The following is a 72,089-nucleotide window of genomic DNA, read 5'->3' as shown; positions in this document are numbered from 1 at the left end:
GAAATCATCATTTTGCTTTTTACTTTTATCCCTTTTCTTTTCCAAATTTGTTTTACTGAAGTATGTATCCATTTTGTAATACTAAATGAACAGAGTATGTACTTACGAGTGTATGTACACTTTCCCCGTGTGTGTGTGTGTGTGTGTGTGTGTGTGTGTGTGTGTGTGTGTATTTACCTAATTGAGACATACAGGAAATGAGCTACTCTCGTGGGGTCCCATCTCTGTCTCTCTGTAAGTCAAATCTAGCTTTAAACTCGTTTAAGTTTTTGGACTGGACGATCTATTTGTCCAGGCTATTCCACTGGTCTATACATCTATAAGGGAAACTCTATTTCTTGATATCCTTCAAGCAGCTTGGCTTCTTCAATTTCGTTCCGTGTCCTCTTGTTACCCTCTTATCCCATACAAACAGATCTTCTCTGTCAATTTTATCTTCTCCCATCATGGTCCTGAACACTGCAATCATGCCGCACCTCTTTTTCGTTTCCTCTGAGGAAGGCAAATCCAGCTTTTCCAGCCTCTCTCTGTGCGACAGATCTGTCAGACTGGGGACCAACTTGGTTGCTGTTCTCTGTATTCTCTCAATCTTGTTTATATCTTTCTTTTTGTGTGGAGACCACACAACTGCTGCATATTCTAACCTGGGGCGGATCATGGCCACTATCAATTTTTTCATCATCTCATCCATATAATGAAATGCTACTCTTATGTTAGTTAAGAGTTTATACGTCTCACTATCTTGTTAATATGTTATTCAGGTGACAAACTACCCTGGACCAGCACTCCCATATCTTTCTCTTCTCTCGCTTTTGTGATTGGTTCATTACCCATCAAAAAATTCAGTGATGGCCTCTTGGTACTTTTACCCATTTCCAATATTTTACATTTCTTTGCGTTGAATTTCATTTCCCACATCCAGCTCCAATCATGTATCCTATCCATATCCTCCCGCAACATTTTACAATCCTCATCAACCTCTACCTTCCTCAAGATCTTTGCATCATCGGCAAACAGACTTGCATAACTGTTCACCCCATCTACCACATCATTTACATAAATTAGGAACATTATTGGCGCCAACACCGAGCCTTGTGGGACTCCACTTATTACTTCCATCCATCCAGACATCCTTTATTACTGTCTTCATTTGTCTGTCTCTCAAAAAGTCTCTCATCCATTCCAGGAGGTTCCCCTTCAGTCCTCCTATATATTCTAGTTTCCATTTGTCTCTTATGGGGTACCTTGTCAAAGGCCTTCTCCAAATCTAAAAACACACAATCCACCCAACCGTCTCTCCCCTGTAGCACGTCAATCGCTCTTGAGTAAGAGCTCAACAAGTTGGAAACACATGACCTTCCACTTCTGAATCCAAACTGACTTTCAGCCAAAATATTCATCTCTTCCAGATATTTTATCCCTCTATCTTTCAGGATTCTCTCACACAGTTTTGCGACCATGCTGGTTAGGGACACTACTATAATTCAGGGGTTCTTCCCTGTTTCCTCCCTTATAAATTGATGCCACATTTGCCCTCTTCCATTCTCGAGGCACTTTCCCCTCTTCCAGAGAATACACAATTAATCTGTGAATCATACCCGCCAATTGTTCTCTGCATTCCTTCAGTACCCAATTAGAGATTCCATCTGGTCCTGGGGCTTTCCTTACACCTTGAGTTCCCAGCAATTTATACACTTCCTGTACTTCCACTTTTATAACTACATTTCTAGTCACTCCCTCCCCTTCCACAAACTCCTTTTCATCAGTGAAAACCGAATGGAAACATTTGTTCATTATTTCAGCTTGCATTGCCGCAACTTTATAAACCTCTTCTTGTACTTTCAGTTTGGTGATTCCTTCCTCTTGTTTCAGTTTGCCATTGACAAATCTATAAAACAGTTTGGGTTTATCCTTACATTTGTCTATTATATCTTTTTCAAAATTCCTTTCTTCCTCTGCACGTGTTCTTGTGTATTCATTTCTAGTTCTTTTACATTCTTCCTTTGTTCTCTTGTTAGCTCTCTTTCTCCAGTTGTTCCATGCCGTGTCTCTCTTTTTTTGCTACCATACACCTTCTATTAAACCACTCCTTTTTCCTGTTTTCTTTCCCCCTTACTCTTGGTACAAATTTTTCCACTCCCAAATTGTAGAGGTCTAGAAAGATATCCCACTTCCTCTGTACCTCTCTTGTTTCTCTGAATTTTCTCCAATCCGCATTTTCGAAAATTTTTCTCAATCCTGCAAAATTTGCTTTCCCAAAGTCGTATCTTCCCTGCCTATAAAGCTCGTCTCTTGGCTCCACATTCCCTATTATCATCTGGAACTCAGTGACCAAATGATCACTTTTTCCTATAGAACACAAATATTTCAAAGATTCTGTTACATCGGGTTCTTTGCTAAACAGTAAGTCTAATCCTGCTGGTGTGTCCTCACCTCGGAACCGTGTCTCTTCTTTGACCCATTGCGTCATCACGTTGTTCAATGTTATATTTAATAATATAGTGCCCCACAAATCTTCGCTGCCTCCTGAGTCCCATTCCTCCCAGTTCACGTCTTTACAGTTATAATCACCCAAAATTATATTGCTGCTTTTCCCAATTATTTTCTGTAAATAACTAGCCATGTCTGACAACATCTGGTATTCATTCTATGCTCTTGTCTTAGGCGGAACATATATACACTACCGCCATATCTCTCTTGCTATTCTCTCCAGTTTCTAATTTCATATTTATCTCTTCTCCCATCTCCACGGTATCTACATTTTTGTTGTTCTTCACTGCTATCATCACTTCTCGCGTTTTTTCTTTTCTGTCTCTTCTCCACAGTTTGTATTTACCATCTCCCATATGAACATCAATATCTTATCTTAACTTGGTCTCTACAAAGCATTATACATCAGGTTCATGTACCCTCAAGAAATCATTAATTTCTAGCCTTGCCGATATTGAACCATCAACATTAGTATATACCACCTTCAAGTTATTTTTGATGTTTTTATACCCTCTTCTCACCCTCTCTCCATCAGTACCACTTCCTCAATTTCTGATCCATAACTCTTCAATAAAACACTGTCTTCTCTTCCTTCATTCTCTTCGTTTTTTTGCCTCTGCTTCCTTTACTAACATCTTTATTTTAGTTCTTTCTTCCTCATTTGCATCTCTCCTTATCCAAACATTTTTGAACCCTTCCTTGCTGATAATCTCCATGTTTTATTGATAATTCTGTTTACTGGTGCCTGGGACTTAAACTTTACCTTCAATGGCCTCGCCCCTCCTTCCTCATTACTTTCCTAACCTAAACACTTTTCCAATCTCTTCTTGAGCTTCGTTGTTTCCCTCCATTACTACTGATATTATTTCTTTAACCTTAATCAGTTCTTCTCTTTCTCTTCCTGATTTTACTGTCTTACGTTTTTCTTTTACTCCTGAAATTATTACACATTTTTTTTCTTATCTGCTACATCCCAGACTAAAGATTCTCTACTTCTCAGTACCCTAACTACTTCCTTTTCCTTGCTTTGTTCTATAAACTCTTTCAAATTTATATTTCTTTCTTCCTTAATTTTCCACCCCTTATGTTGCTCCTTAATTTCTCTAATGTGCTCATCTTGCATCCTTGATTTGGATTCATACTCATCTAGTTTGCTTTTCATCCTGTCCCTTTCTTCTTCCAACCTCGTATTCTCCCTCTTACGCTGTTTTATTTCATTAGAGGCAGATTCATTACTCACTTTTAATTCTGTGACTTTTTCTTGTTCATCACAGCATGTACAAACTTTTTTCCAGTTTATTCCATAGAATTTTGATCTCGTTTTCCTGCTCAATGGTCCGTTCCTGTAACTCTCTAATTACTGCCTATACCTTTTTTTTTTTTTTAACTCCTGGACATTCCTTTCCGCTGTTTTCTCTACTCCTGCTACTCTTGTTTGGTTCAGTTTAGTACTTCCATTTCCCACATCATCTTTGGAGAAGCCCACAAAATCCCTCTCGCCAGATGTAAACAAAGCACCGTCCCCCTCTGCCATGATGCAACCATCTGGAGACTTTCTATTTCCACTATATCTTGTACTTTTTATGACCGAAACCGCATTTTTTTTTAACTACTGTCCGACGGGACCACCACTCACGCACTCATTCACATAATCACAAATAGGCTGGTCTCCTTTTCGTCACTGATTCAGCGATTATTCCCCACGATCCAGGAAGAACTCCGTCTCTGTCGGCGACCTGTGCGTGTGTGTGTGTGTGTGTTTTCCACCAATGCTCATAAACACGTCTTTATTATCACCATGAAGTGTGCATTACAGTATTGTCCACTGCGCCATATAATAGTGATATATATAGTTTAACGATATGGCAAATAAGCATTTAATGATCAGTACACAGTGAGACCTTATTTTCTAAATTTTATTCAGTCAGATATGCAGTACAAAAGCGGATTATAATACATTAGTTTGAACGTAGCCTTTAACTCTGCGGGGTAACTCAGGCTGAAACACCAGATCTCTAATAAAACATTCACTGGTGTCACTATACCACATGTTATTATAGGGCAACTGGAACAGGACGATAGCAAAGGTGGTGGGTGGTCCTACTCGGTGTTGACAGGGTTACCTTATCACTCCCCCAGTTACCCACAACATTCCATTATCATATAAATCCAATGCCTGACCCCATTGTTTCATATCGTTTTAGAATGTGTTCTTAAATATATCGGTAGTCAGTTAGTCTTCCTTATTAAATATTTGCGTAACCAAAACTGTTTGTCCATTTTAACATCCTTCCCTCTCTGAGGCAATAGTCGTTTCGGCTGACCATAGTTAATGGGAAAAACCATGACCACACAGAGATAGAGGAAAGTGGTAACAGGCATGGGATACAAGTTGAAGAGGAAATAAGCATAAGGTTAACCTGACCGCTACGTTTATTACGTTGCTATAAGTAACATTGACCAGTGTGAACTGCAACTTGTCAAACTTTTGTTGAAAACGCTCTGGCTGAAAATGAATAACTGAATTTTCTGTTGTATGGCACGATAATGTTGTTTAGCGTAAATTGCAATCGAGACAAGTTTGTTTGTTTACGATGCAGATCATCAATTCGGCCAATTTACTTATTGGTTACCTTTTTCGAAATACGTCGTTATAAACGTGTGAATCGCAAATTATACCCTATTGCAGTTATAACTATATAAGGCAAGGTTATATTCCTGATATTGTTATCAAGTGGTGGCAGGTCTCTTGCTGGAGTAAGTGGCGATAAGTGGCTGAAGCAAGGGGTGGAGGGGGTTGGTTGTATATAGCGCTGGATTAACCCTGCTGTGGCCTGGTAGGCAATGCAGACTGTTGGCCTGCAACATATACTGTAGATCTCTTTTTTTCCGTTATTTCCAATGAAATATTGGCATGAACTATAATGGCCTTTTTTGATGGCCTGATGGGTGATGGTCCTTATTTGGACGCCCAAAGTGTATATTTATTCTGCTCTGGAAGTCTGCATGGCCTGTGACAGGCCGTGGCCTGGAAGGCAGTTGCCCATTTTGCCTATACCTGGTAATCCAGCCCTGGTTGTATGGTGTGCGCAGGGTCAGCACACCACGTGGCTCACTCCTCTGTTGGCTGTCCTGTGTATGAAATTGACCTTGATACCTACAATAGTGTTAGCAGCAATGAATGGTACCTAACTATTGACTGACCTTTGGTAATGCCAGTAACCACATCATGGTCTCAGCTTGACCAGCTTAGGCGGTTTAAAGTCCCTGTTGCCCAAAGTTATCCAATATCATGTATTAAGACATCAATGACGAAGATAATACTGATCATGTGTTTTACTTATCAGCAACACTTTGCTATCATCACACATGGGGTATTAGTAGTAACTAATGGTAATGCCTTATAATAGAGTTTGTAAAGTAACAGTGATTACGTCGAGTAAGGGAAGGAGCACACCACCGACCACTACAAACATTTACTTATAGCTCCCGACTGTTTAATGTTACACACTGACTAGATACAACCTTCAAAATGATAAACTGTATGATTACAGACCTCACTGTCACATAAATATATTGCTGTATCACCCTGCATCCAGATCGAGGTGTATAAATAACTATACAATGGAGTAAAACACTGTGTAATGTGTTTTTATTCATTATCATAACAAAACCATTATTTTCCAAGACAAATTGATGATGGAAGAGTGGTTGAGACAATGGGAGTAGGCTTTACTCTCATGCCCTTGGATGTGGGGAGGGTGGAGGGTAGACGAATTATTGGGAGCAAGGGAGGAGTTGAAACTGGGGGTGCAACGGTGCCACATACACCAATCTGCTCGTCAAGCCGGTCGCTCGACTTTTGCTGGAGGCTGTACCAGACCAAACCATATTATTATAAATCAGTCATATATTAATGTAATTAGTTTCAGTGTAAACATAAATATAACTACTATTCCATTATAAAAACTAAACATATTGTTGAGAAGCAGAATTTGCCAGTTAGGTGGTGCTGGTGTATTACAGACGATTATCAAATTTTTCCGTTAAAGGCCAGAGTTGCAAGTTAGTCTGCTCTCGTGAACAGAGTTATTTTGTACGTTGTTTATTAATTTTTGTGCTCTTTTTCTCTATAATGTTTTATTTATATGATTGTTAGTGTTATGCAGTGTGGGAAGGCTCTGGCATGTTTTGGATGTCTCTGATTTGGTAACTGTGGGTGATAGAGTAAACTAGAAGCTTCAAGTGTAAGGCAAGGCTATATAAGGAGGTGGAAGAGTCTAGGTGAATCAGTTTTGTTTCAGTTCACTGTTAGTTCAATGTCTACTCAGTTAGTGAAGATCGTAATGCTCAAGTATTCATGAAAACAGTGAAATGAAGTTGGCATGCATTAAATTTAGTTATCTGGAAAATAAAGACAGTGAACTTAAGAAACCAGTGTTTATTTACAACGCCTGAGCTGATCTCGTTGCTGTACACCTAAAGGCTGGCTATAGGAAGAACAACTCACTGGGCAACATCCTTCTAATACTGAACTATCGCTGTTGAAGCCTGTGGCAGTGTGGGACAGGGACATAACAGTGGTGTCAGGAGTGTGATCAAAAAGTGCTGCAGTGAGTCAAACCTTCGACATAGAGGAAGAAGATGTACAGTACAGACAAGAAGCCAGGCTAGGCAGGATGAGGTGTCATTGCCTGCAATTATGAAGTTTCTACAAGCACAAAGTGAACAACTACAAGCACAAACTGAAGGGCAATAAGAACTCATTGAACAACTACAAGCACAAAGTAAACAGAAAAGGTTCAAAAACGAACTCAGTGAACAATTAGAAGCACAAAGTGAAGAAGAGAAAGAGTTCAGGAAATAACTTAGAGAACCAGTAGAAGCATAGAGTGAACAGAAGGTGCAGTATGAACAGCTTCAGGACACATGACAGGAGCAACAGAAGTTACAACTGAGGATGCAGGGACAGTTAGATGCTTTCATGGGAGAAATGAAGGACGAACAACAAGAGTTGAAAGAGGAAGTATACACTGAGCTACAGTAGGAGAAGTGTGAGGTAAACAATAACATGATGGTGTGCAGACAGCATCTAGGTGACCATTTAACCCATGGATTGCACAATTACCTATTTTTATCTCACCCTGTGGTGTTCAAAAAATGAAGGAAAAAAAAGTTTTTAGGTTTTGTTTATTATAAACTTGTAGATAAAACGTCCAGGGCATCATCTGGTGAAAAAAAAAAAAATCTCTCTCCATTTTTGTGTTGGTCCAGGGGTAAGTTTATGTGGAGATGTAGTGAAAAAACGAAAAAAAAAAATTGCTTTTGTTTATTATAAACTTGAAGATAAACATCCAGGTCATCATCTGACGAAAGGAAAAAAAATCTCTCTCACTCCGTCTTTGCGTACTGCCCATGTGTAAGTTTGCAAACGGGTGGAGTAGTTAGCGGTGATGCACAGCCAGCACAGCCTGAGCTGTGGCTCGCAATGCGATGTTACCCAGCCTGAGCAGTGGCTCACAATCCTCGGGTTAAAGATAATAAGAGAGAGAATAAGGGCTGTAGAGAAATACTGCACTGCTGAGCCTCAGGTTAGTGTACAGTGAGCATATGGAAAAAATAGACGGAGTATGATGAATCTTGATGGATCCCAAGCATCTGAAGGTAACATTACAGGGTTGAATAATCAGAATGTAGTTTTAAGTCCTGGACTTAAATATGATGCCCCAGTTTTTAGGCCCCAAACCAGTGAAATGCATGGCTATAATGGCGGTCCAATTAATAAGAAACATCAGGAATTCGAAGCTAGAGTATCTTAGGAAGTTTACAGTGCACGGTTTGAGTTACTTGAAGATTAGAATAGTTGGGATATTAGGCAGAAGGCAGTGCAGCTTGCTACTAGCTTCAAGGGTGCCACAATGGAAATTCTGGGTAAGATGTCAGAAGAGGAGAAGAACAGTTATCAGTAGTTGGTAGAAGTACCGGAGTGCAGATACAGGATCATGTACCAGACTAAGGATTACATAGCAAGATTCTGGAGCGAATCCCTACAGCAGCATGCTCATGACCTGGAGAACATGGTGCACAAAGTGTACCTTGGAACAGCACCTAACCTGTTGGCTATTCTTCTGAGGGACAGTTCTTTAATGCTGTTGATAGTGCAGAGTTGCAAGTGCAAGTGAAGCAAGCACAACCAGGAAGCATGCAAGAATCACTAGGTAGGGCTCTGGAATTTGAGTCGTACATCAGTTCCAGTATGTCCACTTTTCAGGCAGGTCGTAGTGCAGGATTCAAGGCAAGGATGGGGCAGTTACATGAAACGGGAAAATTTGAAGGAAGTTGCTGATACTGTGAAAAGTCAGGACATACAGTAGGAAAGGGGACTGCTACAAGTGGAAGAAGGAACAGAAGACTGGAGAAGGCTGCTGGTTCTGTGGGAAGCCAGGACACAAGAAGGATTGTTACAAATGGAAGAAGGAGATCCGAGCAGTGCAAGGAAATCTACGATTGTAATAAACAGATGTTGGGCATGTAGTGAGGTGGAACACTTCAGCTATGATTGTCCAAATAAAAAGGATGGCAAAAAGAGGGCTGCAGAAGATGATACAGATGAAGGTAAATTAGTAGAGGCTGGTGACAAGAGGCAACAACCAGCCAGTTTTTCCCAAGAAGTCCCACCACTGAGGAGATGCAAGAGAACTTAACTGATAGTGTGTAAGAGTACAGAAGAACAGACAGCAAGCAGTGTAGTAAAAAAGATGATTGTAGCAAGAAATGCAGCCATACTGAGGTGACAGGGGCAGTATTAGCCGAAGAAGACTTGAAGTGGATGCAGAGGGAGGCTGCAGATTTACAACCAGTGCTGGAGTGGCTGCAGTGGAGTACAGTGCGACCATCTTGGGAAGAGGTTTCTAGGTTCAGCCCTGTGACTAAGAGCTACTGGAGTCAATGGGCCCTTCTAGGTTTGGACAATGCTCAGTGTGAAACACCCAATGGCCTCAGCAAGTATTGGCAACTGGTGGTTCTGAAGAAAATGAAGTCCGAGATCTTGGATAAGTCTCATAACCAGATCATTAGTGGGCACCTGGAAGTGAAGAAAACTAAGCCGGCTGCGACAGAGGTTCTACTGGACTGGCATGCAGCAGGATGTTGAACAGTGGTGTCGGGCCTGTGATGTATGCTGTGTCAAGAAGGGACCCAAGAGATGTGGTTGCACCCCTCTTCAGCTGTGTCAAGTGGGTGCACTGATGGAAAGAGTCATGATGAACAATGCTAGACCTCTGCCGTTCACTGAAAGAAGAAACTAATACATATGTGTTGCCATGGACTGCTTTACAAAGTTGCCAGAAGCATATGACATCCCCAATCAAGAGGCTGCGACTGTTGCTCAGGTGTTGGTTGACCAGTTCTCCTGTCGTTCTGGGATGCCACAAGAGCTACATTCATACCAGAGTAGTAACTTCGAGTCTTGTGTGTTCCGTGAGTGCTACAAGTTGCTGGGGATCAAAAAGACCACGACGACCCCACTAAGGCCACTGTCAGATGGGATGGTGGAGAAACCCAATAGGACCCTGAGACAAGAACTTGCCAAGTACTGTGTGGAGGGGCAGAGGGAATGGGACCAGAAATTACCTGCTTTGCTGATGGCATATCGGTCTGCATCCCATGAGTCTACAGGCTACACCCATGCAAAAGTGATGTTGGGCCACGGATTAAGATTGCCGGTTAATTTGTTAATGGGAAGACCACCTGGTAAAGAGCTACCTACAGACACCTCCAGCTATGCTAAACATCTTCAAGAAAGACTGGATGAAGTATATCACCAAGTTTGAGGAACTTTGAGGTTTTCAGGAGAAGTGATGAAGTGCAAGGATGATGTGAAGGCAAGTGAGGTGAGCTTCACGGATGGTGACAGAGTTTGGTTTTACAATCCTCAGTGGATGAAGGAATCACTGAAGCCACAGAGCCTGTGGGATGGGCCCTACGCTGTGATGGACTGCCTGCCAAATGTAACGTACTGGATTTGGGGAAGCAGGCAGTCTCGCCCAGAGATGGTACATGTGAATCGTCTATAGCAGTGCCATGGGTCAGGACAGCACAGTTGGGATGTCTAGGAGGATTCGTGCTCACCCCCCAGCCGAGGATATTGAGGAGGATCAAGGAGCTGACGTACGAGAGGATGGCGACAGTTTCCCAAAGGGAAGAAGTCGATTCAGGAAGAGGACCAAGACCTTCAAGGAGGACTGGATTGTGTGGAGGAGCAGGGACATCATTGGAAGCGGCATAGAAGACCTGATAAGTTGAAGGATTATTTTGTTTAATTAGATGTTTCATTAGGATTAATTATGTTTTTAAGCAGCCTACTGTGTAGTTTTATTGGGACGGCAAAAGAACTAGGGAGGGGGTAGTGTTGATAGGCAGGATTTGCCAGTCAGGTTGTGCTGGAGTATTCCAGACGATGCTCGAATTTTTCCACTACGTGTTAGAGTTGCCAGTTAGCCTGCCATTGCGAGTGGAGTTATTTTGTAAGTTGTACGTTAATTTTTGTGCTCTTTTTTTCTATAATGTTTTATTTATGTGGTATATTAAATTATGTAATCTTGTCTCAGATAGTATGCTAAATAATTTTGAGTGTTATGCAGTGTGGAAGGCTCTGGCATGTTTTGGATATCTCTGATTTGGTAACTGTGGGTGCTAGAGTAAACTAGAAGCTTCGAGTGTAATACAAGGCTTTACAAGGAGATGGAAGAGCCTAGAAGAGCCAGTTTTATTTCAGTTCAGTGTCAGTTCAGTGTCCGTGCAGTTAGTGAAGATTGTATAGCTTAGCTACGCATGGAGGCAGTGTGAAGTTGGCAAGCATTAACCCACTGACTGTGGCATTTGGTTCAAATGGACCATTTGCCCATGCAGCTTTCTTGGCAAAACTCAGCACTCGCAAAACAGCATGAAATCTATATCAGTGTACTCTCCATACATATATGTATTCCCTAGTGAGCATTTTATATGCTAAAACGCTGTGGTAATGGCAAAGGTGTGAACAGAAGTTTGAGAAGTTGGTGACATAGAACATCTTACAGTTACCGAGTATGACAGAAAATGGAGCACCAGAGCAGGAAACTAATATATACTTAATAAGCCAATAGAAACGTAATCATCATCAAGCAGTGGATGTGCTGAAAGAGTACGTGGCTGATGTGGACCCTGGAGTATAAAGAAAAAAATGTGGATTTGGATATGGCATGGATATGAATGGTAGGGCTGTGCTCAAGTCACACAGACACACCATGTGATAATGGTTAGATAAAACGCCTTGATATGTTAACATGTTAGCTAGTTAGTGACAGTATCTGTCTCGTGTGTGTATGTGTGTGTGTGTGTGTCCTGAAAGGCCACTAAACTGGATAAGCTGGTGCAAACATAAACCATGGGGGAAAGAAGGGAATTACTGAGGAAGAAGCTGATGTGTACTGCAAAAAGTAAGAAAAAAAAATAAAACACTGGCTACACCATGCCCCTCATGCAAGACGTCTGTGCTTTGGCGCGCGCGCACACACACACACACACACACACACACACACACAAAAGAATAATCCAAAACAATCCAAAGTTAGTCAGAGATTCAGTAGAAATAAATAAATCAATAGTAATCACTGGTATAGAAGAGGAAGAAATTAAAAACAAAATCACTAGAGACAAAAAGGAGATGGCAAATGTAATGAGCTTACTGAAAGAAGTATCAGAGGAAATCTGTAGTAAAGACATAGAGGAACACAAAAGGTTAGGGAAATACGAGAAAAGCAAGACAAGACCTCTAAAGGTGACTTTCCAGAGTGTAAACACTGTGGAAGAGATACTAAAAAATGCAAAGAATGTTATGGAAAAAGAGGAGTTCAAAAATGTATGGATAAAAAGATGCTTAACACAAGAGGAACTGGAATTACTGAAAGAGAAAAGGGAGGAAGCAAAAACAAAAAATGAGGGAAGATCAGAAGAGGAGAAGAAGAAATTTTTTTTACAAAGTAATAGGATTGCAGGTACGAAAGTGGTACACAAACAGGATGGAAGAAAAAGGAGGAAGTTAGTAGAACCATGTCATGACAAGTATATAAACAAGTTGATAAAGTTGATGTACTCAGACGTGGATGGAATGGTATCTAAATTACTAGAGATGAATGATTATGTCAGAGAAAATGAACCACAAATAATATGACTAACTGAGACAAAATTAACACCAAGGATATCCAATGACATACTAAACTTAGAGGAATACAATATATGGAGAAGAGACAGAAACTTAAAAAAAGGAGGAGGAATTATAATATTAACTAAGAAAAATCTAAAAGTCAAGGAAATAAACCTAGATATACCATCACAAGTAGAACTGATTGCAGTAGAGATCGACACATCTGAAGGTAAAGTAATTGTAGCCAATTTGTATATGCCACCCAGATCAAACACATGGGAAAGAGACGAATATGAGGACCTGGCAGAGAGTACAATTCAGAGTATAAGATCCTTCCTACATAAAATGGAAGAGAAATCGGAAAGAATTATACTAACTGGGGATTTCAATACAAATATAAATTGGAATACTCTAGATATAAATAGCCAAGAAAGCTGTTGGGACCAAAGGCTCCTGGATCTCGTACAAGAGTTTTTCTTAACGCAACATGTGAGGGAAACCACTAGAAAAAGAGGACTTGATGTACCTTCAGTGCTAGATCTAATATTTACTAGGCAAGAAAATGACATTGACAGTTTAATATATCACCCTCCACTCGGCAAAAGCGATCATGCAGTACTAAATTATAACTTCAGGATAGCATATGACATAGTAAACAGCAATGACAGTTACAAAAAGAGACTAAACTATAAAAAGGGAAATTATCAAGACCTAAAGAAGTATTTCTTAGAAGTTGATTGGGAAAATGAGCTTAGAGGACAAGATTTAAATGCTGTATATAAAATTTTTTGTGAATTTTATGAAATAGGAGTCCAGAAGTACATCCCACAGCACAAAGAAGCAGATAAGAAAATACAGAAATGGTTCCAATACAGAATGTAAAAAATCAAAAGAAAGAAGAGATTTGTTGTGGAATAGATACAGAAGACACAATAGTGAAAGGGCGTATAATAATTACAAACAGGCAAGAAACGACTATACAAGAATAAGGAGGGAAGCCCAAAAACAGTTGGAGGAGGATATAATAAATAAAAGTAGTGATCAACCAAAGCTGTTTTACAGCTATATCAGAAGCAAAACCAAAGTAAAAGATATAATACAATCCATCACGGACGAGGGAATCACTTATACACAAGAGAAAGATATTTGTGAAGCACTAAATAAGAATTTCCAATTAGTTTTTACAAAAGAAAAAAATTTTGAGAGGGAATATGTGGAACACGCATGTCCACACATACTACCAGATATACAAATAGCAGAAAAAGTAATACAGGAGGAGTTAAGTAGATTAGACAGAGGAAAAGCAAGTGGTCCTGATGAAATTTCATGTTGGGTGTTACGAGAATGTGCAAAGGAGTTAAGTAAACCATTATTTTTAATTTTCAAGTAATCCTTGAGTCAAGGGAAACTACCTGATATTTGGAAAAAAGCAAATATAGTCCCCTTATTCAAGAAAGGAAATAGACAAAATCCTCTCAACTACCGACCAGTATCACTGACCAGTGTTGTAAGCAAGGTATTAGAAAAACTTATAAGAAAAGCTTGGGTAAATCATCTAGAAGAACACAGTATGATAACAGAAAGACAGTTTGGCTTCAGAAAAGGAAAATCATGTGTTACTAATCTGTTGAGCTACTACGACAGAGTAACAAACACAATACAGGAAAGGGAAGGATGGGTGGACAGTATCTATTTAGATTTCAAGAAAGCTTTTGACACAGTACCACACCAAAGACTTTTATGGAAGCTACCATCAAGGAGGAATTCGAGGCAAACTGTTTTGTTGGATGCAAGACTTTCTCATAAAAAGAGAAATGAGGACAGTACTAAGAGGAAACTACTCATCATGGAAAGAAGTGACTAGTGGAGTACCACAGGGTTCAGTGCTGGCACCAATCATGTTTCTAGTGTACATAAATGATATAAACAGTAACACTGGAAATGAGAGCTATCTGAATATGTTTGCAGTTGATGCAAAAATACAAAGGAGAATTACTAGCACAGACTCTTGTAGGGAGCTACAAGAAGAATTAAATAAACTTCATGAATGGAGTAGTACATGGCAAATGGAATTCAATGTGGACAAGTGTCATGTAATCAAGTTTGGTAAAAGTGGAAAAAGACCTGATTGGGATTATAAGTTAGGAAATAAAACCCTATACACATCAGAAAGAGAGAAAGACCTAGGTGTGATTATCAATAACAGACTATCTCCGGCTGACCACATCAGCGAGAAGGTACGGAACATGTATACACTGCTTGCAAATATGAGAATAGCATTCACATACATAAATGAAGACATGCTAAGAAGGATAATAACATCATTCATTAGACCAACCCTGGAATATGCATCAATAGTCTGGAGTCCTCATCTCAAAAAGCATATAGACAAGATTGAAAAAGTTCAAAGGGCCGCTACAAGATGGATACCAAGCTTAAGGGAAATAAGCTACGAAGAAAGACTAAATAAACTGAATCTACCAACACTACAGGAGTGAAGGAAAAGAGGTGACATGATAATGCTATATAAGTGCATATCAGGAAAGGAGAAAATAGACATAAATGATTACTTAACATATGGAGAAGCATCAACAAGAGGACACTGCAAAAAACTGCATAAGAAGAGAGGTGATAAAGACGTAAGGAAATTCAGTTTCCCAAACAGAGCAATTGATCAATGGAATGCACTACCGAATGAAATAGTGTGTGCCAAAACAATTCACAAATTTAAGGATATGTACGATAAATATGGTCTAAGACACGGGACAATACGAGCTTGACTCATTCCTGTAAAGATACAATTAGGTAAGAACAATTAGGTAAGAACACACACACTCTGAGGCAACATATATGTTTCCTAGCTTCGTGCTGGCAACCACTGGCCACAGCTGGCCACACCTAAATAGCATCTTTATATTATTCAAGCTCGGTACGAGGTTAAACTGAATGGTGTTCTAATATAGTAGAGAAAGTATAAGCAAAAGTGTTCTCCAAACAACAGAATACATCCAATTAGTGCAAGAACCCGCTGATCAACGCATCATCAGCTGGGGGTCATCTGTCACCAGGCGGATAGCAGGGAGATACATACTTGTAAGCAGAAATTGTTACGTCTCAGCCCCACACTGCCACAGGCTCCAACAGCAGTAGTACAGTACAGGAAGGACGTTGCCCAGTGAGTTGTTCTTCCTATGATCAGCCTTTAGGTGTACAGTACACAACATCAGCTGAGGCGAAAATAAAACACTGGCTTCTGGAAGTTCACTGTCTTTATTTTCCAAATAATTCCACTTAATGCTTTCCAACTTCACTCCACTGTTCCCACAAGCACTGGAGCTATACAAACTTTACTAACTGCTATTACACTTAATGTTTGACAACACTTTACTGTTAGTACATTTAATGTATGCCAACAATTCACTTATTACACAAGTACCGAAAATAATCTTCACTGACAGTAATTACACTTAATGCTTGTCAGCAACACTTCACAAACTTCACCAACAGCACTGAACTGAAAACCAACTGCACTTCACTCAAACTGACCTGAAACCCAACTAAAACTACCCTAGTCTCTCCCCATCTTTATATAAGCTTGCATTACTAGAATGATCTACTTTTCCAACATTCTAGGGCATGCATATCAGCCCCTAGCAACAACAGTTACCTACTAGGAGATATCAATTTTATTTTTTATTTTTTTCATAATAATCATGGCGGCGCAACTGCCAGGGTCATATGCCGCCGTATAACAAAGAAGTAAAAAGCAAAAACAAAAAACAGAGGATAAGCCACACAATCAAAAAGGAGAAATTCTAAATATCCTTAAGAAGTCCTGCCTCCTTCACAAAGGAGAGGATTGCCCCTCCGAAGACACAGGCATCCTCCCCAAGCACGGAGGAAAGATGATACACACCACTATCCGTTTGGTGGTCAGAGAGGAACCAACGCCGCAAATCCTCCAGACTAGGACACTCCACCAACAGGTGCCGAACAGTCAAGGGAACCAGACAGTCATCACAGAATGGAGGAGGAGCCCTCTCCATTAAAAAACCGTGAGAGAAACGGGTGTGGCCAATGCGAAGACAGCACAAAGCAGTCTCCCATTGACGAGGGAAGCCCCGGTAACTGAATGAGCCCACCTTCTGGCAAATCAAGCGCAACTTATTGGCACCCACAGCATCCCAATGCTCCTGCCAACAGCACCAAACCCTGAAGGCAATAAAGTAGCGCATATCTGTAGCAGGCAGACGATACAGAGGGGACTGTGCAAGAGGGGGACGAGCCGCTGCTGCCTTGGCCAGCTGATCAGCTCGTTCATTCCCTGCCACTCCTACATGAGCTGGAACCCAATAGAAATCTACACAACGTCCACGACGCCCTAAAAGGAAAAGCCACTCTAAAATGGATAAAACCAAAGGATGAGAGGGATTAAAAGATTCCATTGCAGAAAGAGCACTTCGTGAGTCACTAAAAACAGTAAAAGCAGTGTGGGGGAGAGTGAAGAGAATCTGAAGGGCAAATAAAATAGCAGTCAGCTCAGCCGTAAAAACAGAAGCAGTCACAGGGAGGCTCCCACCTCGACAGAAGGTGGGAAACACCACACCAAAGCCCACACCCGCATCAGACTTAGATCCATCAGTATAAACTGGTATGGAGTCCCCATGAGAAGAGGCATGCTCTAATAACAGAGAAAATAAAACCTGAGAAGGAAAGGAGGCCTTACTGAATGAGAAGGAACAACAAAATGTCACCCTGGGGAGGAGCCAGGAGCCCACCCTCGGGACACGGTGGGGAGTGATAGGCACAGAAGGAACTGAGAAGCTAGACATAACTGACTGCACCCTGAAACCAAAGGGCTTTGGAAAGGATGGCCGAGTGGCAAAAATATGTGACCGAGAATCTTGAGAGACCTTGACAAAGGGCACAGAGTCTGGGAGACGAGATAAGCGATACCAACATCGCATCAAAAGGGAAGAGCGGAGCAAGTCTAGAGGAAGGACACCAGCATCAGCCAACAAACTCGAAATCGGGGAAGATCGGAATGCCCCATTGGCGAGACGAACACCAGCATGATGTATGGAATCTAAAATACGAAGCCGGGCTTCTGAGGCAGAGGAATATACTTCACATCCATAATGAAGTTTGGATAAATCAGAGACTGATGCAAGAGGAGGAGGGTCTTGCGATCAGCTCCCCAGTATGTGTGCGCTAAAACTTTCAAGAGGCCCAATGCTCTGAGACACTCAGCTTTTACGAACCTCAAGTGAGGGACCCAAGTCAATCGGCTGTCAAAAATCAGCCCTAAAAACCGGGTTTCCTTTAAACACGAAATACGACGCCTGTCTAAAAAAAGGTTTGAGTCAGGGTGGACTCCACGAACACGGCAAAAATGCATGGCAACGGTCTTCTTGAAGGAAAATCGAAAACCTCGTTCTTCAGCCCATCTAGAGACACGGTTGAGAGCCATCTGCATCCTCCTTTCTGCCATTGACATCCGTGAGGCAGTGACAGAGATTGATAAATCGTCAACATAGAGAGAGCCACGAACACCATCAAGGAGCACAGAAATAATGCTGTTAATTGCCACTGCGAAAAGGGTAACACTTAGTATGCTCCCTTGTGGCACACCATCCTCAAGGGGACGTGCAGTAGACAGCTCACTCCCGACTCGGACCCGAATAAAACGATTAGATAAAAACTCCCGGATAAAAGTGGGGAGTCGCCCACGGAGACCAAACTCATAAAGAGATTGCAATATACCATGACGCCAGGAAGTGTCGTACGCCTTCTCCAAGTCAAAGAACACTGTGATATGATGCTGGTTAGTTGCAAAAGCCTGGCAGATGGAAGATTCTAAAGAAAGGAGAGCATCTGTGGTCGACCGCATCTTCCGAAAACCACACTGGACTGGAGACAAGTAACCACCCTTCTCTAAGTACCACACGAGCCGACTATTCACCATCTTTTCGAGGACCTTACAAAGGCAAGATGTCAGCGAGATAGGGCGATAATTAGTGGCCTGCAAGTGATCCTTACCCGGCTTAGGGATGGGGAGAACCACAGCAACACCCCATGAGGTCGGAAACCCACCAGTGCACCAAATTCTGTTATACAGTGACAACAGAAAATGAAGGGCTGCATCAGACAAGTGGTGTAAGAAGGCATATGGGACATCATCCAAGCCTGGAGATGAGTCGCGACACTGCGACAATGCCGTCTGAAGTTCAGAAGCAGAAAAAGCAACATTATATGACTCCTCCGCAGTAGATGGAAAACTAATGCCCAAAGATTCCAGGTGCCGTCGGCGACGTGCCAACGGGGATGAGGTGTCCTTCCTAGAGACATTAGCAAAATGAGTTGCAAATATCTCGGCAACGGACGAAGAATGAGCCACCACCACACCTGCATGAGATAAAACAGGAGGAGAGGGAACGGGAAATTTCCCTGAAATCTTCCTCACCTGTTTCCACACTTTTGTGAGAGGAGTCTGTGAAGAAATTGAAGAAACAAATGATGCCCAAGACTTCCTCCTAGCCTCCTTCATAACCCGCCGGGCATGAGCTCGGGCCCTCCTATATGCCGCTAAGTAACCAGGGTCACCTCGGTGACAACGAAGTCGGGAGAAAGCAGCACGTTTAGCCCGAACAGCAGAAGCACACTCATCGGTCCACCAGGGAACTGGACGGCAAGGAAAGTTACCAGCTGTTCTCGGAATACTCTGCAGTGCCGCCGAGTGTAGTAAGTCTGTGAAATACTCAACAGCAGCATCAGTGCTGACAAAATCCTCCACACATCGGTTCGGGGAACACAGCTCCTCAAAAACCAGCCAGACCGCCCTATCCAAGCGCCAGCGGGGAAGACGACGCTGAGGCTCTCTCTGTGTCGATCTTAATAAAATAGGGAAGTGGTCACTGCCATGTAAGTCCGGTAACACAGCCCATGTAAAATTCAGGGCTACCCCTGCAGAGCACAGAGACAAATCAATAGAAGTAAAAATACCCGTTTGACTATGGAAGTAAGTAACTTCACCAGAATTTAAAATGTACAGATCCACATCCTCCACAATGGAGGCTAACATAGTACCTCTAGCATCAGCTGTGGAGCCACCCCACAGGGGATGATGACTGTTCATGTCAGCCAGCAAGAAATAGGGTAAGGGAAGTGCACGAATAAGATTTTCAAGATCAACCCTCTCAATAGTGGCACTAGGAGGGAGGTACAAAGAGCACACAGTATAACGACGGGGAAGGAAAATCTGGAGAGCAACAGCCTGCGGTGGAGTGTTAAGACTCATAGCAGTGAAAGGTATGTCACTGCGTACTAGAATAGCCACACCCCCACCATGACCCTGTCCAGGAAGAGGATTTGAATAAAAAACCTGGTAACCAGGTGGACTGGGAGGCGCAGCATCACCAACCATTGTCTCTTGTAGGCAAACACACACAGGTGAATACTCAGCCAGAAGCCAACGGAGTTCCTCCCAGTTGGCTCGTAAACCACGGCAGTTCCATGGAATAATATTAGCCATTAAAACTATTGAGATAAAAAGGGGCAGGGGAGAGGGACAAACAGAAAACCATAAAAAATACTAAAAATATTAAAAAGGAGGAACTATATACATGAAAGAAAGGGTCACTTAGTGGAAACCACTGAGAGACCCTGGGAGACAATCTTCTTGGGAATGCGGATACGCCCACGCAGGGGCTTGTCACGGGCAGCAGCATGGCTAGAACGAGGGCCTGGGGTCTGCGAAGTGTTGGGAGACTTCACAGACACCCGTCGCTGCCCAGCAGGAGAGGAAGTGCTACTCCGAACCCTGCCCAGGGCCCCCAGTGAACCAAGAGGTCGAGCAGGAGGGATTGGGGTCCTGGCCTCCAAACGTGGAGGGGGCAGGACAGGATCCTCCGAGGTAACCGGAGGAGGAACATCCGATACCCCAGAGGAAGAGGTGCCAGACTGACCTGACACCCCAGAAGCCCCCGAAGACCCAGAAGCAGGGTCTGAGGGCTGTTGCCAGATGGACTAACTACAGAGGATGTGGACTCCACGACCGACACCTTGCTTGGAGGATCTTCAAGACTCAAAGACTCTGAGGAACCACGATGACGTTTAGCAAATGAAGAATGTGCACCATGACTACCAGGGGATACCATAGATGTAGAGGTCAAGTCTTGAACTGTAGCGGCAACCATCTCAAGTGCGGGAGATTGTTGCACTGACATGGAATCAGCAGATGAAGGCATAGGAGCTGACACAACAGGAGGAACTCGGGTCTGCTGCTGGACAGGACGATGAGGACGGCTATGACTGGACAAAACTGACGCATAAGACACTCCGTTACGGAAAACAGATGACATGGCTCTACTCCTGGCCTCAGGAAAGCTTATTTTATCACGATTACGGATGAGGAGGATCTCCTTCTCCAAGCAAAACCGGGCACAGTCTTTAGATGAAGCAGGATGTGCCTCGCCACAGTGCAAACAACAAACAGGTCCAGGACAGTCCTGTCCTGCATGAGTGGATGCTCCACAACTGACACACACCACTGGGAGGCCCTGTTGCAAACGACGACAGACTCGCCCAACATGCCCGTACATCTGACAGTGGTAGCAGCGTCGTGGATTTGGTACAAAGGGTTTGACCCTAAGGGACAACCAAGCCACCTTGATGGATGAAGGGAGAACAGTACAGTCGAACATCAGCAACAAGGATGGAGTTGGGGTGAGAACACCATCAACGTTCTTCTGAAACCTCTCCACTTTAACAACCCTGTGGACCTGGAGTTCTTCAAGCAGCTTCTCTTCATTGTAACGCAGTAAGTCTTTGGAGAAAACAACACCTCAACTATGATTGAAAAAGGCATGAGGAACTCAAGTGAACAGCGCATCCGGGTCCTTACACTGGGCAGCCAGCCGGGAACCCTCTTCAGGGGATGTAACCTCCACTAGGAGGCTACCATCCCCCTGAGGTGAAATCTTCGGCTCTCTCCCACAGATTGAAATAATGCGCCGATGAACAGTAAAAATGTCCAGACTCCCAATAGGCTGACCATCCAAAGTATGAATGGTGTAGTACCTTGGGAAATCAACCCTCTCAAAGACACCCGGCAGACCTCACGGGCATGTCCACAAGATGTTGTTGTCTGTTGCCGGCTCTTCTTCTTTGTAGTGGCCACTGACCGCAAACCACTGGAACCAGGCAGGTATGGTTCCAAGGTGGCAATATGGGTTTCACCAGCCAGAGGCACAGGTGGCGCACAGGAGGGAGACTGTGAAGGATGGTCAGGGACGGAACCAGGGTCGTCAGCTGAAAGAATGGTGTAGGAAGCCATATATAATAATAACCACCTTCATTCCCCCACCCCTCCACCCACCATGGAGCCCAACAAGGGGACGCCATATGCCAGGGAAAACACCACTGGCGACCCCAGAGGTAGTGGGAAAGTATACGCAGGTAACCACCAAGGGACCCTGACAAGGGTGACTCCAGGACGATAGAAGCCACCGAGTCCTCCAGTGCCCGCTAGACCCTAAAGCCACTAGGTGACTAGCCTGGACGGCTAGCCAGTGACCAGCTGATTGACCTGGTCGGGCCCAACCAGGCCACCCATCTAGCCAGAATAAGGGACCAAAGAGGTGTATTGCTAGCTGCAGGGCGCACCATGCAGCATCGCTCAACCTCCAGGACTCCCGTCTCCCAGCATTACGGGACGCCACGCACGGCAAACACGTGGGGAGGCAACAGTCCCGCCCTAGATGGCAAATGAGCAGGGACTGACATCACCAGTAGGCCTCCTCTACCAGTGATGCAGGGGGTGCTTGGTCCACGAGGCCGACAAATGCCGAACCCTACAAAGGTAGGCATGCCTCCCAAGTAGGTGGCACTGCCAACCACGCTTCAAGCCCCACCACCACGTCAAGGTGACCCCCTACAGTGGGGAGGAGATATCAAAACGTGCCAGAGTTTTCCTATGTCACATAACACCGTAAATTATTTTGTATACAAACCTGAATTACATAATTTAATGAGCATGCACATAAATAAAACATTATAGAGAAAAACAGCACAAAAATTAATGCATTACTTACGAAATAATTATGCTCACAAACAGCAGGCAAACTGGCAACTGCGACTCGTACCCGAACCTATAGTAAATATCGGGAAACGTCGAGAAAAATCTCGGCTATCTAACTCGTAAATCTCGCTTCTTAACACTACGCCCTCCCTAGTTCTTTGTCATCCCGACAAAATTACACAATATATCCTATACAAACATAAATCTTAATCCTAATGAAACATCTAGCTATACACATAATAATCCTTCAACTTCTCAGGTCTTCTGTGACGCTTCCAGCGATGTCCTTGTTCCTCTGAACAGTCCACTCCTGGAAGGACTTGGTCCTCTTCCTGATTTACATCTTCTCTTGGGGAACTGTCACCATCCTCTTGCACTGCAGCTCCTTGGTCCTCCTCATCATCCTCGGCTGCGGGCAAGCACAATTCCTCGGAGACGTCCCAGCTGTACTGTCCTGGCCCATGGGACTGCCACAGATGGTTCACATGTACCACCTTTGGACGAGATTTCCTGCCTCTCCAAATCCGATGTGTTATGTCTGATAGGTGGTCCAACACAGTATAAGACCCATCCCATAGGCTTTGCAGCTTCAGTGACTGTCCCTTCTTTCGCTGAAAATTGTATAACCAAAACTGATCACCATCCTGGAAGCTCACCTCACTTGCCTTGGCAAGTGAGGTGGCAAGTGAGGTACTTGCATTTCATCACCTGTCTTGAAAACTTGAGGGCTCCTCGCACTTGATGATGTACCTCAGCCAGCCTTTCCTGAAGGTGCTTTGCATAGCTGAAGTGTCTGTAGTAGCTCTTCACCAGGTGGTCTTGCCATTAACATGTCAAAAGGTAAACGTAACTCGTGGCCCAACATCAGTTTTGCATGAGTGTAGCTGGTAGACTCATGGGAGGCAGACCGATATGCCATCAGGAATGCAGGTAATTTCTGGTCCCATTCTGTTTGTCCATCAACGCAGTACTTGGCCAGTTCTTGTCCCAGGGTCCAGTTGAATTTCTCCACCATCCCATCTGACTGTGGCCTTAGGGGGGTCGTCCTGGTCTTCTTGATCCCCAGTATCTTGCAGCACTCACGGAACACAGCAGACTCGAAGTTTCTACCTTGGTTTGAATGTGGCTCTTGTGGGATCCCAAAACGACAGAAAAACTGATCAACAAACATCTAAGCAACAGTCGCAGCCTCTTGACTAGGGATAGCATAGGCTTCTGGCCACTTTGTGAAGTAGTCCATGGTGACATATATATACTAGTTTCCTCTCTCAGTGAATGGCAAAAGTCCAGCAATGTCCACTGCAACTCTTTCCATCAGTGCACCCATTTGGTATAGGTGGAGAGGGGCACAACCACGTTTCTTGTGCCCCTTCTTGGTACAGCACACATCACAGGCCCGACACTCTTCAACACACTGACACATACCAATCCAGTAGAACCTCTGTCGCAGCTGGCTTAGAGTTTTCTTCACTCCCAGGTGCCCACTAGTGATCTGGTTATGGGACTCATCCAGGATCACTGACCTCATCTCGGAACCACCAGTTGCCAATACTTGTTGAGGCCATCGGCTGTCTCCCACTGACGCTCCAGTAGTCCGTTGTTTAGACAAAGAAGGTCCCACTGACTCCAATAGCTCTTGGTTGCAGGGCTTAACCTGGAAACTTCTTCCCAAGATGGTTGCACTGTTCTCCGCTGCAGCCACTCCAGCACTGGTTGTAAATCTGCATCCTCCATCTGCATCTTCTTCAGGTCTTCAGCTGATGCTGGCCCTGTCATTGTAGTACAGCTGCATTTCTTACTATGATCTTTCTTTTTACTACACTGCTGGCACTCTGGATCACAAGGCCGACGACTCAGGCTGTCAGCATTGCCATGTACCCACCCAGGACGGCACTGCACCTCATAATTGTGCTGGTCTAGTTTTCCAAGCCAGCGTGCCAGCTGTCCTTCCAGATTCTTCAGCGTTTTCAGGCACTTGAGTGCCGCATGGTCTGTCTTGATGATGAAGTTTGACCCATACAGGTAGGGATGGAAGAAATCAAGGCTCTTCATCACTGCCAGGAGCTCCTTATGGGTCACACAGTAGTTCCGGTCTGGTGGGCTAAGCTTCTTGCTGCAATAGGCAACCACATACTCTTTGTCATCGTTCTTCTCTGACAGGACTCCACCAATACCAAGGTCACTAGTGTCACAGTCCAATATAAATGGCTGATTCTGGTCTGGGTAAGGCAATACTGGAGAGCTTGTTAATGCATGCTTGAGTTTGTTGAAGGCTTTCTGAGTCTCTGCTGTCCATGCAAACTTCTGCTTTTTCCCCAACAGCTTGTGAAGAGGTGCAGCTATCATTGCAAAGTCTTTGACAAAATGCCGATAGTAGGTGCACAAGCCCAGGAAACTCCGTAGCTCTCTCACGCAAGTTGGAAGTGGCCAGTTTTACACAACTGCCACCTTCTCTGGTGTCACGAGTCGGCTCATGACATTAAATTTAGTGGGAAACTGCGAACTCTAGTGGAATCCCAGTGTTTATCGTTCAGTTTAATCGCTGCATATTTACCCGGTCGGGAGTGTTTTCAGAACAATTTTTCACTGTCATAAATGATCGTCTTTGTGCGAGACATTAGCACTTCCGCTGAACGATTTATTATGGGCGTGTTTCGCTCATTCTAGCCGTTAGTAATGCCGTTGGACGCTCGCCTCTTTCCCACGATTTGAAGTCAGTCAAGGTTTGTACGCCACGAAAACAGGTTGGGCCCAGAGCATAGCAGTGCCGCCGTTGTCCAGTTCCTGAATTTCCACCTACAGTAGTGTGATTGGCGAGAGACTTAGCGAGTGCCGTGTCCTTCCTCAACGACGCCCAGTCATCCGCTTAGTCCACTCTTTGACCAGTATTTCTTTTCGTTTTTTTTCCTAGGTTTAAGAGTTAGCTTTCGAGTGAGTGAGTGAGTGCGATCTCCTTACTTTGAATTCATTTTGAAATGTAACGTAAATTTATTTCTTTGTAATCAATAAATTTAACTTCTTTTTCTTGAGCTTAATGTAATGTAAACTCGTGTTTTATTTTCCATATTAAGCTTATTTCACTTATAGCTCCTAGCTTGCATAAACGCTTTGCTATTCATAACTGGTATTTAGGCCAGTCGTTTCGTATTAAGCTTAAAATCCATTGTGCCATCTAGGAGTCAATGCATCAGCAAGAATCTGTTATCATTAATAGCATTAGTTATTGATTGTCAGGGGTGAAGTCACTTTCTCCAGAGGCTAACAGTACTAACAAACAGCAATTGTGGGGAATTAGTCTCTTCTGTGTACTGTTGAGAAAGTTTATAAATTCTCGTTCTTACAGAATCGGCGAAGCAAGCAAGCATAATGTAGTCATTGCTTGATTTATAGCAAGACAATTCATTGTCCCAGCTCTCAGTATTATTAATAATTATCCTTTAATAATATAGATATTGAATATTATCCTTTAACATTGCTTACCTCTTAAACACCCCGTGACAATTGGCGACCTCATTCCAGGATATTAACTCTTAGCTTTAAAGCTATTCTCGAGATAATACTCACTCGTTCATACCTAGGTATTTATCATTAAAATCTATAGAGAAATTAGTTGGAGAAGAACAGGGAGGCTTTAGGAAGGGAAAAGGTTGTGTAGATCAGATATTCATTCTTAGATCTTTAGTGGAAAAGTTTCTAGGGAAGGGAAAGAAGTTGTATGCGGCTTTCATGGATTTGGAGAAAGCATATGACAGGGTGGTTAGACAAGGATTGTGGAAAGTGTTAAGAATATATGGAGTAGATGGGAAGTTGTTGAATGCTGTGAAGAGTATATACGATGGTGCGAAGGCTGCAGTGCGTGTGGATGGTGAACTAAGTGAATTTTTCTCTTTGAAAGTTGGGTTGAAACATGGATGTGTCATGTCTCCATGGTTGTTCAATCTGTATATGGATGATGTAATAAAAAAGGTACAAGGTAGGGTAGTGGATGTTGGAGTGGCCCTGGTGAGAGAGGATAGTGTTTGGAAACTCCCTGTACTGTTGTTTGCATATGATACTGTGTTGTTGAGTGAAGACGAAGGGGAGCTGCAAGGCTTGGTGGATGAGTATGGGAGAGTGTGTAAGAAATGGAATCTAAAGGTGAATATAGGGAAGAGTAAAGTGATGGTCTTTGAGAGAGGTGAAGTCAGTGAATGTACAGCGAGGTTGGATGGTGAGGAATTGGAAAATGTGAGTACGTTTAAGTACTTGGGTAGTGTGATGACTAAGGATGGAGGTTTGGAGGGTGAAGTGCTTGAAAGGGTACAGCAGGGAAGAAAGGTTGCTGGTTCTTTTAAAGCAGTGATAGGAAACAGGGAAGTGAGCATGGAAGTGAAAAAGTTACTACATGACAGTATTGTGATACCAACTCTAACGTATGGAAGTGAAGCTTGGACGTTCTTGGAAGGACACAAGTTAAGAGTGAGAGCAGTGGAAATGAGTTATTTAAGAGGAGCCTGTGGAGTCACATGGAGAGACAGGCTGACGAATGAGGATATAAAGGAGCATTGTGGTGTGGATGTGGATGTGATAGGAAGCGTTATGAGGAACACACTGAGGTGGTTTGGCCATGTGGAGAGGATGGAGGGTGAAAGACTGACGAAGAGAGTGTATGTGAGTGAGGTGGAGGGGGGAAGAGGGAGGGGGAGGCCGAGGATGAGATGGAGGGATGGGATGGAGAGGTAAATGAGAGAGGGGGGTGTGAGTTGGGAGCAGGGCAGTGAAAAGGCGGGGGACAGGGCGACTTGGAGGCGATTTGTTTGTGGCCACCCCAAACGGGATTGAGGCGTCTGGCAATAGATAGATAGATAGACTATAGGCACTACCTTACTGGTGATTATTGATTCATTTTTATTAATTTACATAATAGTTTTCACAGTCAGTTGTTTGTTTTCTTTCTAAACCAGTTTAATTAGATAAAACTGGTCACCATTAACCTGTGCCTATATTCTTTATTCTCGATTATTGGCATGTTTTTCTGAAAAAATTGCAGTCAGTACTGAGTCACTAGTTATTTAGATTGAGCTAGCATCATGGCAGCCAACATCTATGTACAGGAAGCTAAAGATATGGGTCTTACTGACCCAGAAAAAATCCAAAGCTACGTCCTCTCACGGTTTAATTACGAGCAACAACGTGAGAAAGATGCTCATGAAGAGCGTAGAATCCAATGTGAACACGAGCGAGAACAGTGCGAACACGAACAAAAACAACACGAACTCGAGTTAGAACATGAGCAAGAACAATGTGAGGAACGAGAGAGAGAATGTCAACACGAGTTAGAACAACGCGAGAGAGAACGTCAACACGAGTTAGAACAACGTGAGAAAGAACGTGAATACGTGCGTTAACAACGAGAACATGAACGTGCCGAGCGAGAAGCACGCGAAAAACATGAATTTGAAATGTTGAAGCTCAAGCGAGATTCCTTGGCTTCAGACACATCTGGTGCAGCTGGCCCAAGCTCCACAAGCGCTCTTCCTGCACATGTTATGGCGACCCCACACATCAAGCTTCCCCCATACAAAGATGGCGAGCGAGTCGAGCCATACATAGCTCGTTTTGAAGACATGGCTCAACTTTACCAGCTGGATGATGGAGCTAAGCGGCTTCAGTTTCTTAGCCTGTTTGAGGGCCTTGCCCTCGATATTCTCCACAGAATTCGTGGAGACAATCTCACGTATGAGATGATGAAGGCCGCACTCGTCAAAGCGTACGGTCTCACAGTTGACGACGCCAAGAGTCAGTTCATGAGGGCGCTTTTACAGGATAAAGAGACTGCTGTTCAGTTTCTTGACCGGCTTACTGCTTACTTAGATGAGTGGATGGAGAAAGATGAAACTCCTTCCACGCGTGAGGGGATAATTGACCTTATGCTGCGCACGCAGCTGGAAAAGTCGTGGCCTACTGAACTTATGGCTCAACTTAAGATCTGCCAGGTAAGAGATGCCAGCCAAATGGTGAAGAAGGCTGACGCATTCTTTACTGCATACGGGTATCAAACTCGTAAGCAGTATACCTGGAACAAGAAAGCTGATAAATTTGGGAAACCATCTCAGACTGAACCCCAGCAACAAGGCCGTTTTCAGAATAATGGCCAAGGTCCAAAACCGCAGAGGAAGGACCAGGGGCAAAACACTCAGAAACCTGAGTGGAAGCGGTACGATAAACAGAACCCTAACCAGCAGCAGTACCGGTATTTCAAGCAGCAGCAGGGCAAGGACAAACCATGTAACCCTCAGTCAGGACAATCGACTTTAGTGTATCGGAGGCAGGATGCAAATGCAACCCTTATGCCACAACAAGCGTACAGTGGTGCCAACCCCACCAGTACAGGTACTTCCCCGCAGTTCACTAGTTCCCCAGTGACAGTGAACACTCCTCCACAGGTGGTCAATGCTCCAGCTCCTCAGATGGTGAGCACGACCCCTCAGGTATCAAGTTCTCAGGGCACCACATTTGCCGCATCGTTTATTCAGCAGCCTAATCAGTGGCTAGCTGCTTCCTCCACAGGCCCTCCCACAGGTGACAGTGCCTTCCTTGTTCAGCCAGGGTTTGTGGGAGACATTCCTGTGAAGGTCATGAGAGACAATGGTTCCTCAGGTTGCTTTGTCAAGCAGAGTTTAGTTCGGCCTGAGCAGTACACAGGTCAACAGATCCATGCTAAAATTATTGATGGATTGGTGAGATTGTTCCCTGAGGCACGTATCCAGGTGGCATCTCCATTTTATACTGGCACGACAGTCGCAGTTGTCATGCCAGAATCTTTATTTGACCTAATCATAGGCAATATTTCCGGTGCCAAGGATGGTTGCACCGAAGATAACGCTACTCAGACTTCAGCTGCAGAAACACGAGCCATCGTTGAGGCTCCGAACTGTGTCACCCCAGTGACCATTGAATCGCCACAAGATCTGATGTGTAGCCAAGTTGTTGTTCAAGAACAACATTCTGACCCGACACTTGCTGCCGTGCGGAAGAAGCAAAGGGGTGGAGTGACAAAGTATTCACGGGGAGGTCAAGCCAAGTTCCTTTGCAAACAAGGACGGCTCTACCGTGAGCCACGAACACCCGAGGGCGAGGTTCGACTGCAGTTTGTCGTTCCCGCCAAGTACCGCCAAGCAGTGATAGAATGGGGTCATTGTTCAGCCTCAGGAGGTCACATGGGCAAAAGGAAGACCCAGGGCCGTATCTGAACTGACTTTTTCTGGCCAGGGATGGGACGAGACATAGATAATTTTGCGCGTTCCTGCAATGAGTGTCCACGTAACACCAGTCAGGGACATGTCCTTCCTGCGCCATTTGAAACCACACCCGTAATCTCTGAGTCAGTTGAGAGACAGGGCAGTGGTAATGTGGGTGCATACCTAATGTCTCGCCTGCTAATTGCTGATTAACATGGGCAACTGTTGTATGCTGGGTTCCGTAAGATAGGCGTTCTCAGAGATTTGAGTAATCCAAGGACCAGCCTGGTTCCCAGTTAAAAGTGTAGACCTGACGTCTCACCCGTTGGCCCCACAGGACACAGTATGTCCAGGGCCTGTATATACATGTATATCATAAGTTAAGGGGGAAGTTTGAGAACCCTGCAGAGACAGTCCTAGGCTGTGTATGAATTACCTTGTGGAACGTCTCGAGCTGTGGGCCTCTCTGAGGATTCCCGGAGAATGCACAATATCCACACGAGTGTTCACACCCACGATGGGTGTTAAAACGTGACCTGCCTGAGATTGCGTAGCGATTCTCAGCATCCTGTTATTAGTCGTAAGTGTAGAGTTAGGTTAACCAGTAAACTGCCCGTTCTAAGAGATTCGAGCAATTCAAGAACTGGCACGTTTCCTGGTTAATAATGTTAGGTTAACTAGTAAACTGCCCATTCTAAGAGATTTGAGCAATTCAAGAACTGGCACGTTTCCAAGTTAATAAGCGTTAACCAGTAAACTATAAGGGTTCTAAGAAATTTGTGAATTCAAGAATTACGTTTACTGGATAATAATGACATAAGTACTGATTGCTAGGCAGAGAGAGAGAAATGACACATTTGATGCTCCACCTTAATTCCTTTCGCAGGTGCAGCTGGTGGGTGCAGCATTGCCGTGCAGATCAGCTGGTTGTCCCTGTCGCATGCTGACGCCCCTTCTCTTCTGCCTCGTCGTCATTATTAACTATAAATTTGTATTACATGATTTTACATGTAGGCACAGATACATCACAACTGTCACACCTACACCATGTATTACATACATCACGCTACATAACAATTAGTTGTTAATGTAAATGTAGCAAACTTTTCGCTCAGTTTGACCTGAGTACAGGATTTTTCACCGTCGTCACGGAGTTTTTCCCTCAAGCTTGCTTCTATTAACGTAAATACGAGGTTTTTTCACTCACTGGCGACTGTAACTTTCTCCTGTAGCAGGATAGCAAACACACACCACAGTGTAAATCTTGTGTGATTGAGTAGGATTTATATGTATGTATATTGAAATTTTTTTCCTGGGAAAAAATTTCAACTTTTGATGGGGCGAAATGTCACGAGTTGGCTCGTGACATTAAATTTAGTGGGAAACCGCGAACTCTAGTGGAATCCCAGTGTTTATCGTTCAGTTTCATCGTTGCGTATTAACCTGGTCGGGAGTGTTTTCAGAACAATTTTTCACTGTCATAAATGATCGTCTTTGTGCGAGACATTAGTACTTCTGCTGAACGATTTATTATGGGCATGTTTCGCTCATTCTAGCCATTAGTAATGCCGTTGGATGCTCGCCTCTTTCCCACGATTTGAAGTCAGTCAAGGTTTGTACGCCACGAAAGCAGGTTGGGCCCAGAGCGTAGCAGTGCCGCCGTTGTCCAGTTCCTGAATTTCCACCTACAGTAGTGTGATTGGCGAGAGACTTAGCAAGTGCCATGTCCTTCCTCAACGACGCCCAGTCATCCGCTTAATCCACTCTTTGACCAGTATTTCTTTTCGTTTTTTTTCCTAGGTTTAAGAGTTAGCTTTCGAGTGAGCGAGTGAGTGCAATCTCCTTACTTTGAATTCATTTTGAAATGTAACGTAAATTTATTTCTTTGTAATCAATAAATTTAACTTCTTTTTCTCGAGCTTAATGTAATGTAAACTCGTGTTTTATTTTCCATATTAAGCTTATTTCACTTATAGTTCCTAGCTTGCATAAATGCTTTGCTATTCATGACTGGTATTTAGTCCAGTCGTTTCGTATTAAGCTTAAAATCCGTTGTGCCATCTAGGAGTTAATGCATCAGCAAGAATCTGTTATCATTAATAGCATTAGTTATTGATTGTCAGGGGTGAAGTCACTTTCTCCAGAGGCTAACAGTACTAACAAACAACAGTTGTGAGGAATTAGTCTCTGCTGTGTACTGTTGAGAAAGTTTATAAATTCTCGTTCTTAGGAAATCGGCGAAGCAAGCCAGCATAAAGTAATCATTGCTTGATTTTTAGCAGGACAATTCATTGTCCCTGCTCTCAGTATTATAATATATATATTTGAAAATTATCTTTTAATATTGCATATACATTAAAAACCCTGTGACATCTGGGTCAGTGGGGACGCCACTCTCATCTACAATGTGTCCCAGATACTTTACTTCCTTCTGAAACAAGTAGCATTTCTTGGGGTTTAGCTTGAGGTGCACTGTTCAACAGTTCCTGTTCAACACTTCCGACAGCCTCTCCAGTTCCTGGTCGAAAGTCTGTCCAAACACAATTACATTGTCCAGATAGATGAGAGCTGTCTGCCAGTGCAGGCCCTCAAGTACACGGTCCATGAGGTGTTCAAAAGTAGCTGGGGCATTGCATAGGCCAAATGGCATCACTTTAAACTGCCATAAACCCTGCCCATATGAAAAGGCTGTCTTCTCTTTGTGTACCGCCTGGTATGAACTCCACTGAAGTCTCCAGCTGGTCACTGTTCCCATGGCTATGTCCTGCTCCACAGCTGCCGCTGGAAATGGTGGTCGTAAGTCTGTAAGTCAAGGGTAAAGGTAGCATGCAGGTGAACAGAAACTGGAGCACATGTATTCTCTCTATTTTGCCACAGAAAGATACAGCGGTGACAAGAGAGAGCAACAGAGTAGTACGTCTCCTTGCAGCGAAAGCTAAGAGTATTCTGACGGCCTCTCTCTCTGCCCACCCTGGGAGCCAGGCTTAGATTAGCTTATTTAGAGATGACATATCTTTCTGACATACTGAGTTATGTACATGTGTAGACGTGAGTTACAACTCTATCATGCACATCATACACCTCAATAAGGCAGTATTAACCCCTCCGTGGCCGCCGGCGTCAAATGACGTTTAGCCGATAAATGGCCGCAGGTGTCGTTTGAGTGTGGCCTATAAAAAAACTGCAAAAATTTTTGGGAAGTGAACGAACATTCTGAACGTCTTCACACTAACCTACACTACACTCTCATACACCACATCAAGCAGCTCAGAGCCTGCTGCTGTGATGAGTGGATTTTCGATTTTCTGCTCCTGGCCATGGCTAAACAAGCACAACTACACCTATTATCTCGACCCAGGCAGAAGATATCATCTTTGTCCTCTCTTGCAAAACACAGACAACCACCTGTTTATTATTATAAGTTAATACAGGCACAAACAAAAAAGACGATAATAAGTGAAAAATACATTTTTGTCTTGGTATCGTTACCTATTTGCTCAGGTTTGCTGTAATGGTTTGGATCATTTGCTGCAGTGCAACTTGTAGAAAACTGTGAAAACTTTCGGGAAGTGAACGAAAATCTGGGACATGGGACTGACCTTGACTTCACCCTCTCACATTTCATTTGTCAGTTCACCACCTGCTGTCGTGACGAATGAATGTACGATTATTTCGCTCGTGGCCATGCCTAAAAACACAGACACACCCATTATCTCGACCCAGACAGAAAATACAATCTTTTTCCACCCTTGCAAAACACACACAATCACCCTGTTTACCAGACAGCAATATATATTGCGAATATAACAAGGTAAAATGATAAAGGTGAACGTAAAATGATAAAGGTGAACATGCAATTTCGGAAAAAATACGTTTTCCCCCGTCTGTAAACGTATTTATTTCTGCTTTGTATCAATTCCTAATAATTAGACTTAGTTCTGGAACTGCATTACGATTCTATTTTTAGCCATGCTCGTGATGTGGGAGCTCGAAGTTGCGACTCAACTTCCGTATTGCTAATCGGATCTGTCCCTCAACTTTATTCTCCCGTGGCAGAGTCTAGCCTTGGAGGATGTGCAGTTTTCTCATTTAGGTCTGAAAATTCAACTCTTTCGCTCCCTTTTCGAAGCATGGGCACAACGATAAAGTAAAAAATAACTTGTAACTACCATAAACATTTTTTATCAACAAGGTGAAAAAGTATTCGTAATTTTTTTCTCCAGCCATTCCTAACAGATTATGTAGTGAAATCATTCGATATCATCATATCTCATATATGCACAACATTTCAGCACCATTCCCAGTGTTTTGGGAGGTAAAAAAAAATAACAACACCTGCCCAGTTGTGTTGCGGCAGCGCCCCTGGGCGGCGATATCGGTTGCCGATATTTCTGCAACTTCCGTTCTCCATTGCAAGCCACAAAATGCGTCTAGGAAGCTGGGATTTTCACTGTTAGGTGCATCTGAACTTTCTCTTCAATAAGGCAAGAAAAAAAAAAAAATCAATTTTCGAAACTTCAAAAAATGGCCCTGGCATCGGCTTGGCATGCACGAAAAATTCTGGCCCTTCGGCCACGGAGGGGTTAATTACACAAGGTATATTAACATAGATATATGTTTCCCCAAGACATAAACATATGCATATTTATATCCTATCACCCTCTTTACGTCTGAAAATGCTAGCGTTTGCACGTCTGGGGTCTCATCTTGTTTCCCACCCCACACTTATAGTGAAATTGTGTTTGGTTGATTATCTTCACACTGTATTACATACTCTTTAATTATGAATAAACATCTCTGTATGTGATATGTAAAAAATAGTGTGAGACTTAACTCATCATGGGAATGATGTTCAGCACCAAAACATTTATCCTTCTCTACAACCTTGACCTGGTGATATCCTGCCTTCATGTCTAGGGTGGAGAACCACTTAGCACCTGACAGAGCATCCAGGGTGTCATCAAATCTTGGCAAGGATTATGCATCCTGCACTGTCACTTCATTCAGGGCTTGATAATCTATACAACACCTTACTGAGCCATCCTTTTCCTTACCAGAACCACTGCTGATGCCCAAGGACTACTGGACTTTTCTATTACTCCTTGACCATGGAGAATCTCCACCACCTTCTCCATTTCTTGCTGTTGGGCTGGTGCCATCCTCCACGCTGGCTGTTTAATCGGGCGGTGATCCCCGGTGTCTATACTATGCTCCACCAGATCAGTGCACCCCAGGTCTAGGTCTCCCGTGGAAAAGACATCAGCATATTCCGTCAGCAGCTGCCTCAACTTCAGCACTTGTGAACCATCCAGGCATTGGCAACTCCTTGAGAAGAGGTCTTGTAGGTGGCCTGGCACATACCCATCTTCCATGACTATGCTCCTTTTACAGGTCTTCCTCCGATGCTATTCAAGGTCCACCACCTGGCACAGTCCCACAATTTCTCCCTTGCTGATTGTCTGTGGCTCACAGGAGAAATTGGCCACCACAACCAGCACTTCACCTGTACCTGTTTCCACCAGTGTTCTCCCTACCATCACTCCAGCCTTTGGCTTGTACCATACATCAGGCTCCACTACCCCTATACAGCTGTCAAAAGAGCCACTTACCTTACACTGGAGCAACAGTTCTGATTTTGGGGGTAATCACTGTAGTACGGAGTGCCCTCACCTCGCCACCAGAACTAGTATGTTTCACTGCTGTAACGGGAAACGACCTTTCCCAAACCTTCATCTTCATGGAGCAGAAGTCCAGCTTACATCCCATGGACATCAGATAGTCCAGATCCAGAAGGCAAGGATCCTCATGTCAACCACATAGACTGGAAGAGTAGTCTCTTGCCGTGCCACTTCAATCCGGACATCCAGGGGGTTTCCTCAGTTTCGCGCGGTGCCCAGTTATGCCACACAGTTGTTCTAATGACTCAGGCAGATACCGATGATGTACCACATCAGGCCTCACAAAAGTCTGCTCTGAGGCCAAATCAATCACCAGGGAACACTTCCTTCCGTCTATCCTTCCATCTATTTGCACACTGGCGATTGCCATCCTCTTGCATTTTCTCGGTGGTGGTGCTACTTGGGATAAGCTTGCTGGTGGTTGCCCTTTCACACCAGCCTCCACTAGTTTCCTGCTTCTTTCTGGTCTTCTACAACCTTCTCCTTATCATCCTTTTTCTTCTTTGAACACTCGGAATTGAAGTGTCCCACCTCACTACATGTCCAACACGCTTTTGTTACAACCGAAGATTTCCTTACACTGCTCTGTTCTTGCTCCTTCTTCCATTTGTGACAATCTTCCTTCTTGTGCCCCGACTTCCTGCAGAACCAGCAGCCTCCTCTGGTCTTCTGTTCCCACTTCCACTTGTAGCAGTCCTCTTCTCTGTGTCCTGGCTTTTCACAGTACCAGCAACGTCCATCAAATTTTTCCTTTTCACATACCTGCCCCTTCTTGTCTAGAATCCTGCACTACGACCTGCCTGAAAGATGGATGTACCAGACCTGATGTAGGACTCAAATTTTAGAGCCCTAGCTAGTGCTTCTTGCCTGCTTCTGGGTTGTGTCTGCTTCGTTTGCACTTTCAACTCTGCACTGTCAAGAGCACCGATGAACTGGTCCCTCCGTAGAATAGCCAATAGGTTAGGTGCTGCTCTAGGGTACGCCTTGTATGCCATACTCTCCGGATCATGAACAAGCTGCTGTAGGGATTCACCTCAAGCTCACACATGGCTCCGGAGTCTTGCTCTGTAAACCTCAGTCTGGTGCATGGTTCCATATCTGTGCTCTGGCACTTCTACTAGGGACTGATAACTGTTCCTTTCCATGACTGACATCTGGCCCAGAATTTCCATTGCGGCACCCCTAAGGCTAGTAGCAAGCTGCACTACTCTCTGCCTGTCATCCCAAACATTCTGATTTGCAAGCAACCCAAACTGTGCACAGTAAGCTTCCCAAGATACTCTACCAAGTTCCTGAGGTTTCTTTTTAACTGGACCCCCATTACAGCCATGCACTTCATTGGCTTGGGCCTAAAAACTGGGGAATCAAAATTAAGACCAGGACTTAAATCTCCTACATACTGATTACTCAACCTGTAATGCTACCTTTCGATGCTTGGGATACGTCAAGATTCACCATATGCTGTCCATTCCTTTCATATGCTCCCTGTACACTAACCTGATGCTCAGCAGTGCAATATTTCTCTACAGCCTCAATTTTCACACATGGTCGATTACATGCTTCAGCTGGCGATCTACATGCTGTCTGCACTCTATCACATTTCCCTCACGAATCTTTAGCTGGTTGTCTACATGCTGTCTGCACTCTGTCACTACCTCGCTAATCATCAGCTGGTTGTTCACATGCTGTTTCCATTCCGTCACTATTTCCTCACTAATTGTCTTCAACTGGTCATCTATATGCTGTTTACACTCCATCACATTATTGTTTACCTCATACTTCTGCTGCTCTAGCTTAGCATCTATTTCCTCCTGAAGCTGTTGCTCTTCTACTTTCATTCCCCCCATGAATGCATCCAGCTGTCCTTGCACCCTCAGTTGTACTTCCCTCTGTTGCTCCTGTAATGCCAATTGACGTTGTTCATATCGTCCTTTTTGTTATTCACGTTGTGCCTCTAGTTGTTCTCTCTGTGCTTGCAATGGACACTTTGTGCTTGTAATTGTTCTTTGAGTTCATTCCTGAGCTCTTTCTGTTCTTCACTTTGGGCCTGTAATTGTGCTTGGAGTTTTTTCTGTCCTTCACTCAGTGACTGTAATAATGCTTCGAGCTTTTTCTGCCCTTCGTTCTGTGCTTGTATTAGCTTCACGATTGTTGCCAAGGAAATTTCCTCCTCCTGCCCAGCTCGAGATCTTGTCTTCACACCTTCTGCTTCCATGTCGAAGGTTATACTCACTGCAGCCCTAAATAATCCCACTCCTGACACCAGTGTTACGTCCTCACCCCACACTGCCACAGGCTCCAACAGCAGTAGTACAGTACAGGAAGGACGTTGCCCAGTGAGTTGTTCTTCCTGTGGTCAGCCTTTAGGTGTACAGTACACAACATCAGCTGAGGCGAAAATAAACACTGGCTTCTTGAAGTTCACTGTCTTTATTTTCCAAATAATTCCACTTCATGCTTTTCAACTTCACTGTTCTCACATGCACTGGAGCTATACAAACTTTACTAACTGCTATTACACTTAATGTTTGACAACACTTTACTGTTAATACATTTAATGTATGCCAACACTTCACTTATTACACAAGTACCGAAAATAATCTTCACTGACAGAAAGTACACTTAATGCTTGCCAGCAACACTCACAAACTTCACCAACAGCACTGAACTGAAAACCAACTGCACTTCACTCAAACTGACCTGAAACCCGACTAAAACTACCCTAGTCTCTCCCCATCTTTATATGAGCTTGCATTACTAGAATGATCTACTTTTCCAACATTCTAGGGCATGCATATCAGCCCCTAACAACAACAGTTACCTACTAGGAGACATCAAAATGTGCCAGAGTTTTCCTATGTCACATAACACTGTAAATTATTTTACATACAAACCTGAATTACATAATTTAACGAGCAAGCACTTGAATAAAACATTATAGAGAAAAAGAGCACAAAAATTGATGCATTACTTACGAAATAACTATGCTCACAAACAGCAAGCAAACTGGCAACTGTGACACCTACCCGAACCTATAGTAATTAACGGAACACGTCGAGAAAAATCTCGGCTACCTAACTGGCAAATCTCGCTTCTTAACAAAATGATCTTTCTAAGTGAAATACTATAAGAGGAACACCATATTTAGTATTGTGAGTATGGAAGGAGTTAAGAAAAGGGATAAAGGTAGAAAACAGGATGTTGAAACATATAAATTGGTAGAGAAAGTGAATAAACTGGAAGAAGTGTTCAAAGTGAAATAGATGAACTTAAGGAATTATGCATGCAGAAGGAAGAATATGAAAAATTAGTAAAGGAATTAAAAAAGACAACAATATATGAGCTGTCAGTTGAGGTAGGCCCACTTAGAAGGGAGCTCAGTGAAATGGCAAGTACAGTTATCAATCATGAGAGTAATATCGAGGAGTTCAGAAATGATACAGAGACACTTAGGCAAGCAAATAGTCTGATAGACCAAAGCAGTAACACTGAAGAGAAGATAACCCAGGTGAACGATGTGATGCAGTGTTACAAAGATGATGTAGAAACTGTGTATGCTGTAATGATGAAAGTAAGGAAAGATTTAAAAACAAGAGTCGAAGAAAAAAGCATTAAAAGGGAAGTGAAAGAATCAAAAACCACCCAAAACTGGTCAAAGATTCAGCAGATATCAACAAATCTATAGTAATCACTGGTATAGATGAAATAGAAATAAGAAACAAAATTTCAAGAGACAAAAAGGAGATTGCAAATATAATGAACACATGGAAGGAAGTATGAGAGGAAATCTGTGATAAAGACACAGAGGAACACAAAAAGCTAGGGAAATATGAGAGAAATAAGTCAAGGTCCCTGAAAGTAACCTTCCTCCAGAGTGTGAATACTGTGGAAGAAATCCAAGAAAATGCAAACAAATTAATGAAAACAGAGTTTTAAAAGTATGGATAAAAACATGTCTAACTCAAGAGAAATTGGGAATACTAAAGAAGAAGAGGGAGGAAGGTAAAACAAAGAACGAGGAAATATCACAGCAAGAGAGGAGTACATTTTTTGTACAAAGTAGTTGGATTGCAGGTATAAAAGTGGTACATAACCAACAGGGAATAAAAAGAAGGAAGGCAGTAGACTCAAGCTATGACAAGTATGTAAACAAGATGATTAAGCTGATGTACTCAAATGTAGATGGAATTGTGCCTAAATTATTAACCCCTAAACCGCAGGGTTGTTTTTGCTTGACTTGCGGCGTGTCTCGCGGGCATATTCTAGCTCCAACAGACTCTATAAAAATATTTGCCAAAAATCAGTTATTAGTCCTAGAATATTATAATTATATATGCATATGGCACATACCTTCAGCTTTCTCCTGGGATGTTTGTTGAGCCTTCGTCGAGTACCGTAGGACTTGTGGAGACCTCTGAAGTTGGGTAACGAAGTCTCCACTTTACACTTCCCAACAACCCGTCATATGATTACCACAGCCTGACATTATCACTAGAAACACTATTCTATGATTCTCAAATAGTTTGAAATCCATACTCCCCCCCAAAAAAAAAAACACTGTGAAAGCAATGAAAATTACTAGCGCGTATGACCATTTGCAATCGTTCGCCGCTGGTGTTCTGTCATTCATTATTCATAAAAACACTCACAGTTTATATTTCTATTACTATATAACACTTATATATATCTACAGTCTTTATCCATAAGTTTCCTTCAGTAATAGTAGTTTATTGTCACTGTAGGTATTCAATTTCTCTTTCAGTAAAATACGTAGCATTCACTTTCTCGTCCTGTATACTAGCATTGAGGGTGAATCTGTCACTTTCATTTTCACTTTTATAACTCATAGTATTCATACATGCTAGAGTGAAATTTTCACTTTCATTACTCCTATGGTGGTACCAATCTTAAGTGGCGGTTTAGGTGGGGCACAAACCTCTGTACAGCGGTGCCACGTGTTCCATACCCGCTATGTGAACGGCTCTGATATATGTAATAGGCATCACAAAAAGATAAACACATAAGAATATAATGGTAACGTGTGTATTATAATATATGAAAGAACAGTAAACTGATTATGCGGAAAATATTTATATGGCAATACAGAAACATGGCATAATTATTTTACAGTGTTGCTTAAAAAAAGTAGTCACTTTTATTGGCTGTTACCGTCTTTCTGGGGTTGGTAATAATGTCACAATTATGATTATAAGATAATGTGCAGGAATATAAGCAAAAATATGCCAGTTTCTTAGTAAAAAATATATATACACTAAACCCTCGTGAGCGGCAACACACACCCAGTCCGACCTGGTCATCTGTGAGGGATAGAGGAATAGGCCTGTTTGGGGACACCTCTTAAAAAAAATGCGCCAAGACTTTAACCTCCTGGGTGGTGTGGAAATAAAGTCAAATTTACAATATGTACATTATAACGTAAAAGAAAATAACCAAAATGTATCCTAAAATACCACAGACGAGAGAGAGAGAGGGGGGGGGGAGGCAGACCAGGGGCAGTGTTGAGTGCAGCTTAGTGAGAGATGGAGGAAGGGAGGGAAGGAAGGAGGGAGAGAGTGATTGAATGAAAACAAATCATGGCGCCACAACAACGAGGTCATCTGACGCCATATGTAAAACAATAATATTTTTAAACATAATTAGATATAATAAAAACAAAATAAAGAAATGAAAGCACAAGTTTATAAGTCACTCATAAAAGAAACAAAATTCCCAAGGGTGACGCACATCTCCCCAAGGAGAGAGAGAGAGAGAGAGAGAGAGAGAGAGAAGGCAGGCAAGGGGCAGTGTTGAGTGCATTGTCAAGCTGAGGGAAAGATGAAGGGAGGGAAGGAAGGAGGGCGAGAATGATTGAATGAAAAAGCGCCGTAACACCGAGGTCATCTGGCGCCATATGTAAAACAATAATATAATAAAAAACAAAATAAAGAAATGAAAGCACAAGTTTATAAGACATAAAAGAAACAAAATTCCCTGGGGTGATGCACATCCCCCCAGGAGAGAGAGAGAGAGAGAGAGAGAGAGAGAGAGGGATTGCGAGTATGGAAAACGTGGCAAACTGTACAGAGGTTAGTGCCCCACCCAAGCCGCCACTTTAGAATGGTACGACCATAGTATATATACACTCGTTTTCTTATATTACTACTCATTTACATTTCTATTTACATTCTCTATTTTATTTACATTATTTACATTTTTATTTTATTTACACTGTGTTATGCAGTCACTTGCAGTAACTTATAAAACTATTTTCCACTGTTCACTTATATTTACATTCATTGCTTTCACTTGCTGTTTACACATTATTTACACATTATTTACATTTCCACTTGCACTGTTTTATTCACCAGATAGATCGTAGTCACTGTCTATCATTTTCATTGACAAATTAGCCAGTTCACGTTCCACAGCAGTCACTTAGCCCTTTACCTCTTTCCACACGAGGTTTAGTAGAGGGTAGAGGTCACAGGGCCCTTTGCATGGGGCTAAAAAGCGGCAGAATTGGGCAGGGCCGAATCCGACGTGCTTTCACCTTGAAAGACGACAGTAAACTTAATACAGTGTGGTGGCCTGCCTAGGGGAGCTGCCAGTGTCAGCGGGGTGACAGCTGCTAATATGTATGCTATGAAATAATTGGCAGTAAATCTAGACAATACATAATAAATTAGGTAGTTCCAGGTGAATGTAAATATCACTTAGGCCCTTCCTTTCTTATACATATTTTTATTACGAGAATAGATTATACGGCGTATTTCAAGGGGAAATAAACAGGGAAATTAGTGAACGAGTGCACGTGAGGTGTTGTCAGGTGATAATTAGCCAGTTCCAGGAATATGGCACTATCACTTACCTTATTTCTTTCTTGTGGATATTATTTGGTATCAGAATAGGGCATAGGGCTTATTTCAATGGATGAAATCAGTGGAAAATTCCAGGGAAGATTTACTTAGCGTAGCACGGCCGACCAGGTGAGAGGAGAGGGTAATGGAGGGGAGGTAGGGAGGGGAGTCAAGAACGGGAAGAAATGGCTAAATTGTCAACAATGGATGGGAGTACAGATGAGATTAGGAGTGCTGACTAGTGTTGGACATTGGCAGTATTGATAGATGATACAAGCCACCACTTGAAAGCCCAGGCAAATTCAAAATAACACAGAATCACAAAAGTGACGCCCTGCAGTATGATCCCTTGCTCCCAAGCATCACGAAAGTGATGCCCCGCGGTTAAGGGGTTAAAGATGAAAGACTATACTAAAGAAATGGAACCACATATTATTTGCCTAACTGAAACGAAATTAACACCAAAGTTATCAAATGATACCCTAAACTTAGAGAAAATTATACTATATATGAAGAAGAGAGAGAAATTTAAGAATTACAGGAGGAATTATAATCTTGTTATGCTATGTGTTCAAGGGTCAACTTCTTGTCTTCTGAGCATGAGCTACTAAGCTGGGATTCCCTTTCGAGACCGGGTCTAGAATATACAAGAGGAACAGAGCATAAAAACTCAAGTCAACCAACTTTACACATATACAGTATTACATTTGTTACACCTGAAGTCAGAATACAATATCTATATTATACACTGAACAGGCAAAGGACACAAATGGACAAGTGGACTCTGGTCTGGGCTGCTGTGATCTTAGACTGCTCACAGGCATTGTCCGGGTGTCGAAGGAACCTCGTCAGGCATGCCCTCCCGCAGGAGGCACGGGACTACTGTCGGGAGTTGGGGCATCTGGAGTGGGCTGCTGGGCGGTGCAGAGGGATGCCCTTCCCTAGTTGAGCCTAGGTGTGAAGGGCGGCTTTCGGGACTGGGGCCGAACAGGACAAGCAGGCAGGCTTGCCTACGCCCACTCCTGGAGGAGGACTGCTTGCTGATGGGGCTGGGGAGGTCATGCCCTGGAGTCCTGGGGATGCTCCTGGGTGCCTGGGGGCTGTGGTCTCGCCCAGGTTGAGTCGACATCAGGAGCTGACTGCTGCGTCCCCTCTCCACGGAGTTTGACAGTGAGGGGCGTCGCCAGGGTGCTGGCTGCAGGACATGGACTCTCAGACTCACTACGGGGCCTCGCCAGATCTCCTCCAGATACAACTCTACCTGGGAACTGCTCCTGTGGGGAGAGGGAGAAGGGTGTCCCGCTCGGTCTCTTGATGGGTTGTGAGGCAAGCAAGGGATGTCCTCTGTGAGGGTAGACACAAGGGCGGTGGATGAGGGTCGTACGGTTTCTGATCCCTTCCCGACACAGACAGTGGCCATCGTCATGGTTCCACATGTCTCTGAGACAGCAAGTCCCTAGACGGTGGCTGTTGCTGCCATAATGCCCTTCCCCGGGATCACAGCAGGGAGTTGTACAATGGCTGATCTCCCCTCGGCGTGGATGATGGCCGTCACCGCAGTGCTGTTCCCAAGAGTGGCTGCAGGTGAAGGGCGTAGAGTTGCCGTCCCTTCGCCAGTGCGGACAGTGGCTGTCACCACGGTCCTGCAAGAGGTAGCAGCAGAAAAGCATACGGTGGCCATCTCTTCCCCGATGCGGATGGTAGCCGTCGTCGTGGTGCTGACTGGGACTGTATTGCTAAAAGACCCACCCCGATCCTGGTGAGTGCTGGTCCAGCCAAAGAGTGGTTTGTCGGGGCGGCATTTCTGCTCCTGGTTCCCTTGGGGGCAAGAGGGGCACAAGGTAGCAGGGGACATAGGTCCTTGTGGTATGTGGGTTGGTGAAGGTTTTGGGTATGGCAGCTTAAGCTGCAGTCAAAAAAGCTGCAGTGATTTGCCTTTCACGTTCATCAAGGTCATGTGCAGCGCGCCGAAAAGATAGAGTCCATTCAATGGAGGACTGGAAAAGTTCCCAGTTTGTTCTGTTCATATTCCACCTTGGAGGTGGGTGCAGGAGTTTGGGTGGCAGTGCAAGGTTGAATGAAATGAAGATGAAATGGCAGTCAGAGGTGAGAGTGGTGTGTATGTCCCACTAGACCGAAAAGACTATGGTTGTGGAGAAAGTGACGTCAAGCCTACCCTCTTGCAAATGGGTTGGAGTGGCTGGGTCATTCAAGAAGGTGACACCATCTGTCCCAGTTAGTAGTTCGACAATATGTTGGCCGGCTTGGTTAGTGGTGAAAGGGGATCCGAGGTGAGGCTGGTGAACGTTGAAGTCACCGCCAATGATGATAGACTTAGTATTGGCCAGCGTAAAGAGCTCTGTAAGGTCTGGTTCAGCAGTGGGTTTGGAGTAAACAATGACTATAGTAAGCTCCCTGTCAGCAAGGGCAATGATGACCCCATCACCACAGAACAGGGGAGGTTGCAAGGCAGAGGCACGAACGTGGTTTCTGACAAGGATGGTGCATCCCTGGGGCCTGTGCAAGTGGATGGCAGGAAGAAGGAGTTAAAACCCCTCAGTCAGAGGGAGCAGTGCTCTGGGACAATGGTTTCCTCGAGGGGGAGGATGTCCACCCCGTCCCAGTGCGCGGCCTCCTCCATTAAAGCATGCCTGTTTTTGGCACCACAGATATTCCACTAGATGATATTTAGGCCATGACAGGGGACAACTCGTTGTGTGGACTGGGGGAAAGGTTGCCTGTTTGATTGGATATAGGGTTGGTGGATCAGTCCATGTTGGAGAGCCCCAGATCCTCCATTGTTGGAGACCGGGTGGTTCTGAGTGACGAGCGTGAGTGAGGTCGGTGGCGTGTTCTGGAACCCACAGAGACTGACTGTCACTTGCATGGCTATGTTTTCAGGGGTTGGTAGGTTTGGGTGGAGGGGGAGGAGACTGTGTACGGTGATTGTTGGCAAGGGGGGGTTGGGGTGGGGAGTTGTCTGGTCGGGCTGATTGTCCAGGGGGCAAATCTTTGCAGGTTTGCAGAGCTGGGTGTCCTGTATTGGTCCATCAGTATGTCTGCTACTGGTATGAATAATTCGAGATTTACTGGTATGTTGACCACAGCTCCTACGTGGGCTATAATGGTCTGCCCAAGTTCCAGAACGAAGAGACAAAGGGCATCCAGGTGTACAGTTACCCATCATGGTCAATGGTCCTGGGTTGTCGGAGTAGCTACTGTCACAGTGGGTCGTACTGAGGAGGCATCCATGGGTAGAGGTGTTGAAGGCAGGGAGGAGGGGCTGGAGGGACTTGTGGGAGATGAGGATGGAGGCAGATGGATGAGGAGGCAGAGTGGGGGGGAGGGAGTGAAGGAGTTTGGCCGTTTTCTGGGAGTGGGGAATATTCAGCCTGTGAGGAGAGATTCAGGGGGGTGGTGTGGTGGGAGGGGTTTCTCCAGCCCCATACAAATGTGCCATGGGGAGGGGGAGGTTTTTAGTTTCTCCTGAACCCACTTGGTTTGCCCCTCTATGTTCTTTTGTACTCTCTCCAGGCGTCCAGGGCAGGATTTGTTCCATGCGTGATGGCTTTTGCCGCAGTTGGGGCACTTGGCCTTGAATGTGTTGAGGCATTGCTTCGTCTTGTGTCGGATGCTGCACATGGCACATATTCCTGGACATGTACAGTCAGACTAGTGATGATCGATTCGTTGACACTTGTAACATCGGAGGAGTTCGGGGAAAAATGGTTTGAGGGGGCATGTTCCCCAGTATCCCAGGTCGAGAGTCAGGGGAATGGGGCCTCTCAGGGTGTGAATGACCTACCTGGTGGGCTCTCCATTGGCAGTCTGCCATCTCATAGCCTTTTCCACTTGAGGGTGTTGCAGGGTGGGTTGTATGGGTTGCTGCAGGTTGTAACCTGCAAGGATGACTTTGCATGTGATTTGGGAGAGGTCTGTTTCTCTTATCGTTACTGGTTTGCCTGCCACAGTGTTGCAAGAGCGGAGAAAGGTTAGTGTGGCTTGGTCGTGGGGTGAAATCTGAGGATTGGTTGCTCCTCTTCCAGAGCCTTGACCAGCTCGATGGTGGTGGTAAAGAGAGTTTTTGGTCGAAACTAGGAAGGCTGGATAGTTGGCCTGAGGACGGAGTGGGGGCCTCAAAGGCACTGCTGGAGGTCTCTGCATGTACCGGTGTGGTGGAGTGTGTTGATGTTCTGGCTGAGGCATCGGCATTTTCTTAAAACTGTGCAATTTGCATGGGCTGGGGATCCTCATTTGGGGCCTGTCGTGGCTGAGTTGAAACTTTCTTATTATCCTTCCTCCTCGTGTGTGAGAAAAGGGTGATAACCTATGTCTTCCTCCTGGAGGGAGGGGAGTGGCTAGTTTTCCTCTTTTGTGAGGCAACAGTGATGTCCATGTTCTCCTCATGGGTGATGGGGACGTGGCAGCTGACTTCGACATAGCCGTGGTGGGGTTGTTGAGCATTAGGGCTGGCACCTTTGGTAGGGGCTGGTCCGTCTAGGTTGGTGAGGTTGGCAGATGATTCTGATGCAGGGACCAAGTTGTTTGTTGGAGGGGGGTTGAAGAAGTCGTCCTCATTGCCAGTGGCTGGTATCGGGGTTAAAGCTGTGCTTGTAGTCTTCAGCCTCTGGGTTTCCCACAAGCCTGAGATCTGAGGCTTTCTTAATGTGGTAGGGAGCATGGTGAGGGTGTTCGGTTTGGTTTTTCTAGTCTTGAGCTGGGTGGGGGAGTGGCCCTTGGGGGTTTCTTTGGGATGGTCCCAGGAAGGGAAGTTCTCATCAGGGAATGAGCTGTCTAGTTCATTGTTGTGGAAGGATAGAGGAAGAGAAAGATAAGTGTCCAGGCCTACCTATGCTGGTGGTCAGCAATGCCAGATTTAACCTCCTCCACCCTCCAAAGGGCATCAAGAGGGGGACCCTGGCACTTGCACCAGACTACCCCCGAAGGGGAACCTATCCCTAACAGTTGGTTGCCTCCCTGCCTCTCCGTGGCTCCCCAGTCACCTAGTGACCCCCCTCATGGCGGCCGTAAGTGGTCTTTCCCTCGGGGTTCGGCTCGCCAGTAATGGAGTGACAGGAAATCCTACGACAGGGGTGGGCAAAGATGGCAAAGGAGTTGGGGAGGTAGGGTATAGTGTGTTGGGTGTGTGTGTGAGTTCGTGTCTGGGGGAGAGAGGGGAAGGGATTATGAGTGAGGAAAGGAAGGGTGTTGAGGGAATGAGCTAGGTCCACCTGGCTGCAGTATACGGCTGTTAGGTGAACTGGCAGTGTATATCTGTAGTGTGTAGGAGTCAAGGATGGTGCTGGCTATCCTGGGAGCAAAGGGTGAATTGGGAGCATGATCCATGGAAGTAACTGCATAAACAGCACTCGTTGGAGAAGGTCTGGTTGCTGCAGCTGCTAGACTGGAACTGTGACGCGGGGTATGAGTAAAGCGGTGGTGGACCTTTTTGAAGTGTTTATCCTTCATTGTTTGACTGACGGCGCTGACCTTTCCCCGACTGACGTGATTTACGATTTGCATACTCAGTTTGTTGCTGGAGAACAAGGGAGCATGATCTGTAATATGACTAGATGATTAATGGACAACACACCACCTAGTACCTACACAACGTACTGGAGTGTGACTCGCGTTGCTTTGAACTGAAAGGTGTTGGTTGCGTTGAGGGACTAAGTGGGAGAATGATCGAGATGAATCCCGTTGAGGACGAGTGGTGCGAAATGCTGAGGCAGAGACTGAATATGACAGATCATTCCAAAAGAAACATTAATTATTGTATGACCATATTTCTTGCACTCAGAACAAAATGGCTTTTTCTTAGGTTTCGTTCTCTGGTGGCTAGAACAGGAGTATTTCCACTGGAAGTATTTACTGGTGAATTGGCACCTGGGTATGAATATGAGCCTCCCAACTTAATTTTCTCCGCTAGTTCAACCAAAATGTCTGTGGGTTTATACTCAAACCTGGCGGTTTTCTCTCTGTCTTGGCCACGAAGACAAAATAAATTGCATGTAGGCTACTCAGTCAGGTTTATCACATTTTCTTTAGGCATGGCTGTATTGTCATAATACCATCCAGAATTGTCTAAGCACTCTAAGGCATCGGAACCTGAGAAGATGACAAGGTCCAATATTTTCCATGGTCCTGTCATACATACACAAAATCCAACCCAAAGAGCCAGTTGTACCTTTTCCAAAGGTACTGATCATAGCACGCTTGAACTTAACATAGTCTTTGAGTCAAGATGCAGCTTTAAAACCAGACACCTTGAGAACATCAGCTGCGAGGATACCTGACTTGACATGTGAGCAGATGAAAGAAATCTTATCCTTTACACTCATAATGCTACTATTGTGCATAACATCCTCAGAGTCTGAGAGGTAAGTTTGAATGCCATAATTTTCATCCTCAACAAAAAATTCGTGTACGGCATGGCTTTGTGGCAAGACCTTATTTATTGTACCTGAAGGTGAAGACATGCTTGATGGGGGGCTTAGTAACTGTGGGTGAAGGAGTTGGAAAAGTTATTCCTGAACGATGTTTACCGGAATGTAAATTACCAGCGTCAGAAAACACAGTATAAGTGCCCCAAAACGTTTCTAAATCCACAAGAGACTGAGAGCGTGTTTGAAAATTGGCTTCAGTTTCATTCACAAGGGGAGTATCACACTCAGGTTTTAATTAAACTTCAGTCGAATTTCGTAATGACTCATCTGAGTCTCGTTTGGTATCAAAGACTGACCTCAGATTTAAGTCAGAATCCGATAAATATGAGTCTTCAAATGACTGATTTTGACGAATTATGACACTTCTTGTTTTTGCGCTTAAAAAAGCGCGCCATATACGGAAATCTGTCTCACGGCAAGAGAGTATATATCTATATATATATATATATATATATATATATATATATATATATATATATATATATATATTCTACCTAGGAACACACACATTCTAACCGCAATATAGAGATGGTGACACAAATAATTTGTACGGGGTATTACTAGTCACAAGTATATTCACAGATGATACGAATCAAGGCTTTACTATGCGTTGATATATTTCGGAATAGATTTTTTTTTTTTTTTATGTTCTTAATTTACCACTTAGTACAAACCCCAACAATGCGGGGAACATTATCCCTGAAAGCCAAGCAAGGAAGGGTGCATGAGAGCAAAATTAAATAAATAAATAAATAATAATAAAAACATCGGTACCTTAAGGCATAGAAGGTATTAATTATTACAAGCACAATATTGGGCAAAGGCATAAAATGACAAATACATGGTACAAAGATGTTGCAGTAATTATCATTACATTCTTTGAGATCAGCAAAGTGATAAGTAGATACACACACATGTACTATACAGACATATGCAGAGAGAGGCAGATATGCATACATACATATACGTATATATCTATGCATATATGTATATATTCGTGTACATGTAGCCATAGACAGGCTGCATGCACAGGAGAGTTACGCATGTATAAAGATATGGGTACGTGTACAATCGTGCATACACATGTGCTACATGCACATATATAATGTGATATATGCATATATATACATAGACAGGGAGGCATATATATATATATATATATATATATATATATATATATATATATATATATATATATATATATATATATATATATATATATATATATATATATATATATATATATATATCCTAAATATATACATATACGTAGTCACACACACAGGCAGATAAACTGACAAAAATTATATGCATTATAAAATTACCTCTTGATTTAAAATTTCAGCACAAGAACAATACATGCACATGCACCGGATGCCTACGTGTGTGGACAACACACACACACACAAAAAACACACACACATGCACGCACACACACAAAGGCTTGCATATATACAATACATATATACACACATATATATATATATATATATATATATATATATATATATATATATATATATATATATATATATATATATATATATATGTATACAAAGATACATACATACACACACACACACACACACACACACACATATATATATATATATATATATATATATATATATATATATATATATATATATATATATATATGTATGTATATTTATATATATGATATACCAATCAAAATGTCCCATCATTGTCCCAGCACCAGGGCATTATAATGAAAGGAAGTCGGGGTGAAGGGTGATAATGTCTTCAAGTTCATCAAGATGTGTGATGAAGTAAGCACACAGAGCAGAAAACAAGAGTCCAGGGGGTCTGAAGGGGGCGATAACTAGGCAGTTGACAATGTGAGGATAATGCTTCATCCTTGGGTTTGTGACAGAGTTTATATGGCCTGTTGGCAGTCGGTCGTCCAGTGATTTCCCCTGGGGATCGATACCCCAGGCGAATGAAGGCGACAGCCACATCACAGCAGCAGGTGAGTGTGGAGTGCTTGCCATAAGTGTGTCTCATGCCATGGTCTTAATGCTGGATGGTGACACTAGTGGGACGTTCAGCATCAGTACGCAGGACTAGGTCCTCCCTGGACTCCTTGAGAAGGATTCTCCAGACAATTGTCGCAGACACAGGGAGGCAGATGGCAGCTAGGGGGAGGTTACAGGCAGCTCGGGCCAGGTGATCTGCCTGGTCGTGGTGGATGTGACCAACATGGGATGGGATCCAAATAAAAGAAACTCTGAGACCAAGAGCATGAGCCTGGTGGAGGTGGGAGTACAGGGAAACGAAGAGAGGGGAGGAGAGTCTGGGGGTGTTGCAAATTAGGGCAAGGGCAGCTTGGGAATCACTGATGATGAGACCTAGTAAGTGATGAGAGATAAGGATGTCATGGACAGAGCATATAGCAGATAGTTCTCACTGGGTACTGCTGACCCAGTTGGGAAGTTGGTTGGAGGTGAAGACAGGGGAAGCTGAGTCAGTAAAGGCAACGCTAGCGCTCCCGCCTGGCGGTTAGTGAGGACAGAAACCGTCAGTGTAGACGTGAATAGGAGGGTAGGTGCGGGCTATGGAGTTATTGGTTTCATTGATGGAGAGCTGTGAAGTAACTGGTAAACGGTCAGAAACAGTTGCACAAGGTGTGTAGTGTACAGCAGCAGTCGTACGTGTCCAAGTATGGGGCAAAGGGTCAGTAGGGATGAGAGTGACAAAATCAGCACAGATACTGACGGGATCAAGGCCAGAAAGCTGGAGAGGACAGTTGAGTGCTGAACGAATTCTTTTTAGCCAGGATGCCAGGCCTGGCACGTGAGTATGGCTGAGCCAATCTAGGTGAGTGGAATCTGAGAGAATGTCAACCAGTCGGGAGGAAAAGGATGGAGCAGCAGACGGAAATGTGATCAGACACTGTGTGGCAAAGCAGTCTCGAAGCATGTGAATGCAACTGGTGATGGGACATAGATTGAGTTCAGGGAGCATGTTGATTACTGTGGCAGATCTAGGGCAACGATGAATGAGTTGCATCGCCCGATTTTGTACCACTTCAAGTGTCGGAGCTGTGCTGGGGGGACAAAAAAAGGAGAGAGGGATAGCATTATAATCAAGAAGGGAGTGAATATAAAACAGGTAAACTGATCGAGCAATGGGGATTCTAATCCCATGTGAGTCACAAGTGAGCATGGCAAGGAGTTTAAGTCTGCACTGGAGACGGGTGCAGGTAGTGGAGATATACTGGGAGGGGTTAAAGAGGGAAGAGAGAAGAATATTCCAAGGTATGTATAATCCTGTACTACCTCTAGAATAGAGCCAAGGAGGGTTATGGTTGTGCGAGCAAGCCTATGAGTGAGGGATCAAGTAAACAGTTTGGGTTTGGCAGTGTTCATAATCAACCCACAAGCAGATGCAGCTTGGGCGACCTTAACTAGAAGCCGTTGAAGAGTGACGAAGGAGGGGGGAGTGGATGCAGATGTCATCAGCATAGGTTAGGATCATAGAGGAGTCAGGGATAGGACCTAAAAGATGGAGGAGTCTATTCATAAGATTGAAGAGAAAGGGACTAAGTACCCTGCCCTGAGCGGTGCCAATATGAAGGGTTGGTAATCACTAACCACTCCACAAAAAAGAACCCAAGAGTGACAATGGGACAGGTAGCTTTCCAGCCAGCAGAGCAGGTGGCCAGAGACACCCAGGTGGGAAAATTCGTCAAGGATGACGTCACGGTCTGCAACATCAAATGCAGCTTTGAGGTCAATGAAGGCTGTACAGGAGGAGGATGTGAAGTGAGTAATTCTGCAAGGCAGTTTTGTGTGCTTCAGCCTGGAAGGACACCAAAAAGATAGGGAGAAAGCTGGTCCTGAATAAGATCACAGAGCCTTGCTAAAAGAATTCCCTTGAGGACTTTGCAGATGCAGGATGTTAGGGAAATGGGACATAAATCAAAGGAATTAGGCTTATGGATGGGGATGATGGTGCAACGGGTCCAGTCTGCAGAGAGACTGTCTTCAGAAAGACTCAGGTTGAACACTGAGAGTAAGGGATTGCCAGGGATTTAAACGATGAGTCTCAGTGTGGCGTAGGTGATCCCATCATCACCTGGGGCTGTGCCGTGCCTTGCAATAGTGCAAGGTGCAACTCATCACTGGTGATGGGATGATCATCAACAGGAGAGGGCATGGAGCGAGCCTCTGCAATATGTGCTATACCTCATACCAATTAATCTGGCCAGGCATGTATGACAACACTGTTCCCGCCGAGATTCTGATTGGCTGGAGGTGTTTGTTCGATTTTGTTCTTGCTTAGACCAATACTTTCTTTATTATCAGATTTGATATTGAGTTTGACGACAATACAATCGTCAAAAGCAATAAGAAATCCATTATATACTTAACAACAATGAAACTTTCATAGGAATATAGACATATGAGTCAACAATGTATTACAACAGTCCAAGTCAAGGTCAGCATTCGAACAATTCCTTTAAGTCTCCCACATTCCTCAATATAACAGAAAATTAAGGAAACCTGCTTAATCTAAGCATTGGTATAACACACATTTAAATTATAAGATCAGTATGCACCCTTAAATCGTGCCACAACTCTGAATAATTAAAAATTCTAATGAAAAGACGAGTTCTGCGGGGAGGGAGGTTTGAAAAAATTGTGAAAATCAAAGTAGGCTAAAGGAAAACTAATTCATTATATCTGCTCTATTATCACAATACGAACTGATCTTAAAATTTTAAATGTTATACCAATGCCTAGCTTAAGCAGGTTTCCTTATTTTTCTGTTATATTAATTAAGGAGTTTGGGAGACTTAAAGGAATTGTTCAAATGCTGACCTTGACTTGGACTTTTATAATACTTTGTTGACTCACATCTCTATATTCCTATGAACATTTCATTGTCTTTAAGTATATAACGGATTTCTTATTGCTTTTGACGATTGTATTATCGACAAACTCAATATCAAATATGATAATAAAGAAAGTATCGGTTTAAGCAAGAACGAAAAAGAACAAACACCTCCAGCCAATCAGAATCTTGGCGGAAACAGTGTTGCCATACATGCCTGTCCAGATTAAATGGTATGACGTATAGCCTGTTTCCACTCCCAGCTGAGAGGCGAGCCTTGATGGAGAGTGACAGGAATGTCAGTTGATATTGCGTGGACCACTTGTCAACTAGGTTGTTGGCATATTCCACAGGATTGTGGTGGAGAGGGGGGGAGGGGGACTAACATGACCGAACAATATTGTTAACCCACCCACGTTGCAACTTTTTTTCATGCTCAGTCCCCACAATGTACGATGAACATTTTGCTCTTGCAAGGTCCATCAGTTGCACATTTTTCAAATTTTGCGCATGATTTTTGTTCTGTATACACGGGACACCTTCCTCTACCCGATGCCAGGCGGGAAATCCTTGCCCCCCTCGTGACCTTCCCCCCTCCCCCACACGCCATTGTCTCGGCAGCTCACCTGTTACCAGTGACCTGGCCAGTAAAGACATGTTGCGCCATGGCACAGTATGCAAGGCCAGAGTGATTCCCCAATCGATGACAATGTGGAGGACAAAGTTTACGTAGCATTAGAGGAAGAAAGTCAGAAATGATGATCAGGTAATGCCGCCAAAAGAGGTGCAGTATGTTGATGTGTTTGGTGAGTGAAACAATGCATATATCGTCTATATTACTGTGTGAAAACCAATATGCTCTTGTACTACATATAAATTCATACTAAATAAAAAAATAAATAACTATTATGAGTGGTTTGGAATAGTTAGCCCTCCCATAGAACATGTTTTCTCTGGAGCCAGACCCCATTGAAAGCATAGCCAGGTGAGGGGATAGTTACCTGTAGTGGCATTTTAAACCTCAGGTGAGCGATTTCTCTATGAATTTTTGATGTTTCTTATAAAAAGCAGAGGTTTGAGCCAAAACAAAAAAGTAGAAAATTTGTCGGGTTTTGGGGGTGGGTTTTGTAATAAATTAGTAGGTACGGGGCAGGTTAACAAGCCACCAAGCCTTAGATCGAAGAGTGTGTGCATTAATATGCTGGAGAAAGTCATGCCAATACTCCTGATGAACACTGTTTGAGGTCATGGGAGGACCTGGCTGCAGTGAGATAGGAAAGGAGGTTGTCAGCAGGGTGGTCAGCGTGGTACACAGCCACTACTCGCTGCACACCCTCCTCACTTTCACATAGATGGTGATCCTGTACCCATTCCCCAGCCTGGTGGTCAGAGGTTTTCGTATGGTTGACTTGCAGCACATAATGATCATAGGTCTGTACTATGCATGTCCTTGAAAGTGGGTTACAGCAGAACAGGGATATTCATCATTTTCCTGATGTGGCGTTGCTTTGGAGTGTAGTATGGGAATGGAATATGTGGCAAGGATGGCACTGTGGTCGGAGATAAGAGTAGGGACAATGTCAACAGTGACAGCATGCTGTACCTCGTTGCTACCAAGGACGAGGTTGAGATAGCCTTCTCCAACATGAGTGGGATGATGAGTAGAGAATGGATGCAGATGATGGTTATTTGTAAAGTCATGGAGATGATAACCAGCAGGAGAATCACAGGAACTGCCAAATGACGGATGAGAGGCATTAAAATAGCCCAGGTAAAAGATAGGTGAGGAGTGGCAGGTAGAAAAAATGGTTGGGGTCATCCCAGTTGGACTGAGATAGATGTTACATATATACAAAGAGGCATCTTTCACAGTGAAGCGAAATAAGTGAAAGAGGGATCAGTGAGAAGAGGTAGGTGATTTGATAATGAGGGTGTGAGGAACAGAGTGACGAATATATGTAACCAGGCCTTGGCCAGAATGGGTATGATAGTAGTGGTATCCCCAAAACCTGAAGCCTGGGTGGGGGTCTAGGGCAACAACAGTGAGGAAAAGCCTCCTGAAGGCAGATAACAGCAGGGTGATGACATGAAGCATGATGAGAAAGGTCAGCCAGGCGTCGTTGGACGCTCTGTATACTCCAAGACAACATTGTATATCATCTGGGTGCAGGAGCCATTAGGACACAGGGGGAGATGGAGAACTGTCATGAGAGGGTTGGGGAACGAATGGTTTGGGAAATGGGGGAAACAAAGAGGAGAATGGGTGTGGAGGTAATAGAGAGGGAGGTCCCATATGTGCAGTTCCTGTGAGAGAGGGAGGTAGGGGAAGGGTTGGGGAGGGAAAGGGGTGGCAGAAAGGAGAGAATGTATGGGAGAAAGGAGTGGGTGGGGGAGTACAGACAGAGGAAGCTTGTGTGAAAGGATGAGGCTGGGATACAGGTGGAGGGACAAAGCTGGGTGGTGGTGAGACGGGAGGGTGGAAAGGAGCAGGGATAACAGCAGTGGTGGTAGTTACATGGGAGTTGGTTTGTGGGATCTGTGGGGTAGGCAGAGAAGGAATATTAAGGTGAGAGAGTACATACAAAAGGAGATTGCATAGTTCCTTGTACTGTTGTTGCAGGAGTCACAGTTGATGGTGTGATGGGTGGGGCAGGGGGTGAGGGGGGGATGAGCAGTTTGTTGCAGGGCACAGGGAGGGGCAGGGGCTGAGGGGCAGGGAGGAGGGGGGCGTGATGTAGAACCAGTGGCAGGAGGGTGTATCAACTAATGATCAGGAGTAGTTGTGGTGGTGGGGGCAGGGGCAGGGCGCACTGAGTGTTGACTTGGGCAGTCCAGGTGCCAGGCAGTGACACCCACAACGGGGGCATTGGAACTGCAGTGAATGTAGGAGACGAGGGTGGGCAGCCATGGGGTTAGTCAGGGCTGGTGGTGTGGTTAGTAGGGGCAGCTCCAGGAACTCAGATGAGTGGGGGTCAGGTGCACGGGGACTGGGAGAGTGAACGGTGGTGAAGTGCCTGACATGGCAGGTTGTGGTTGAATGGGGCCACTGAATAGACCACACCATTCTGTAGACTAGCAGTAGCATGAGATGTGGCGGGACTCATAACAGCAATAACACAAGGGCTTTGATGGCTTGGTCTCTACAAAGGTACAGGTGGGAAGGAGTAGCTCATAGTGGTATTCGGGAGTGGGGGAGTTCTCTCTTTCCTATACAACAATGGCACGGTTGATGGGTTTGCTCAAAGAGATGTACAGGTGACGTGCCCACTTGACACCAAGTATGTTATATAGGACTGTAACAGAACAGTCAGCTCCCAGGCATTTGACTAAGTACAGTGAGTCCTTGAAATACGAAAACTCGAAGTACGAATTTCCAATGGTATGAAAGCAATAAATGTAGGACAAATTCCACAATACGAAAGTATCTGTCTCGATGGCACGAAAAACGATACGAGAGGAAATACGAAAAATTCAAAATGGGTTCGCTGCACAGCACTGCGCTCACTTGCGGCGAAAAAATGAACCAACCTCTCTCTGGTGAACACATTTTCACGCGCTTCTTAGTCAAGTCACGTCCGTCCTCTCCTCTCAGCTTCACTGTACGTTACGCTGTTTTTCGCTGTTCTTCACCTTTTCATATTTTCACCATGCCTCCCAAGTAACCTGCATCATCTCCAGCATCCGGGGAACCAGGTGCAAAGAAGAAATAGCATCGTACTCTCACTCGAGAGGAAATTGGAAATAATAAGACACCACAAGGAGGGGCAGGAAGTCTCGAAGATTGGGCGAGCTTTAGGCCTTGCATCATCAACTGCTGGGACAGTGACGAAGAAAAAGGAAATGTACAAGAAGATGGCCACCTCCTTCTCTTCATTTTCAGCTGCCTGCCAAGCCACTAGGACCCGCAGCTTTCTCATGGACTTAGCACTATATCAGTGACACGAATCTCCAGCTGCAGCACAGGTCTTTATTTAACTGTACAGTGTACTGATACTACAGTAATTAGTTGTATGTTTTATTTTTTATGTCTGTACAATAGCATAGTACTGTATATGTGTATTGCATATTTCTAAATAGGAGGGGTAAAGTTTTAGTGGGGGGTCCAATTGGGTCCTGGAACACATCCCCCCCTTTATATGTATATTTCAATGGGGAAATCGTTCTGATATACGAAATTTCGGATTATGAAAGTTTTTTTTTTGTCCTTATCCCTTTCGTATTTCAAGGACTCACTGTACTCTGGCAGCTTCTTCGGGCGAATTAGAGCATCATGAAATACAAATTTGATGCCCAAAAGGGTTCAGTTTTTAGGGTTTGAATGAAAATGGGATAATTCCTGTCGATGTAGATGTTAGGAGGTGCAGGAGACATAAGGCGAACAGCTTCAGGGTGTCAAGTGATGAGGTGGAGGATGGATCCAGGCTGGTGCCAGAGACTGTGGGCAGCAGGTATAGATGTGGAGGGGAATTCCAGGTGCACATATTGGACTCGTGGTATGACAGGAGGGAGCCGGGGCTGGGAAGGGAGGTATGCCGCCACAGGAGGGGTGCTGGTGGTGAGGGTAGAGGCAGGTCATCTAGGGCTGGTGAGGTTTGAATTTATGGCGGAGGATCGTTGTGGGTGGTTGGCACTTGGCACCAGGATGTTTGGGTCAGTGACCACCAGCTCAGCACACTCCCTTCTTGGGAAGCGTGAGGGACTTTTATCACCATCATCATCATCATCACCACGAGCACCATCGAGCTTGATGCATTTAATTGTTCCAGTAATAGGTTCGTTAGATGCAGCAGGATCACTAACAGCTGGGGCTGAAGTGTAGGGTGCATCAGTGTCTGGTGGGGTGTGTGTGCAATGGTGTACAACTTCCCGCGGGAGAGCACTGGGTGTAGTAGCAGTTTGTGCTGTGGTACTGAGGAGGCTGGCACCCCGCTTTAGTTTGGCTCTGCGTTTCCCATTTCCCATAGCCCTGACCTTGCTGGGTATTAATGTTAATACCAATGCACAACGAGTAGGAAGGATAGCCCACGATGCCACACTAATACCTGAGGTAGGGGGCACACACGTCTGTGCGCAACCAAGGCAGGGCTAGGACTGTGAGTAGATTAAGTATGAAATTAAAAAACTTTGGGATAATGCAATGAACTTGAACTAAGCTCCGCTGAAGAAAACGAGCTATTAAGGGCAAACTCTGGAAGAGAAATTACCGATTCATTCGATACTGATGTAATTTTTGTCTTTCTTCTCCCATGCATCCTTCTCTGCTTTACTATCAGGGACAGTGTTCCCCAGTATGTTGGGGCTTGTACTGAATGGTAAATACAGAAGCAATAATAATAATAAAAAAAAGTCATTCGCAGTCCTAGCCCTGCCTTGGTGGCGCACAGACATGTGTGCCTCCTACCCCAGGCATTAGTGCAGCACTCTGGGCTATCCTTCTCACTTGTTGTACAGTGTTAGTACTGTAACTATATGAGTGGTGTAGAGAAACACGAATCTCAGACAGAAGTTTATTCCCGACTAGTTTCGCACAGAGGCTTCTTCAGAGGAATGAACATATCCCAGGTCAGTCTGACTTCTATGACCGGCTGCTGGATCACACTCTCCGTTAATCCTTAGTCTGCTGGTCGTTGATTGGTCCGTTACCTCCCCCTCTCTGATCTGATCATCTGCACTGCTATGTGAGACCACACCACATCATCTACTATTTTGTTGTTATTATTTTTATTGTCATGTAGTGTGCCTCCAAAGCTTTTCTTTTTGCCTTTGTTAGATATTTCTCTAATATTTCTGCTTCACTTCATTTTGGCAGATGATATTTTCCATCTGTGTGGTTGACCTGGGCACTTGTTATCCGATGATGTCTTACATCAGCTTTATGCTTCTTCGGCCTCGTTTCTATGCCCCTACTGGTTTCTTCATTGTAGGCTGCTTCACAACCACTACAGGGTATCTTGTATATTGTGCAATTTTCATTTTGAGACCTTTGTTTTTTCTCTCTTATCATGTCAGTTATTTTCTTACCTGATCATGTCACTGTGTTTATGTTCGTATGGTGTAGTGCTTTTCTAAGACTCATGGCTATGTCCAAGTTAGGTACTATTAGGTACTTATCCTGTCATTTATCTGACTTTCCCCTTTCCATTATTTGCTTTGCCTTTTCTTTCAGTGTGACTAGAAGGACCTTGGGGTATCCCAGTATTAGAAAAGCACTTATGATGTAGTCTGATTCCCTTTGGAGATACAGTACTCTACACTACAAATGTTAAATGCTCATAGAAAAAAAAAATCCAATTACTACTCCTGACTTTGTTCTATTATCATGAGTGCTGAAGTAGTGAATGAAGTCATCTTTGTTGGTTGGTTTCCATTACACAGTGAATTTTGCTTGCTCACTGGATCTGATAATTAGAGTATCCAGGAAAGGTATTTTACAATCATTTTCTTCCACGCATACTTTATCTTTTCACTTACATTATTTAATTTTAAAAGTAAATTGCCAATGTTGTTCTTTCTGTGTGTAATCACTAGTACGTCATCCACATATCTATACCACTTTGTACTTTTCGGAACTATCTTTTTGTAATGATCCCTTTAAAGCATTTCCATATATGGGGACGCCATCAATGGACTGAGTGCTGAGCCCATTGCCAGGCCCTCGTGTTGGTATATTCCTCATTGTTGAATTTGAAAGCACCAGGTTTCACACACATGGAAACGAGGATCCTGTAATCGCTTTTTCTTACGGATATATCCTCCTCACTGATAAGGTCTAACACTGTTTCCACTGCACTTATCGTACCATCCACCAGGACATTTATGAACAGTGACTTCACATCAAAGCTCACCATCTTTTTGGTGTGAAAATTCACTTCCCGCAGCTTTCCCTACAGGTCGGATGAGTTTTTCAAGTGGGAATCATTGATTTTCCCCAAGGCCGAGGAGAGTGCTTAGCCAGAAATTTAGCTGCTTATAAGATGCACTTCCGATGCCTGAGGAGATGGGTCTTAGAGGATTCCCAGGCTTGTGTGTTTTTGATGAGCCTCTCATGGTCGAGATCTTCGGTGTCTCCTCCAGTAGGTGTAGTAGCTTCATCCCCTTCTCCGTTCTGTTGAGAATCGTCCTGGCTACTTCGTTGAACCTTTTTGATTCCATCTCCCCTTGTCCAGGTCTTTCTTTGTTGTAGGTGTCGGCATCTGACAGCAGGGCTTCCGTTTTCTCAACATATTCACTGATGTTATTGGTGACTATTACCCCTCCTTTATCTGCGGATAATACCCCCACCCAGGCTTCAGGGATACCTCTGCTATCATACCCATTCTAGCTAAGGCGTGGTTACATATATTCGTCACTCTATTCCTCACACCTTCATTACCAAATCACCTGCCTCTTCTCACTCCTCCCACTTTCATTCATTTTGCCTCACCGTCAACGATGCCTCTTTGTATATAGGTATCGTCTATTCCAGTCCACGTGGGGGTGACACCACCACTTTATCTACCCGCTGCTCCTCACCTATCTTTTACCTAGGGGATTTTAATACCTCTCATCGTCTCCATGACTTTACCAATAACCGTCTTCTGCATCCATTTCCCACTCCTCATCCCACTTATACTGTGGGAGGCTATCTCGATCCTGTCCTTGGTAGCAACGTGGTACAACATGCTGTCACTGTTGACATTGTCCCTACTCTTATCTCCGACCACAATGCCATCCTTGCCACATATTCCATTCCCATACTACACTCCCAACATCGCCATGTCAGGAAAAAGATAAATATCCACATTCCATTGCAACCTACTTTCAAGGACGTGCTAATCACCTGGTTTGCTGGTCATTCATTCACCACATCAACTGAACTTTACTCCTCCTTAATTACCGTCGTACAGTCCTTCTATGATCATTATGTGCTGCAAGTCAACCCTAAGAAAACTGCTCATCAGGATGGGGAGTGAGGACGGGTTGGCCGTCTGTGTGATGGCGAGGAGGATTTGCAGTGAGCAGCAGGTATGTAACGCACTGACCATCCTGCTGACAACCTCCACTCCTACCTCACTGCAGCCAGGTCCTCCCATGACCTCAAACACAGTGTTCATCAGGTGAACTGGCATGATTTCCTCCAGCATATTAAAGCACACACTCCTCGATCTAAGGCTTGGTAGCTTGTTAACAGAGATCTTCAGTCACGTGAGTCCCCCTCCCCTCTTCACCACAAACCTGTGGAATATGCCAACAACCTAGTTGACAAATGGTCATCTGACAGCCCTCCCTCTCCCCGTCAAGCCTTGTTTCTTGGCTGCTAGCAGAAACAAGCTATCCCATATTGCAGAGGCTTGCCCCACCCCCTCTCCCCTCGATGATCACCCCCTGATGAGTTGCATCTTGCACTATTGCAAGGCATGGCAACTGCCCCGGTGACTACAGGATCACCCACACCACACTGAGACTCATTGCTCAAGTCCCTGGCAATCTCTTACTCTCACTATTCAACCTGAGTCTTTCTGAAGGAAGTCTTCCTGCAGACTGGACGGATAGCACCATCATCCCCATCCCTAAGCCGAATTCCTCTGATTTCCATCCCATTTCCCTAACTTCCTGCATCTGCAAAGTCCTTGATAGAATTCTTTTAGCGAGGCCCTGCGATCTTCTTCAGGACGAACTTTCTCCCCATCTCTTTGGTTTCCTTCCAGGCTGAAGCACACAACATTGCCTTGCAGAATTTCTCACTCACTTCACATCCTCCTCCTGTACAGCCTTCATTGACCTCAAAGCTATATTCAGCATCACAAACCATGACGTCAACCTTGAGGAATTTGCCCACCTGGGTGTCTCTGACCTTCTGTTCTGCTGACTGGAAAGCTACCAGTCCCATAATCACTCTTGGGTTTTGTTTTTTGTGGTGGTTAGTGATTACCAACCCTTCATATTGGCACATCTCAGGGTGGGACACTTAGCTCCTTTTTCTGCAATCTTCTCATAAATACACTCCTCTGTCTTTCAGGTCCTATCCCTGACTCCTTTCTGATCCTAACCTTTCATGATGATATCTGCATCTGCTCCTCTTCTCCCGTCACTCTTCACTGGCTCCTAGTTAAGTTTGACCATGATGCATCTGCTTCTAGTTTGATTTTCAACACTTCCACAACCAAACTGTTTACTCGATCTCTCACTCATAGGCTTCCTTGCGCAACCATAACCCTCCTTGGCTCTCATCTTGAGGTAGTGCAGGATTATACATACCTCAGAATCCCTCTCTCTCCCTCTTTAAACCCTCCCAGTTTGTCTTCACTATCTGCACCCATCTCCACCACAGACTTAAACTCCTTGGCACACTCACTTGTGACTCGCATGGGGTTAGCATCCTCATCCCTTGATCATTTTTCCTGTTTTATATTCACTCCCTTCTTGATTATCATGCTATCCCTGTCAATCTTGTACCCCTAGCATGGCTCCGACCACTTGAAGTGGTGCAGAATAGGGCGATGCATCTCATTCTTCACTGTTCTAGGTCTGCCGGAGTAGTCAACATGCTGCCTGAACTCAGTCTGTGCCCCATCACTGATCACATCCATATTCTTGGAGTCTGCTTTGCCACACAGTGTCTGGCCACATTTCTGTCTCCTGCTCCTACCTTTTCCTCCCAGCAGGTTGACATTCTCTCAGACTCGACTCACCTAGACCGGATTCGGCATACTTGCATGCCAGGCATGGCGTCCTGACTAAAAAGAACTCGTTTGGCACTCAACTGTCCTCTCCACCTTTTTGGCCGTGATCCCGCCAGTATCCATGCTGATCTTGTCACTCCCATCCCTACTGACCCTTTGGCCCCACCTGGACATGTATGACTCCTGCTGTGTACTACACACCTTCTGCCACTACTGCTGACTGTTTACCAATCCCTTCACAGTTCTCCACCAATGAAACTCTTAACTCCATAGCCCACACTTACCCTTCCCATCCTATTCACATCTATGCTGATGGTTCTGTCCTTGCTAATGGCCACACGTGAGCTGCTTGCATTGCCTTTACTACCCTTGCTACCTTCTCCACCACACACTGCCTTCCCAACTGGGCCAGCACTACCCAGTGTGACCTATCTGCTGTATGCTCTGCCCTTGATTTCCTTCTCTCTCATCACCTACCAAGTCTCGTCATCAGTGATTGCCAAGCTGTCCTTGCCCTAATTAGAACCCCCCCCAAACTACCCCCCCTCTCTTTGCCTCCCTCTACCCCTGCCTCCATGAGGCTCATGTTCTTGGTCTCAGGGTTTCTTTCATTTGTATTCCATCCCATGTTGTTGACATCTGCCGTGACCAGGCAGATTGCCTGGCCTAGGTGTCCGTGACCTCCCCATAGCTGCCATTTGCTTCCCTATGTCCACAGCAATCGTCCAGAGAATCCTTCTCGAGGAGTCCAGGGAGGACTTAGCCTTGCATACCAATGCTGAATGTCCCACTAGTGTCACCATCCAGCATTACGACAACTACCGTGGTGCGAGATTCACCTATGGCAAGCACCTCACCCTCACCTATCCCGTGATGTGGCTGCCGCCTGCATTCACTTGGAGTGTCACTCCACAGGGGAAATGACCAAACGACCGACCGCCAACAGGCCTTATAAAATCTGTTGCAATCCCATGAATGAACCGATATCCCATCACATCGTAAACTGCCCAGTTATTGCTCCCTCCAGACCTCCTGGACTCTTGTTTTTTGCTTCTTGGACTTAGTTCAGAACACGTCTTGATGTGCTCGAAGACATTATGACCCTTCACCCCGACTTCCTTTCATTGTAATGACCTGGCACTGGGACATTGATAGAACCTTTTGGTGTACATATATATATATATATATATATATATATATATATATATATATATATATATATATATATACTGTACAGACCACGCAAATGGAAGTGGCGTGATGCAGCGATAAATTTATGACACGGAGATTATTCATCATCTCTCTCGCTGTATTTCAAATCACACTCCTCACTGGGTCCGACTGTTACTTGTCATATGTTTGTCATGCATCTGGCAACCAGTACACACTCTTTTTAACCGTTGACTTTGACGACAGTGTGTGTCAGCAAGTTATATGAGGAGGTTAGTGCAGTGGAAAGCGATCAATTTTCATATGTTATTTTTTTTTGTCTCACCTATCTTTACATACCTCCTCCAACAAAAATGTCTGTGAGTCCGCAAATTGAAAGTGATAAAATCGCAGTGATAGTGGCCCTGTACAAGGACAGGAAACTACTACAGGAAATATAAAATAGTACAGGAGTTGAACTGAGAACTGTGCAGCTTTGGATAAAGAGATTTCTGGATGGTGGCGGCATCTCATTACCACGACACAAAGAACATCCTGGCAAAGGGAAAAAAATTAACCAACGGACTTTCGCCATTAAAATACTCACCGAGGTTCGGAAATGGGTTTCATTGAGTCCTGCATACTAGTGGACAGGTATAGCCGCTCTCTCACTCTCACCACGTATGTGAGAGAAAGCCGTTTTCTGTGTAAGGTATACTCAGGTACTTATGCTGGGAAGGTATAGCAATGTTCAGTACATTTTTCTGATTACTTATTACTTCAGCATCTATCACAATTTGCGTGTCTTTCTCACTGTGAATGCATTATCTTACACTTACTTGAAGACAGTTACAACCTGACTTCATTACGTACAGTCCTGGCACTTACAAGAAGGTATTTACAACTTGACTTCACTATATAGTCCTTACAGTTATAAGAATATATTTACAACTTACACTTACATGAGAATATTTACAAAATGCCTTCACTATGTACAGCACTGGGTGAGGCACACAGGCAGAGTGAGGCAGAGCAAGTGTGAGGGGGGTGTGAGTGTATGGCCTTGACAGCCTGGGGGACAGTAGAGGAACAGTTACCCTACATGCCTGCCAATTTTTACCTGCGAATCTTGAAAAATGCAGTCACAGTCAATTTTTGTATTGTAAATCGTTTTAAAACGGCACTGGCACTGGCTGCGGAGTTATGTCAGACCGTTTTAAAACAGCACTGGCACATGGCGGGTTAAATGTTATCAGACATCAACTAGAGATTAACCCTTTCAGGTCTCCTGGCCACTATAGTGGCTTTCTCAATAGGGGTCTCCTAGCCACTCCTGTGGCAGCATATTTAGGCATGAATGAAAACTGTTGTGTGAGGCTGGTGAATGAAATAAGGATACAAGCTGCTCCCCAGACCCCTCTGCTTCTACCAGGCATGTGTAGATCCAGTGGTGGGCAGCGCAAACGAAGAAGGACCTTGCACAAGCGCAAAGCGCAAGCCACAGTTCACTACCTTATGCAAGCACAAATGCGCAATCTGACAAATATTTAGCTTGCACAATGTCGCAAAGCGCAAGCGCAAACCATATGCATATATTTTTGGGAATTACTTAAAAAATATTGAGATATTTAAATAAAACAGCATACCTACTTACTTTTATTTTTTATTATCATTTTCTATTATTTGTAATTTGCGCAAGTGTGCGATCTAATATTTAGCTTGTGCAATATCGCAAGCACTAGCGCAAATCATTTGCATATATTTGTGGGAATTACTGTAAAATATATATTGGTAAAATTAAATAAATTACTAAATTAGCAACCTGCCCACCACCCACGGTGACTGAGGTACAGTAGGTCATTGTCCGGGAAAAACGGCCTATATTTACCAAGGCATTGGCAAAGATCACGTGATTACTGTATTATCAACTCTCTCTCTCTGACGGAGGAGGGAGGGAGTGGAGAATATGAGAGAGAGGAGGGAAGGAATGGAGAATAAGGAGAGAAGAGGGACGAAGTTTATGCCTTATCTCCACACTCAAAGGGACGCTCCTTGGCCATTCCCGTATTTATTCTCTCTCTCTCTCTCTCTCTCTCTCTCTCAGAATAATGCTCATTATCTCTCTCTCTCTCTTGTCTTGTCAAGACAATTTATTTAATAATTCAATATAGCTATACAATAGGATATGTAATTCGTTACAAAAAGTAAAAAAATCATGAAAACAGAGTATTTAAATCAAATATCCACAGCCTAATAAATTATTAGGCTGTGGAAATTTGATTTAAATAATATGTTTTAATGGTTTCTGTAAGGAATTGCATATGCTAATCTTAAAAAATAATGCATATTTATTATTATTTACTAATAATAATTTAAAAAATATTAAAAAAAACATTATCTCTGTTGAAGCATATTAAGAAATGCTACTACCCCCTTCCCTCCCGCCTCCCCCCACCAACCCACCCTCGCGACCCGCCCCAGCCTCCCCCATCCATTGTCCAGCCATGCGGGAAGCTCCCAAGACCACGTGTCCCCTGGAAGACCACGTGTCCCTTGGATTGCGCAGTGCACAATCCACAGGGCAGGTGCGCAAGGCAGGGGCACAAGCGCAAATTTTGTTGTGCAAGCGCAACTAAGTTTGCACTTGTGCACATGCCTTTTCATGTGCACAAGCACAAAATTGCACATGGTCTCGTGCGGTGCGCAATGTGCAAACGATATCACCGGAGTGCAAGGGTGCGCAATCGCGCTTTGCACAAGTGTTTGCGCACCTGCCCAGCACTGTGTAGATCACAATATTTTAGTTTACACAGTCTGGGAAGAGCTAATCATGGTGGGGGTTGGGTTGCACATGTTGGTTCTATTATACTGGTGATCTGGCAATAGTTTTTACTATTTTGGTATCAGACTTCATTTTGCAAAAGAATATTGTTTGCAATATATTTTTACTGCTCTGGAGGATACATAGCTCTCAACTCCCTCCTCCCTTTCATATCCCCCTTCCTCCACCCCCCTACCTCCCACCGATCCCCCATCCCTCTACCTCTCACCCTTCCACCCTCCACTCTCCCTCCAATCCCCCACCCCCTACATCCTCCACCTTCCTGCCTCCCACTGATCCCCCACTCATCTACCTCCTACCCTCCACCTTCCACTCTTCCTCCAATCCCTCACCCCGTGCCCCCCGCTTACACAAATAGCTACTGTGTCACAGGCAAGCAAGAGATTTCTGCATTGTATGTCTCAATATTTATTAATTTCTTGCATATTAGAGTGTCTGATTGAGGGAAAATATATACAGATTTAAGATTTTAGGTTTCTAAGGTTGTTTCTGTAGCCTTTTATACACGTACCATGCATTTATTTGTTACCAGGCGGACATACACGTGCAGCGAGTGTTGCCTTTTTCACTGAAAATGATCAGTGCTGGGCAGGTGCGCAAACACTTGCGCAAAGTGCAATTGCACACCATTGTGCTCTGGTGAATATTGTTTGCGCACTGCGCACCGCATGAGACCAAGCGCAATATTGTGCTTGCGCACATGAAAAGGCAGGTGCACAAGTGCAAATTTAGTTGCATTTGCAAAACTAAATTTGTGCTTGCACACCTGCCTTGTGCACCCGTCCAACGCAATCCAAGAGACAGCTGGTCTTGGGAGCTTCCTGTACGGTATGTCTGGACAAGGGTTGGGGGAGGCTCGGGCGGGTCACGAGGGTTCTAGGGGAGGCGGGAGGGATGGAGGGTAGTAGCATTTCTTAAAATGCTTCAACAGAGATAATGTATTCTAATATTTTTTAAATTATTATTATTAGTAAATAATAAATTAAAAATATTTATAAAGAGTAGCATATGCAATTCCTTACAAAAATCATTAAAACATTATTTAAACCAAACATCCACAGCCTAATAATTTATTAGGCTGTGGATATTTGATTTAAATAATATGTTTTAATGATTTTTGTAAGGAATCACACATGCTATTGTATATCTATATTGAATTATTAAATAAAACGTCTTGCGAAAATGCAGATAAAAGTAAAACTGGTAACATCACATATCCCTGTCCCTCCGCTTCGCAGCCCGCTCACTCCTCTGAACTTCCACGAGTGAAAAAGTTACTACATGACAGTAATATGATACCAACTCTAATGTATGGAAGTGAAGCTTTGACCTTGTTGGAGGGACAGAAGTGAAGAGTGAGAGCTGTGGAAATAAATGAGTTATTTGAGAGGAGCCTGTGGAGTTACATGGAGAGACAGACTGACAAGTCAGGAAGTGAAGGATCGTTGTGGTGTGAATGTGGATGTGACAGGACGCGTTAGGAGAAACACACTGAGGTGGTTTGGTCATATGGAGAGGATGGAAAATGAGAGACTAATGAGGAGTGTGTGAGTGAGATGGAGGGGGAAAGAGGGAGGGGGAGGCAAGGATGATATGGAGGGATGGACTGGAGAAGTATATGAGAGAGAGGGGTGTGAGCTGGGAGCAGGGCAGTGAAATGGCAGGGGACAGGGCGACATGGAGGCGATTTGTTGCTTGTTTGTGGCCAGTGGCCACCCTTTACGGGATTAAGGCGTCTGGCAATAGATAGACAGAATAATAATAAATAAAAGTAAGTATGCTGATTTATTTAAATATCTCAATACTTTACAGTAATGCCCATAAATATATGCAAATGGTTTGCGGTTGTGCTTAGCGACACTGCGCAAGCTAAATATTGGATTGCGCAGTTGCGCAAATTACAGATAATAGAAAATAACAATGATAATAAAAGTAAGTGTGCTATTTTATTTAAATATCTCAATATTTTACAGTAATTCCCACAAATATATGCAAATGGTTTGCGCTTGCGCTTTGCGACATTGCGCAAGCTAAATATTTGTCAGACTGTGCACTTGCGCTTGTGCAAGGTAATGAACTGTGGATTGCACATTGCGCTTGCGCAAGATATTTCTTTGTTCGTGCTGCCCACCACTCCAAAAGATTGTTCGTATCTCCTTACTTTTCTCTTATTTATATTTCATGAGTTTCTCACATTTCCTGGTTATACTCTTAACACCGTCAATTTTGAGAAATAATAAGTATATGATCACTGTCTCTACTGTTGGGGGATGAAGTGCGTGAAAGGGTACAGCATGGAAGGAAGGTTGTTGGTTCACTGAAAGCAGTGATGAGAAATAGGGAGGTGAGTATGGAAGTTAAGAAGTCACTGCATGATAGTACTGTGATCCCTACCCTGACGTATGGAAGCGAGGCGTGGACCTTGCAAGAGAGGAACAAGTCAAGAGTGAGAGCAGTGGAAATGAGTTACTTGAGAGGAGCATGTGGAGTGACGTGGAGGGATAGGTTGACGAATGAAGAAGTGAAAGAACGTTGTGAGGTGGATGTGGTTGAGGAGATTAGGAAAAATACACTGAGGTGGTTTGGACATGTGGAGAGAATGGAGAATGAAAGACTGACTAAGAGGGTGTATGTAGGTGAAGTGGAGGAAGGGAGAGGGAGGGGTAGACCGAGGATGAGGTGGAGGGATGGAGTTGAGAGGTATATGAGGGATGGGGGGGTGAGTTGGGGGGAGGGTAGTCAAATGGTGGGTGAGAGCGACTTGGAGGCGTTTTGTCTGCGGCCACCCTTTGTGGGATTAGGACGTCGGGCTATACTGTTGATAGATAGATAGACTCTACTGTTGCCTGTATGTACATAGGATGATATAGTTAGCAACAATAAAATAAACATATGTACTATCACGAACAAAAGTCCGTTCCCCTAACCAGCCACTGTGTGAATCAGAAACACCTGAGGATTGAACAACGAAGCAGCTGAAAGAAGTGACATTTTCACCCAACAGATAACGCACAGTTAATGTTTATGTAGGGAGCGGAGGTTGGGAGAGCGAGGTGCGATGAGAGGATGTTTGTATCTGTGTGCAGATAACGTAGCTTTATCACCGGATGTTGATATGGTTACCAGTGTGAGAGCGATGGATTACAACACGAACGATAAATAATGTTCGTTGTATGTTGTAGCAACAGTAGTAGTTATTATTATGATTACTAGCAAAATGCTGAAATCACACGTGTTAAGTGTTAGAGCAGAGGCATATGATACTTCTTGTATACAGTATTTGTTATTTTATGATCATCATCATCCGGACCTCCTTTCCCACCCAAGGAGGAGTAGCAATGTCCAGACAGCACAAATTTGCCCATTCCAATAGGCCACGCTTCCATTCACTCATCATTCAAGCTCCCGGAATCCTGGCTGTACTGGATACGCCAAAAACATTCACCACATTTTGCAGCTTCACACAAACGGTCGATAAATGGCCAGCATTCAGACAACCTGTTATACCAAACAATAATTTATTTTTTCCGTTATACATTATTAGAGTTTATTCCACACAATACCAACACATGTTAAATATCTCGCAGATAAAGAAAAACATCGCACACCGTTATGTGTATATCACCAAGAAATGTTGCGCCCCCTCCCCACCAAGCACTAAGTTTAGTGCAGGAATTATTGACTGAAATACATCTACGGTTACACCTGGCAAATTTCCCTTAACCTCGGATCAACATAACGAAAGTGGTGTTCATTATTCTTTGTTTTTCACTTTACCCCACTGACGAGCTAGTTTAATGTGCAAAAAGGCTCTGTAGTGTTTTTATTTTTGTTTGTTTTTTCTCTTGGTAAACTAGTACCTTCAGTGAGGTAAACTGTAAAACAAGGCATGTTATGTAGGCCGAACCTTAGTTGAGGCAAACCTGTGAGAGTAACCTTACCTTTATCCTGACTCGACTGGTGCGGATGGAATAGGCAGTCCATACATCGTACAGACACTATCAGCTTCCTAGACTCGTTAACTAGGGCTAGTAACTATGCAGTTACATAGGCTGTTCACGCCATGCAAGGAAGATGGGGAAAATCTAAAACGCTTCTTAGTGACAATTTCACAATAACGAGGACACTGTATTTCTGGAGACATTATGAGGAACAAATGCTTAGCAACAAGCCACAAATTAATGACAGATATACAGTATATGAAGAAATTTAACCTAATGTCAAAATGTATTACCTACTTGTGAAAAACAAATACAAATGAGCCAGAATGATAAGCTAAACTGAACATAAAGCAGCATGATAATTCCTGAATAAAATAAAAAGCAAGGACAAAGAAAAAAACGGTGCGGATATACAGACCACAGGCCGAATATCGACTGCACTGGACTCGTTGATCACTGGTTTAGTAGGACTGCTAATCCATTTAATTAGACATTGTATTATACACAGTAAATATCGTAACCAAAACTTGTGTCAGTAATATCTCGTTAAAGAAAATTCATGTGGTGAAATACCAATGTCATATATATATATATATATATATATATATATATATATATACACACACAGTAAAAGTCCTTTAATCCGGAATGAAGTAGCCCAAGAATGCAGTAGCCCACAGACCTTC

This window comes from Coenobita brevimanus, chromosome 109, assembly GCF_032717465.1.
Source record: "Coenobita brevimanus isolate Jiangsu-jjx chromosome 109, ASM3271746v2, whole genome shotgun sequence".
Lineage (NCBI taxonomy): Eukaryota > Metazoa > Arthropoda > Malacostraca > Decapoda > Coenobitidae > Coenobita > Coenobita brevimanus.
This window is presented reverse-complemented; position numbering follows the sequence as displayed.